Source organism: Helianthus annuus, chromosome 13 (genome assembly GCF_002127325.2).
Source record: "Helianthus annuus cultivar XRQ/B chromosome 13, HanXRQr2.0-SUNRISE, whole genome shotgun sequence".
Lineage (NCBI taxonomy): Eukaryota > Viridiplantae > Streptophyta > Magnoliopsida > Asterales > Asteraceae > Helianthus > Helianthus annuus.
Genome location: NC_035445.2, coordinates 51,886,320 through 51,958,408, shown reverse-complemented (window position 1 = coordinate 51,958,408; position 72,089 = coordinate 51,886,320). Strand labels below are relative to the sequence as shown.

At 39.0% G+C, this 72,089-nt stretch overlaps 5 protein-coding genes across 6 annotated transcripts; 1 reads left to right on the top strand and 4 right to left on the bottom strand.

The window, feature by feature from the left end:
- Positions 1 to 22,339: 22,339 nt before the first annotated feature.
- Positions 22,340 to 24,332, bottom strand: LOC110900829. Its single transcript, XM_022147691.1, has 2 exons — positions 24,062 to 24,332; positions 22,340 to 22,791 (listed from the first exon to the last, which is right to left on the bottom strand). The coding sequence occupies exons 1-2, from the start codon at positions 24,330 to 24,332 to the stop codon at positions 22,340 to 22,342; spliced, it is 723 nt and encodes a 240-aa protein (XP_022003383.1).
- Positions 24,333 to 27,958: 3,626 nt separating this feature from the next.
- On the bottom strand, positions 27,959 to 28,507 carry LOC110897860 (histone H3.2). The gene has a single exon (XM_022144590.2). It carries the CDS (start codon positions 28,462 to 28,464, stop codon positions 28,054 to 28,056), a length of 411 nt encoding a protein of 136 aa, XP_022000282.1. The 5' UTR covers positions 28,465 to 28,507; the 3' UTR covers positions 27,959 to 28,053.
- Positions 28,508 to 34,219: 5,712 nt separating this feature from the next.
- LOC110902656 (AT-hook motif nuclear-localized protein 5) lies at positions 34,220 to 35,519 on the top strand. Of its 2 annotated transcripts, XR_002571309.2 has the most exons (4): positions 34,220 to 34,582; positions 34,659 to 34,770; positions 34,867 to 35,016; positions 35,099 to 35,519. XR_002571309.2 is itself a non-coding variant. In XM_022149146.2 (3 exons), exons 2-3 carry the CDS (start codon positions 34,879 to 34,881, stop codon positions 35,270 to 35,272), a joined length of 312 nt encoding a protein of 103 aa, XP_022004838.1. In that variant the 5' UTR covers positions 34,589 to 34,770; positions 34,867 to 34,878; the 3' UTR covers positions 35,273 to 35,519. The 2 variants fall into 2 exon arrangements, 1 of the variants encoding a protein (XP_022004838.1); XM_022149146.2 differs by lacking the exon at positions 34,220 to 34,582 and having other exon boundaries at positions 34,589 to 34,770.
- Positions 35,520 to 36,514: 995 nt separating this feature from the next.
- On the bottom strand, positions 36,515 to 38,486 carry LOC110900830 (xyloglucan-specific galacturonosyltransferase 1). The gene is made up of 2 exons (XM_022147692.1): positions 37,961 to 38,486; positions 36,515 to 37,804 (listed from the first exon to the last, which is right to left on the bottom strand). Exons 1-2 carry the CDS (start codon positions 38,447 to 38,449, stop codon positions 36,515 to 36,517), a joined length of 1,779 nt encoding a protein of 592 aa, XP_022003384.1. The 5' UTR covers positions 38,450 to 38,486.
- A 5,521-nt stretch (positions 38,487 to 44,007) lies between these two features.
- On the bottom strand, positions 44,008 to 49,348 carry LOC110897861 (FT-interacting protein 7). The gene is made up of 2 exons (XM_035981550.1): positions 49,084 to 49,348; positions 44,008 to 47,125 (listed from the first exon to the last, which is right to left on the bottom strand). Exon 2 carries the CDS (start codon positions 47,064 to 47,066, stop codon positions 44,112 to 44,114), a length of 2,955 nt encoding a protein of 984 aa, XP_035837443.1. The 5' UTR covers positions 47,067 to 47,125; positions 49,084 to 49,348; the 3' UTR covers positions 44,008 to 44,111.
- Between the last annotated feature and the right edge of the window lie 22,741 nt (positions 49,349 to 72,089).

Below are 72,089 nucleotides of genomic sequence, written 5' to 3'. Positions count from 1 at the left end.
GCAATATTTAGTACTATCGTCAATAAACGTGATGAAGTACTTATTTCCACCTCTTGTGGGTACCGCTTTTAAATCACAAATATCGGTGTGAATTAAATCAAGGGGTTCGGTTATTCGTTCAACCGATTTCGATGATGATCTTGTAAGTTTGGATTCAACGCATGTTTCACATTTATAGTGTGAATCAATAGGGAATGTTTGTATACAAATTAAATTGATTAAAAGACGTATTGAATTAAAATTGACATGACCTAATCTACCATGCCATTTATTCGAATCAGAAAACTCAAGCATATAAGTAGAAGTAGTAGCAATTTTATTCATGTTTTTCTTGACTGCCATTACATTCAACTTAAACATTCCATTTTGGGCATAGCCCTTGCCTACATACATTTCTCGTTTAGTTAGTACAAATTGATCGCTCTCAAAAACTAAACGAAATCCAAACTTATTAAGCAACCAACCCGAGACTAGGCTCTTGCGCAAGTCTGGGACATATAACACGTTGCTTAGAGTGAGCTCCTTCCCTGAAGTCCACTTCAAAATCACCATTCCTTCACCCTTGATGTCCGCGGTGGCTGCATTTCCCATGTACAGCTTCTCATCTCCCGCAAGCTCCTTGAAGGTGGTAAACATGCTCCTGTCTGGGCATACATGACGGGTCGCTCCCGTATCAACCCACCATCCTTTTGGAGTGTTGGTCACAGCATTGACCTCATCCAACATTGCGGTTTTGTCAGAAATCATTGCCACCAAAGGCATTCTGTCTTCATCCACCATGTGCGCACGCTCACACTTTGGTTTCTTGCATTGGTTAGCCCGATGCCCCGGCTCGTCACATTTGTAACAAGTCCCTTAGAACGTTTGAGGTTTCTTTTTCACAACCCCTTTCTTCGGTCCAAGGTTGCTAGCCTTTGCTTTCCCTTTGTCCTTTTTCCCCTTGCCCTTCGCGCCCTTAGAGGATTGCCCATGCTCAACCAAATTTGCGCTAGCACTCATCTGCGCAAGGCTGCCTTTTTGCGCATAAATCGGCAAAAGATGCAACATATTCACCTCCTCTGTCGGTTTGCAAAGCTTTTATCTTCTTTTGAAGTTGATTCTCAACTTCATTTTTATACAAGATAAATTTACTTATTGCTTCATCTTTACTTTTTAGTAAATATACATAGCAATATTTAGTACTATCGTCAATAAACGTGATGAAGTACTTATTTCCACCTCTTGTGGGTACCGCTTTTGAATCACAAATATCGGTGTGAATTAAATCAAGGGGTTCGGTTATTCGTTCAACCGATTTCGATGATGATCTTGTAAGTTTGGATTCAACGCATGTTTCACATTTATAGTGTGAATCAATAGGGAATGTTTGTATACAAATTAAATTGATTAAAAGACGTATTGAATTAAAATTGACGTGACCTAATCTACCATGCCATTTATTCGAATCAGAAAACTCAAGCATATAAGTAGAAGTAGTAGCAATTTTATTCATGTTTTTCTTGACTGCCATTACATTCAACTTAAACATTCCATTTTGGGCATAGCCCTTGCCTACATACATTTCTCGTTTAGTTAGTACAAATTGATCGCTCTCAAAAACTAAACGAAATCCAAACTTATTAAGCAACCAACCCGAGACTAGGCTCTTGCGCAAGTCTGGGACATATAACACGTTGCTTAGAGTGAGCTCCTTCCCTGAAGTCCACTTCAAAATCACCATTCCTTCACCCTTGATGTCCGCGGTGGCTGCATTTCCCATGTACAGCTTCTCATCTCCCGCAAGCTCCTTGAAGGTGGTAAACATGCTCCTGTCTGGGCATACATGACGGGTCGCTCCCGTATCAACCCACCATCCTTTTGGAGTGTTGGTCACAGCATTGACCTCATCCAACATTGCGGTTTTGTCAGAAATCATTGCCACCAAAGGCATTCTGTCTTCATCCACCATGTGCGCACGCTCACACTTTGGTTTCTTGCATTGGTTAGCCCGATGCCCCGGCTCGTCACATTTGTAACAAGTCCCTTAGAACGTTTGAGGTTTCTTTTTCACAACCCCTTTCTTCGGTCCAAGGTTGCTAGCCTTTGCTTTCCCTTTGTCCTTTTTCCCCTTGCCCTTCGCGCCCTTAGAGGATTGCCCATGCTCAACCAAATTTGCGCTAGCACTCATCTGCGCAAGGCTGCCTTTTTGGACAATTCTATTGTCCTCTTCAATCCGAAGACGAACAATAAGGTCCTCTATAGTCATCTCCTTTCGTTTATGTTTAAGATAATTCTTAAAATCAACCCAACTAGGAGGTAACTTTTCAATCATCGCTGCCACTTGGAATGTCTCGCTAAGTGTCATGCCTTCCGCAAAGATGTCATGTAGTATAATTTGGAATTCTTGGACTTGATTCATAACCGTTTTAGAATCAACCATTTTGAAATCCAAGAAACGGGCTACCACAAATTTCTTTGTGCCAGCATCCTCCGTTTTGTACTTCTTGTCCAAGGCATCCCAAAGATCTTTGGAAGTCTTGACATTGTAGTACACATTATACAATGCATCCGAAAGCCCTTTTAACACATAGCCTCGACAATAAAATCCGAGTGCTTCCAAGCCTCTACCGCGCTCAGAGACTGAGCGCTGGTCTCCTCTTCCGCAGGTTGGGGAGCAGATTCAGTTAAGAACCTCGCAAGGTTCATGGTGGTCAGGTAGAAGAACATCTTCTGCTGCCACCACTTAAAGTGTCGACCCGAGAACTTCTCGGGTCGTTTAGCGTGATTAGCCACTGTGGACGCTCCCACAGTGGTGGCATTCAAGGGGGTTCCCGTCACAACATTTGTGGTGTTGTTAACGTTGACAGTTTCGTTCGACATGCTGAAAAATTAAAATTTTTAAAGTTTAGTCAAAAAATTCTGATTTACGCAAAAACCAGAAGTAAACTATTAAATTTTAATTTTACCACAAATTTACTGTTTAGGCTTCTAAGTCCAACTTTGAAGACCAAAAAACAGAAAATTTTTAATAGTTAGAACTTACTGATTGGCTTCTAAGTCCAACTTTGAAGACCAAATCAGAAAGTTTTAGCCAATTTTAGGACAGTCTGAAAGTAACCAGAATGATTTTCAACCAAAGTCGCTCATTTGAAGATGAAAACCAAAAAAAATCTGTTTTTAAAACACAAACTGAGTGAAAACAAAACTGGTTTGAATCACAAACAGAATGGTCTTGGTTACACGAACGGTTTTAAAAATTTGTTTTAAGATTGTAGGAACCGTTCGCGTAATTAAATAAAATAAACAAATTTTATTACTGATTACAATACAAAGAAATAAAGAAAGCAGAATTACAATACAAATTACAACTGAAATAAACCAAAATACAAGAAAGGGGTAGAAGCAGAGTGGCTGAGTCACGTGTTCAACACGCTTCCCTTAAAACAAATTCCGAGTCTCCCAAGAGTACTCGTTTTGTTTCCCAGGGTACAACAGCCGGAGCAGTAGCACTGCCGGAATTCGCCTACAACCCGAAGTTTACCTTGAAACTGCAAGTAAGAGATCAGAAAAGCTGTGGAGAGAAAGTGAATTGCTGTTGTGTAGCTGGGTTTTTCGTAATGTCCTCTACAGCAAGGTATGGAGTTGTATTTATACAGCTCCTGGTTTGAAACAGCCAAAAAACGAATTAAATGAGAGGTTTAAATTGCATTAAACATCTTCAATGCAATTTAATACGTCATTTAATTCTCAGTCAAAGCCTATTAACTCGTCAGTTACGAAGCTGGACTGAAACTGCACTGTCATTCAATGCTGGAAGCTTCTGCGCGCGCGCGCGCAAGTCACCCTTGTGCGCGCGCGGCCAGGTCTGCACACCCATGCGCGGTGCGTCCTCTTGGCTCACTGCCATGCGCGCATGCGCCACACTGGCTCAAGTCCATGTGCCGCGCACGACACAGCAGGACCTAAGCACCATGCGCATGACTGCCACGTCATGCGCCGCATCACCTACCACTTGGTCCTTGCAACCCTTGTGCTCCACCACGCGCACGCGGTCAAAAATACAAAGGCGGCTCTCAAGCGGCTCGCGGCGATGCGAAGTGCAGAGTGCGCCATCAAAGCGCCACATTGCGCCTCATCGCCCACGCCACGCGCGAGCGTGTGCGTGTGCGTGTGCGAGTGCGAGTGCGAGTTAGGGTGCTCCGCACCCTTCGCGAGGACACTAGTGTGTGCTTCCATGAAACAATAAGGATGGAAAGTTCCACCTTAAATACCCATTTAAGTTCCATCTCTCCTCCGATGTGGGACAAGGTGTTACTTTCCCTTTTGTTTCAGCATTGAATGTTCCAAACACCCAACTTTGAGCATCGATATCTCATTCATCTTAGCTCTGTTTTGGACGTGGTTTAGTTCGTTGCAAAGCTCTTCCAACATAGAACACAAACCCACAAATAAATATATAAAACCCGCTCATTTTATTATATTTATTTCTAGTCCAAAATAGGAAAAAATCATTTTCCTATATTTTTGAAAAATGCTATTTTCACCTATTTTTCCAACAGGACATCCACTCCCACTTATCCTTCTCAGCCGTAATCGTCACACACCCAGCGATTCCACATAATCTTCCAGCTCCAAAGACTCTGTCGGAGAAACCGGATTTCGAATCCAACTACAAAACTGAAGCAGATCCATGCCCGTAGCCGGATTTCTGTCGCACACCCTGCAAGTCTTGGTCTTTTCAAGAGCGAACAAGCTCGGCCATTTTTGTATCAGAGGGATATGCCCATGCCAAATATCAATCCAGAATCTTATGCTTCTTTGGTTTCCCACGACTCCTTTGATAAAACTATGTATTCTTTTCCCTTTGATCCAAAGTTTGGACTCCATTCTCGTAATATTATTCCAAACTCCTGAAATCGCCGGGTTAGATGGCAAAGACGACCACTTCCTTTTCGAACCGTGGCAAGCCAAATCACTCTCCTCCATAGGCTATTATCTTACACTTTAAATCTCCATATCCAATTAGCAAGGAGCGCCTCGTTCACCTGTTGAACCCTGCAAATACTAAGCCCTCCGAATTTCTTGGGCCGCGATACCTTGTCCCACGCAACCCAATGGGTTTTTCTAGTCTCCTCCGAACCACCCCATAAGAAATTCATCATAGTAGATTCTAGCTTATCCACCACTTTAATCGGCGCTTTAAATATAGAAAAGTTATAAATAGGAAGGCTTTCTAAAACCGATTTAATTTGAACACACCGACCACCAATTGAAAGAGTATGCGCTTTCCATGTAGCAAGCCGATTTTTGAACATCCGAACTATGGGATCCCAATTGTTCACCCGGTTCATATTGGCTCCCAGGGGGATACCCAAGTAATCGAACAGGGAGGCCCCAATATTACAACCCACGACCGAAGCCATATTAGCTACTTCCCCATCTACGGTACCCACTCCAAAAAGCTTTGATTTGTTAAAGTTATTTTTAAGTCCCGAGCGCGCGTGGAAAACTCGGAGCATTCTAGCAACCACTTTAAAGTTTTCCTCCTCCCATTCCCCCACAATCAAAGCCTCATCCGCATAAAGCAAATGAGACAGTATCGGACCTCCATTAGGTAATTTAATCCCTTTAAAACTCCCTAACTCAAAAGCTTTAGCCACTACACAAGAGAACGCTTCCATAACAATAAGGAAAAGGAAAGGAGAAAGTGGATCACCTTGCCTAATACCTTTTTGGCATTGGAACTCGAATGTAGGGGAACCGTTGACCAAAACCAAAGCAAAAGCTATGTAGATTCTAATCGATGAATCTTGAAAGGAAACACGCCCCGCAAAAGGAAACTAGATGGTTCGCAATTCTTACTTTAACTAAACCCCTTTAACCCACTTACACCAAAGAGAAGAAAACCCCATTTGATTCATCATCTCTAAAAGGAATCCCCTGTTAACGTTATCATATACCTTCTCAAAGTCCATTTTAAAAATAAACGCTTTCCTACCCAATTCCTTAAGCCACGACCAAACCTCGCTAAGAATGAAAGGGTTGTCCAGGATACATCTATCTTTTAAAAAAGCCGACTGGGACTCCGACACCACTTTCCCGATAACCTTCTTCACACGGTTAGCTAAAATTTTTGAAATGACTTTACTAACCAAACCAATTAAATTTATCAGCCGATAATCCTTCATACCAATTGGATCAATAACCTTAGGAACAAGCGAGATAAACGAGGAATTACAACCTTTATCAATGTCTCCCGACCCATAGAAGAACACCAAAGTATCTTTAAAATCGTCCTTGAAGAATTTCAAGAAATGCTTTAAAAATTAAAATTGAAACCGTCTGGACCTGGGGCTTTATCCGAACCACACTTGAAGACAACATCTTTAATTTCTTTGGCAGAGAACTGACCCGAGATCCCGCTAACATCCTCTTCTGATAATCGTTTAATATTTGGACAAACAAGAAAAGGCCTATTAGGAAATTTCTCCGCGAAGTGGTTCCTAAGAACCGTAAGATCTCTTTCTTAACCCGCTTTGGATTCGTGACCCACAAACCTTCAATCAAAAGACCCTGAATACCGTTTTTTCTTTTTCTATTATTGCAAATCCTATGGAAAAACCCTGAATTCTCATCCCCGTCTATCGCCCACTTGCACCATGATTTTTGTTTTAGATCCAAATTAGCCAACCGTTCACGTTCTCGAATATTATTCAAGCATTCCTCCTTTATCCACATTTCTTCTTCACTAAGATCCCTAACCTTACACAATTTATCAAGAACCTCTAATTCTTCCTTATCTCTTACCATATCTTCTTTGTCTCTTTTCGGCATATCGTTTCTCCATTCTTTAATCCTATTTTTCATATGCTTCAATTTGGCAGCCAAACACACGTCAGGACGAGATCCCATCTTAACGAAGGAAACCACAACGTTCTCTACAACTGTATCAAAACCATCCCTCTCAATCCAAGAATTAAAAAACCTGAACGGTTTGGGTCCGAAATTATTATGCTTCGTAACGAGAATAACCGGGCAATGAACCGAATGCAACCTCGGTAAAGCTCTCAAATACGCATCTGGCCAAGTGTCAAAAAGGTTTTTGCACACCAGAACCCTATCGATTTTACTGAGTTTGTTAGAATTCGGAGCCAGGAACGTGAATCTTCTGCCTTTCATACCGTACTCCACGAGACCATCCATGTCAATAAAATTATTGAATTCTCTGGCACACGCACTGTTAAAGCTAGAGTTTTTTCTTTCCTCAGGACATCTTACTGCATTAAAATCGCCCAGTAAAACCCAATGCCCAGACCCTACATTGACAATCCCCAACAGAACCTCCCATGAGCCTTTCTTCTCCGAAAGTCTCTGAGGGGCATATATGTTAAGAGTATTGATAGGCTGATTGCTTCCAACCAAAATCCCCCTGACGAGAAGATAGTTTCTATCTTTCGACACATCTTGGACACAAAAAAACTTGGAATCCTAAATTCAAACCATCCCCCCTGATCTGCTAGACACACCCACGAAAACCATCTCAAAATTATTATCTCCCCAGATCTTAGATGTCATAGCCGAACGGAAATCCCCAATTTGAATTTCTTGAATAGCTAAAACATTAATTTGTTTTCCTATCTCAATTCTTTAATCCAACCCGCCTTTGAGTCGGCCCCAACCCTCTAATGTTAATAGAGAGAAAGTTCATGACTTACCCAACTAGACTCCTTCATTCCTGATCATATCAATCACTAAATCGAGGTGTTTACCTAAATCGGCACCTACCTCACTACCCATCTTTATTGTGTTTTCCGCTTCACGTAACACCGAGTCCTCCTTAGTCAATTCTCCTTCTTCAGTAGCCGCCGCTGTGGTCTCTTCAACCCCTAGCTTCAGATCCCCTTCGGTCTCCTCCTCCTGATTTTGAATAGAATAATCCTCTGATGCCCTGACATTAAGGTCCAAAGGAACATACCTAACCTCATACTTTGTTCCAACCTTATCTCCTTCCTTATTCTGAGTATTAATATTCCCCGCAGACATTAAAAAATCCAATGGGTCTTCGACCCTTCTTCTTTTCTTCGAGTTGGGCTTCCTTGATTTACTTACAAATACCGGAGATTGGGCTTTAGTCTGCTTATTATTATTTTTCTTTTGGCTTTACACGTTCTATCAGGCCCAAGATCATTAGGACCACTTGCCTCCTTAAAATTCCCATAAAAGACATTAAATGACGCTCCCTTCTCCAAAATATCAGAACTTCCCCCTATGTTATTGGGAATGTGAACCGGCGCTGCAGAACTGTTTGGCTCCCCCATGCAAACCCCTATCTCTTCATCTTCCAAATTAACTGGACCGTCGGTACACTTCGGCCTTCCCCCCTCCGGCGATAATTCTGACAACCGGACAGGAACTTTCGGTGACATAGTAATGTTCTCCCCAGACGTCGTTACCTCCTCTTCTTCTTGCCACTCTTCGACTTCGTTAATACAGTATGGTATCCAATCGCACAGTTCTTCTGTAACCTAGATTTAAAACTTTATGTTATTCCACTTCAACGTAACTGAACTATTAATCCTCTCCCCATCTCGGACTAGAACTCCCACTAGATCGAAAGTGAGATCATTAACTTCCTTCGACGTCATAGATGCATGGACCACTTTGCCGAAGATTCTCTCCACCGAGTCGAAGATTTCAAAGTCCACCAGGTATAATGGAACACCCATAATTTTAAGCCAATCAATTCTTTCGAAGGGTAAGGTTTGGCCGTTCCAAATTTCCACCCATGAGAACCAGTCATTTACGGTCGGTTCTGAGCTTTTAAACCTGGCCATCAACTCCGTATCCTCGAAAATAAGAAGCATGTGCAGACCTCCAATATATTTGAGCCTAACTGTAGACCAATCATGAGACTTCAAAAGACTGTCCAACTTAACCAAAGTTTTGAGATCATGAGTTCTAACAATCAGGCTCCTGTTATACCATTCCTCAAAAGGTTTAACAAATCCCGAAACTTCGATCACCTTCTCCTCCCGGTAACCCCCTTTAGAACTGCCCAACACCGAGTCTCTGTAAGCAGTTCCCAAAGGATTTGGGATGAATTTACTGCCCTGCTGGAACTACTTACCGACGTTAAAACCATCACCTGCACCATGCGTGTGACCCTTACTCATGTTCGGCACCCAATTCTCATCCTTATTCTCCACCGCGAATCTAGCCACATTGATTTTTAGCTTGAAATTACCCATCTTAACATCCTTCATTCTCGCCTCCAACTCCTTCTTGTCTCTAACCCCTGAAAAACTGACGAACCCGAACCTGTTGCCTTCCTTATCTCTCTTTCTAGCCACATACATTCCAACTACCTTTCCAAAGTCACTGAAAAAATCCCCCACTTCCTTTGAACTGCATCTGTCCGGAAGGTTACTGATGAAGAACTTTATGACTCCCTTAGAACAATCTCCCATGATCCACGCCCAAACGGGCCACAAATCTATAAAAAGTTAATAGGATTCGTATCGATCTAGCTAAACTATGCGAGATAGTCGCGATCAATCACAGACCTACTAGGCAATCAAGAAAATGCGGCTAAATGGAGAGGAGAGAACCTATCTTAGAAAAAACCGAACAGGGCAGCGAATGGATGAAACATAAAGATCAATTAGAAAGAAAGGTAAGGACAAGATTCACAACCAGAATTGTAAATAGATTAAACCTCGCACTCTAATCCACCTTAATCATCATCATCGAGCCAACCTGATCGAACTGGTTATTGTTCTTGTGATATGAAATTTTTTATGTGTCAATCTATTTTCCTTTTGACATTGCTTTTCACTTGTCTACTTTTTCCCCTTAAATACTTACACCTCCCAAGGATTGAACTTTGGTCTCTCCACAAGAGATAATTCCTCTTGCGTATTAATACATACATCTATTCATTGTGAGATGGAAGGAGGAGGGAAAAAAAGAAGAAAAATGGAAGGATGTACCTTCTCGTCGGTACAACAGAGAAAGGTTCGAAGAGAAGAAGGCAGAAAGGAACGTGACAAACCTCTATGATACTAACCTTCCAAATGGGTGCACTCCATGGGAGGTGTCATAGTTTATAGGGGGTTTTAGGGAAGTTGCTGGGACGTACATCGCGAGAAAGAAAGACAAAGAAGGGAATATATTCGGGTTTGTCTCATTCAAGCAGGTTAAGAATGTTAGAGAGCTCGAGTAAAGTCTTAAAAATATCAAAATAGGGAAGAACAAGTTGAGAGTCATCATAGCCAAGTTCGCTATGGAGAATATTGGCCTCATGGAAGAAGAGGAACAGCCTAGAAAAAACCCAGAAAAATAAACGATGCACCAACAGGAAAAACCAACTTTCAACAACTTTATCCATAAAGGAGGAGTTTCTTTCGCAGAGTTGGTATGAGGGAAGAAGACTCCTACCGGGGGAGCCAATAGGTCCAGTCATGGTAACTTGGGAAAGGTCATCGATGTTCCAAAAGAAGGATCTGATCACTTTAACGAGGATGGATAAAATTCTTAGTAATGAAGATTGGAAGGGGTTGGAGATTCATTATGTTGGGGGGCTATCTTTGATGCTTAAATTCAATGCTGAAGAGGAGACGAAGGATTTCTTGTTGAAACACGATGTGTGGAAAAGGTGGTTCTCAGTTCTGGACATGTGCGAGGGACAATCTTTACCATATGAAAGAGTTACATGGCTTAACATGCATGGTGTTTCGTTAAACCTCACAGATATTAAGGTGTTTGATTCGATTGCTAGTAAGTTCGGAGCTTTAGTTCAGTCAGCTCAGCTTTCTATTGACGACGACGATCTGTCCATGATGCGCGTGAGAGTTCTGGTGGGGGATGGAAAAAGAATTGAGGACACCGTAACTCTGAAGTGGAGAAGCAGAAATTTTAAGATTTGGATTATGGAAGAAGCTTGAGAATGGGAGCCTGGCTGTCTAGGGATTGTAGGATTAATGCCGACGGTAGAGGAGGAGAGTCCGATGGTGGAGGAAAGTCCGGTGAAGAGTTGCCAGAATACAGAAGACGGGGGACGGAAGTCGTTATCTCGGGAGATGAAAAGTCGAATCAGAATGGGGATTCCCATAACATAATGGTTACGTCAGAAAAAGAGTGGGTTCCGAAGAATGCACGCATGAAGAGAGAGAAAATGGTGTTTATTATTTCATTGCTTCTGGAAAATCTAATAAACCAAAAACGAGGCCTGTCATTTTAAGCCCAGTTAGAGATAAAGCTAGACATAATATGTCCAACCCAACTGAAGAAAATCGGCCCAAGAAGTGTAACAACCCGGCTTTTCAGAAAGTCAAAGTACAAGTCAAAGTCAAAGTCAAAGTCAGGTTGTTATTTAGATATGTCTTTTCTTGCTTAATTATTGCTTGTACTCTCGATACTCGATAATTGATATATTAGTTAACGCTATTTTAGATTACGATTTATTATTATGTGAAGTTACAATGCGATAAACGCAACTAAACGTTATTCTACTTAACGCTATCACATCGCTATCGCATCGCAACTCAAAACGCAACTATTGGTATTGTTCTATGTGTGTGGTATTATGTGCTTTACTTGTGTGTGCTTTGTATATGTTTTGGGATGTTATTCGCTAACGCAATCGCAACTCTATCACAACGCAATCTCATCGCAAACTCTAAACGCAAGTTTACTTACTTTTATGCTTTTATGAGTTAGTTATGTTATTTGTGTAACTATTGTTTAATGTTATTGCTATCGCATCGCTTACTCGCTTAAACGCAATGCAACGCAACGCTCAACGCACGAAACGAAAATCGGAAAACTAACCCCCGCAACCCAACCGATCGAACGACCATTCGATCGAATGATCATCCGACGGGATGACCATCCGATCGGATGTCCATCCGATCAAACGACCATCCGACCCACGTAACCCTACACCGCCTTTCTCACCTCTCACCTATAAATACCCCCTGTCACATCAATTGTTCATTGATGTGACAGCTCAATCCGACCCATGCACTCTCAGGCTCTTTCTCTCGATTCCTCGCGATTCTTGTAAGTTTTCACTCTAAATCTTGTACTTTCATCATCAGCATACACTTTCTCATCATCTTCTCCAACAAATCTTACATTTTCACCATGAAATCACCTGATTTGAGCTGTTTTAGGGTGACGTCACCTTGGGTTCTTATGAACATTGAAGTGTGACCTCATCTCATCAAGAATAGATCGGATCTAAAGGATTTCTACATACTTTTACACTGATTTCAACAAAATCTAGACATTTTCATCTGGATTCAAACTTTTCTTCAATATTATTCACTTGTAACTCAAAACCGTTAGAATCTGGACTCGTTCAGGCTCTCTACTCATTCTCTAGTTGAGAACCGGTCTGAGAACGGATTCCACTGAAGAAGACGCCTGATTCACGGGTTGAACATGAAACTTCATCTTAAACAGTTGAGTCTGATCGAATGGGGTGATTCCCGTCCGATCGACTGAGCTGGACTTGGTGCGGTCTCCGTTGTTTGACACGTCGTCGCACCGTCTCGGTTAAACTGCAAAACTTTTCAACTTAGCTGATTTTACAAAATTTTCAAAACATCAGATCGCCGATCAAATAGCCCTCCGATCGGATGACCATTCGATCAAACGACTATTCGACCAGGTGACCTGCAAGTTCAACACTTAAACAATTTGACAAAACTTCAAAGATATCAGCTTTCAATCGAATAGCCATCTGATCGAATGGCCATCCGTCCGGATGACCATCCGATCGAATGACTTTATTTATACTACAACGAAAACTTCAAAAGTTCAAAAATTTTACAATACACTTCCTCAATCGAATGACCATCCGTCCGGACAGTCATCTGATCGAACCACCATCCGATCGCTCATCTCACTCGACGCACTGTTACACGTTGTTCAACGCTTACACTATCATTCTCTGATCAAGATAAACTCTAAGCGCTCCCTTCAACCCAATACAGTTCGTGTTTAGCACTACCAACCCACTGTGAGTATACTCGAACCCTTTTTCGCTTAACGAACTTTTGGGTGTTACACACGTTACCTATATCAAATCACCTCAACACATAACGCAAACACTTTTAAACACTAACCGCTCTCGCATGTTATACGTATTTTCGATGAATGCTTGTATGTTATGTTTACACAGTGATTATTGCCTGACACCTTAGCAACGATAGTACTATAGTATGGACTCAGCACCTGTCGTGGACAGAGGTTGTTAAAGGTTTTACTTCACATGGTCACAGTGGTGACAATGTGTTGCGCATTCTACACTCGCGGTCATGTCGGTTGCATATTTCATTGTCGATAGCTTACTTGCTTCACATTTCTACGTGTTACATGCTGGTTATGCGTAAACCGCTTTCGCTATACTATATGCTATTAAACTTGTGTACTCACCTTTACACTATGTGTATTGACTTTATTTTAACATATGTGACAGGTGTCTAGGATGCTATGTTTGCTGATCGTTATGGAATCAAGTTAGGTGGTCTAGAAACCCACGAATAAAATCTGAGTTGTCGGAACAATTATTTGTCTTTGAGAAACAATTTTTGTAATAACTGTTTATGCTTTATCTGTTTATGGTATGGGACATGAACGTTAAATATATTATCACTAACAGTTGTTATGGATTCTCTTGGACAATCTGTTTCGCTCAGTGCCTCACCCCGATGTTTCCGCTATCGGTTGGGGTGTGACAAGAAGAGACCCAGGGATTCAGCTAAAGATCCTTTTGACTTAGACAGATTTCTAAAGAACTGGAACAGTAGACTCACAATGGAAGACAATAGTTCAGAGGAGAATATTGACAAAGGGGGAGGGGATTTCGACCTGAATGTTAGGGCATGTTCTACGACTTCGGGTGTGGTTGTGGAGCAAGATGACAGGGTGGAGGAGGAACGCAACTTAGAGATGGAAGTGGAGAGTTCTCAAGCTATGTGAACTTGCAATATTGATAAGATGACTGATGCTACTTTGGAAATTGGGGCGAAATTAGGTGTCTCTCTGGTTAATCAAGGTAAGCTTGTTAGAGAGACAATATTGGATGAAGGCATGAATGCAGTCCATCAATGAACTTCCTTTCTCACAACATCAGAGGAATTTAAGGAGGGGGGTGAAGCTTCCGTGGATTAAGGAAATTAAATTGAAGAACAATATTAATTTCGTTTGTATTCAAGAAACAAAACTGAAGATGTCTCTGCTTTCGATCTGTCAAAAGCTTGGGGGGATAAGAATTTTGGGATGGATTCGGTGGGTTCTGTAAGTCAATCATATGGCTTTCTTTGCCTCTGGGGCCCAGTGTACTTCGATTTTAGGGAGCCTGTCAAGAGCAGATACTTCTTAATTGCTAAAGGCCGTATAAAAGGCAGTAATGAGGAGATTAATGTGGCGAACATATATGCTACTTAGAGCTTGTCGGCGAAGCAGAGATTGTGAGATGATATCCAATTGGAGATGTCGAGAGAGATAAGTTATTGTATCATCGCTAGGGATTTCAATGCCATGAGAATTAGAGAAGAAAGGAGAAATAACATCTTCAAGCCGGTATGTCCTAGCAATTTTTATAGTTTTATTTTTAATTCGGGTCTATGGGAATACAGCAAGCAAGGTAGATAATTTACGTGTGTTCATGACAACGACAAAAGGTTAATCAAAATTGACAGAATGTTAGTGAGCCCGAGCTTTTTAACAAGTGGCCTGATGTCACACCCCAACAAATGGCAGAAACATCGGGATGAGACGAACAAATCGCTCAAAGCATCATAACACTAATTGTGACAATAGATATTAAATCAAATTTCATGAAATTACTAAATTGTCATACAAAATTCAAATCCAAAACCAAATTGTATCGAACAAAACAAAGACTAACATTGTTTATTTCTAAGGTGTGTTTCTATGTTCACCCTAACTTGATTCTTCAACATCTTTACTATCAACCTGCAACATGTATTAAAATAAGATCAACAAAAATGTTGGCGAGTATACAAGTTTAATACATAGCATAAATAGATTAAAAATAATTAAATGTACTCATATCCAACATCCAACATGAATAGCATAACACAAGTTACTAATATGCTGAAACGGTGTCACTATATGTAAAACCAAAGTTTCCCACGCAAATTGCCTTTCCCCAAGACTCAAGGGAGGTTAACATGTTTTACTTAACAATACCCCATGACTCAAGGTCAGTGCGTTAATCCTATAGCGCTATAATTGTTAAGGTAGGCTAGCAAAGTTAATGAGCATATAGACACGAAAAGTTTACATAGCATACGAGATTAACAAGCATCAAATTGTTTCATGTTTAAAGATGGATAGAGTGTGCGTATAACAAGTTTCAAGCGTTGTGTGTTTTTGTATGGAATACATGTTGCACCCAAAAGTGTTAAAACAAAATGGGATCGAGTATACTCACATTGGTTGCGTTCGCGACTTCTTGTAGGTAACACACGAGTAAGATTTAGAATCCAAGAGAACGAACGGAAATGATTACCCTAGATATGGAATACCACACATGAACGATTTAATTATTTATTTGTAGGATAATAAAATTCCAAGTCTTGAATTGTTTCCCCAACTTAATTACATATTTATTTATAAACTAAACTTATTAACATTTTATGATATATAAAAAGAATTAAATTAAACCATTAAATTACTAGTTATTTGGGTTAACTAATTCTAAATTTTAAATAAAATAACACATCATTACTTAATTAGGTTTTGTAAATGAAACAAAATCTTATATTATATAAATCAACAGTAAACACTAATTGGGTTACTAAATATTTGAGTTAAACCTTAATGGTTATATTTGTGAAGGTATAAAACAAAAAAAATAAAAGATAAGAATCAAAACAAAAAAAAATGAAATGGTCAGCGATTTGATAGGGACGGGACTTTAATTTAGTGATAATATATAATAGTCCATGACATTGTCTAAAGCATACATATATACTTATAATCCAATTTGTGTCGAAAATATACTTATGTCTAAATGAATTGTCTTAACCAATTAGTTTAAGGTTAACATGTCTAAACTGTTTACAATTAAAGGCACAAATTTTAGGTTAATACAATATAGATTTCTAGCATAATATATAGTCTGCATAAAACTACAATTTAATATAATGAATTATATAAAAATTGTATCCAATAATTTCATACTTCATATTTTGAAAATTCATACTTCTACTAATTCAATTTCATTAACAAGAATTTCTAGTATGATTAATCCAACAAAAATATAAGAATAAATATCTAGAGTATGACAAAATAACTACTAGAAAAATAGGCAAACATGACTAGACATGACTAGTATGATTACTACTAAAACTTACATCATAACATAAGTCTAGAATCATCATGGAACAAATTAATTCCTTTAATTTCAGAAAATATAAAAATCCCCAATTGCCTATGAGCCCTAAAATTCATGGTATCTAATGAAGAAAAATAAGATTAGGCTTAATAATTACCTAACACGGAGTTGAATTGAGATTAGAATCGAAGAAGAAAGTTCCAAATCTCTAGCCTTCTGAATTCTTGAATTATAGAGTATTTTGTGAAATTGATGGAATCACCAAACAAGCCTTTAATGGTTATATTTGTGAAGGTATAAAACAAAAAAAAAATAAAAGAAAAGAATCAAAACAAAAAAATGAAATGGTCAGCGATTTGATAGGGACGGGTCTTAAATTTAGTGATAATATATATAATAGTCCATGACATTGTCTAAAGCATACATATATACTTATAGTCCAATTTGTGTCGAAAATATACTTATGTCTAAATGAATTATCTTAACCAATTAGTTTAGGTTAACATGTCTAAATTGTTTACAATTAAAGGCACAAATTTTAGATTAATACAATATAAATTTCTAGCATAATATATAGTCTGCATAAAAATATAATTTAATATAATGAATTATATAAAAATTGTATCCAATAATTTCATACTTCATATTTTGAAAATTCATACTTCTACTAATTCAATTTCATTCACAAGAATTTCTAGTATGATTAATCCAACAAAAATATAAGAATAAATATCTAGAGTATGACAAAAACTACTAGAAAAATAGGCAAACATGACTAGACATGACTAGTATGATTACTACTAAAACTTACATCATAACATAAGTCTAGAATCATCATGGAACAAATTAATTCGATTAATTTCAGAAAATATAAAAATCCCCAATTGCCTATGAGCCCTAGAATTCGTGGTATCTAATAAAGAAAAATAAGATTAGGCTTAATAATTACCTAACACGGAGTTGAATTGAGATTAGAATCGAAGAAGAAAGTTCCAAATCTCTAGCCTTCTGAATTCTTGAATTATAGAGTATTTTGTGAAATTGATGGAATCACCAAACAAGCCTTTCTTTCGGAGATAGTAGTTTGTTTGGGATTTTGAAAATGATTATTTTTTCTAATCAAGGTGAATAGAAGGATTTATAATATCAATATTATGAATGCATTTACTTGCAAACTAAAGAGGTAAGTTACACAATTTATTGGAAGATGAATAGAATATTAATCAATACAAGCCAATAACTTCAAATTCCTAATTAATTTCTATTTAAGATGAGTAACCAAAAATTAACTTCATAGTTAGTATCATAGTTAATATTCTTAAATGAAATTGTATAAATTTTATGTTACGAAACATTGAACTCCATTTTAAAAATCAATTTTACAAAACACTAATTAACTAAATTAAGAGACATATCACATATCTCAACATTAGTTTTATAATATTATTTTTTATAACTTTTAACAGTCATAAAAAAACATATCTGATTTATATGGGATTATCGAATGAGATAGATAAGTAGTTAATAAAAGAAAATATTTTGATTTCGTCTTTATTTAATACGCGAAAATTTTCGGTTTACAATGGTTCGGATCTAATTTTCAAAACGGGTCGGATTTTTAGATATCCGTTTTTGACGGATGTTACACCTAAAGCTTTCCTAAGGGTTCTGCACTGCCCTCATATGGACTATGATGTGTGGTAAAATACACATATTTGTCCCGTGTAAAGTGTATGATTTATGTATAGTTTTTATTTAGTTTTTAGTGTTATATTATATTCTTTTGTGTTTTGCCAGGTGGATTGTTTTGATTCGCAGGTTGACCTAAAACGAAAGAACGTACAACACACAAGTAAGATTCGAGTATACGGCACAAGGATAGAAAGTAATTGGCACATATCGTACCCGCCTGGTAAGCCGCTAGGGCTTCAGCCACACGAGTGTTGATCAAGTTGGTTAGTTCGGCCTGAGTCATAGCAATGTGGCCGCGTCCATGGCCTCGTCCGCTCATGTTTCTATACAAGAATAGGAAAGATTTAAAATGTGAGTTCAAGTAGGAGTCAAGCATTACTATGACCTCTATAGACTACTGAGTTCTAACATAATGCCAATTAACCGAGCGGAAACCCTTTTGCACTTGTCAAGTTTCACTGGGACTCACATGCACCCCCACATTATTATTATGTGTGCACCCATAATAATAAACTGATTTGCATGTTTATCTCAGCTCCTCTCAATTCGTGTTAAAAGGTTCCCCGAATTCGAACAATAAGACAGATGACACCCCAACATAGATCATGAAAGTTCAAGAAGTGTCACACATAACATGGGTTGCTAACATATAAACTCATACTGTAGTGCCAAGTGTGGATTCACGTGTGATGTTATTCATAAGCAAACACTAGATACACTATGCAATAGTAAACAAGAGACGAACCTTGCAATCTGGAGCCGAGTGTCATGGTCGATTTCGGATCTGTTCGGTTATAGTCTGGTTTTATAAAAATGTTTTTAAAACCAAGTTCACTATAACCAGTGGCTCTGATACCAAACTGTCACACCCCTAAAATACCACCTAGGGAATGTCCCTGTTAGGCGTGTGACGTACCAACAACGAGCCACTAATTACATTGAACCCATACAAGTTTCAAAATAAAATCCTCCATTACTAATGAAAAATACCATCAACGAGTTTAAATGAAAACCAACATGTTCAGCGGAAGCAAATAGTAAACCAAAGTTAAACTGTTTCAAAACCAATGTATAAAATCAATAAGTCAATCACATGAATTCCTCCAGTCGACCCATGACCACTCCCGCTACTCCAGACAGCAAGTTCCAAATCCAAGACATCTAACGACCTGCGAGCATGCAACAAGTGTATCAGACAACGCTGGTGAGTTCAAAGTTTTACGAAAGCGTGGTTACCAAGTGTTTAGTTAATCCCTTGAATTTAATGTTGATAATATCCCGAATATAAGACGGCTCTTGATTTACATTGCCCTTTCTCCAATGCTCCTATCAAAGCATTGGTCATGACTAGGTCATTAGTTCACACCCGTCCTCTCAGGTACGGGGTGAGGGTACCAAACCTAAGTAGCACTACTAACTAATACCTTGTTACCTCTCAGGTAACCAAACAACACGGAGGGACTTTAATGGTGATAGGATGATTATATTATCCAACATTCCAGATTTACCCAAAAGACATATTCCTCTCAGGAATACCCATGATTTACCCAAAACCAATCCCTCTCAGGGATACCTGAAGACTGTCCCAACCACCGGGACGCATGCTCAAGAGAGATGAACTCACCTTTGGTTTGCTCGGTAAGACTTAGTTACGAGTTCAAGTTGCTCAAAACGATCCTAACATGATTACCATTGACAATCAGTCGTGTATTACTCAATCTCATATTCCATACACACATTACCCAAGTAACACCGTATAACATCATGCAAGTTATTTAGGCATCTATCAGTTCACAACCAACACATAGCAAGCACTTTATTCTTATACACACAAAACACTTAGTTACCGTCTTGCTTAAGACACACATACTCCGATGATAACTTTTGTCATTCAATACACACATCGGATTATGCCTCAGCTTCACAATTTCACTTAATACCATAATTTAGTACATCATACGATTAATCATGTTCTATAGTTTCACTACTGTTTGGGCCGCCTACAAGTCATGCATTACCATCCTCTCCTCATTACTCAATAAGATATTTAAATGAGATTGGCCCAAACAGGTTCAGCCCACATAGACTACTCGGCTCAATACCAACCAGAAGTCGTGTGGCCCTTTTAATAACAAATATCAATCCACAATCTTATTTCTTTATCATTTAGAGATTACACAGTGTATTAAGCAATCAATTAAATCAATTCATCATTCAATAAAGGCATATGTAAATCTAACAGATAATCATGAGTGGCATATTACAATTCATCATATAAACATCCTTATCATGTACCGACAATATACTCAAACAACAATCATGTTTCGTGGCCGATTACATTCATGACTTGCTAGCAACCCCTAGTCAATGTATAGACATTAATCCAACCGATTACCACATGTTAATGAGTCATTCATGTTCAAACAGCTTGCAAGTGATGCCCTAATTCATGCCTAAATCATCGAATCCCATAACTATTCTCATAACAAATTTCATGATTACATAACTAACCACCAAGAAACCCATTATCTTGCAATTAACTAACACACATGACATCAAATACAACATAATCAGTCATAACCATCGATACAATTATGCATGCATGACAAAAGGACTTGATTCAAAATATAAAGAGGTTACACTAACCAAAAGAGTCAAGGTACTAGATGAACACGACGTACAGCTTCACGAGGGGGGGGGGAGTCTGCTATTGCCGCTTATCGAAGATGGGTAGGGGATGTGTTAGTGTTTTGTAACTAATTGAAATATACACCACCTAAATTACGTAAATAAGGAAAAGGGAGAGGTGGGCTCGGTTTGGGCTGTGTAACTCGGGCATGAGATGTTGCATAAGGGTCGAAGGAATTAGGAGTAATGATGGCTTAAAACAATTAAGGAGAGTGTGTGTGTGGCGAGTGTGTGTGTGTGGCCCTAGTAATTGTCGTGCATATGCAACCCAATACAAGTGGCCCAATCTACACTCCAACATTCTCATTTATACCTTGGTTTAACAAGTTATTATCATAGCGTTTAACAAGTTATTATCTACAAAGTAGGGACGTGGTGAAAGAAATAAAAATAAGTCAAGATCACAAGACTGAAAGGCACACCTTGAAAGTTCGGGTTGTCACATCATCCCCAACTTGAAAGAAATTTCATCCCGAAATTTGACAAGTAAGCACAGAGGAATGAAGTGATAAGTCAAGATTGTTGCAGATTTTCCCCAGGTGCCACATCATCCCCAACTTGAAGAGGAATTTCGTCCCGAAATTCACCAGTAGTACCAGAATTAGACTTGTCATCAGGAAAAAGTTGAGGATAATTGAGCTTCATCTGATCCTCGCGCTCCCACGTGAACTCCGGTCCACGTCTTGAGGTCCAACGAACTCTCACAATCGGAATACGACTATGTTTACGCACCTTGACCTCCCAGTCCATGATCTCTATAGGCTCTTCGACAAACTGCAACTTGTCATCAATCTTCAGCTCTTGAAACGGCACAATCAGTGTTTTGTCAGTCAAACACTTCTTCAATTGCGAAACATGAAAGACATCGTGAACATTACCCAACTCAGCAGGTAACTCAAGCTTGTAGGCCACTTTACCGATCCGTTCCAGGATTTTAAATGGCCCAACGTAACGCGGATTAAGCTTACCGCGCTTCCCAAAGCGTACAACACCCTTCCACGGCGAAACTTTCAACATAACTCGATCACCTACCGCAAACTCCAACGGTTTCCTACGCTTGTCAGCGTAGCTTTTATGATGATCTCGCGCTGCTGCCATACGGTTTCTGATCTGAACAATCTTTTCTGAAGTTTCAAGCACAAGCTCAGGACCCGTGATCTGGCTGTCACCCACCTCAGCCCAATGGTGTGGTAGTTGTTGTTGTACGAAAACTCTATCAATGGCAAATGTCTCTCCCAACCTTTGCCAAAATCGATCACACATGCACGCAGCATGTCTTCAAGTGTCTGGATGGTTCGCTCACTCTGACCATCTATCTGTGGGTGATAAGCAGTACTCATATCGAGACGTGAACCGAACGATTTATGCATTGACTGCCATAAATCATAAATGAAACACGGGTCTCGATCTGGGATGATAGAAGTTGACACCCCGTGCCTGGAAACCACCTCTTTAAGATAAACCGCTGCAAGCTGTCAAAACTTATCGCTTTCCTTGATTGCCAAAAAATGCGCTAACTTCGTGAGACGATCAACGATCAACGATCACCCCAATAGTATCGTTTCCAGCCTGAGTTCTCGGTAAACCTATGACGAAATCCATAGAAATCTACTCCCATTTCCACGTGGGTATCTCTGGCTTCTGAAGTAGACCTGAGGGTTTCTGATACTCCACTTTGACTTTAGCACAAGACAAACACTTACTCACATACGTCGCTATGTGAGCCTTCATCTTTGGCCACCAATACATGACCCTGAGGTCCTGATACATTTTGTCTGAGCCCGGGTGAACATAATACCGAGACTTGTGCGCTTCGTCCATCACAAGCTCTCGAAGATTACCATATAGAGGAACCCATACCCGCTCCCTAAAGTAATGAATGCCGTCAGATCTCACCACCAATCGCTTTTCCATGCCCTGCAAGTATCCAGCCTTGATGTTTTCTTCTTTCAATGCCTCGATCTGAGCGGAACGAATCTGAGCAGGTAAACCAGAGTGAATAGTAAGCTGTAGAGCGCGAACACGCTTAGGCTTCGTCTCCTTTCGGCTAAGGGCATCAGCTACAATGTTAGCTTTACCCGGGTGATACTTGATGGCACACTCATAATCGTTCAAAAGCTCTACCCAACGACGTTGCCACATATTCAATTCCTTCTGGTCGAAGATGTGTTGGAGACTCCTGTGATCGGTGTAGATAGTGCATTTGGTACCGTACAGATAATGCCTCCAAATCTTCAACGCGAAAAATCACAACCCTAACTCCAAGTCGTGAGTCGTATAATTATTCTCGTGTACCTTCAACTGTCGAGAAGCATATGCTATCACCTTCTCGAGTTGCATCAACACACAACCGAGACCCTGAATCGAAGCATCACAATAAACCACAAAATCCTCGGTACCCTCAGGTAGAGACAATATCGGTGCGCTGCATAGTTTATGCTTCAAGAGCTGGAAAGCATCCTCCTGTTTCGTTCCCCAAGAATATACAACGTTCTTCTGTGTCAAGGAGGTGAGAGGTTGAGCGATCTTCGATAAATCCTGAATAAACCGACGATAGTACCCCGCAAGACCAAGAAGTCGTCGCACCTCCGAAGGATTCTTCAGTGCCGCCCAATTCCTAATAGCATCGATCTTGGCAGGATCTACGTGTATCCCCATCTCGTAACAATATGACCAAGGAAGTGTACTTCTCGAATCCAGAAATCACACTTAGAGAACTTCGCGTAGAGTTGCTCCTTCCTCAGGAGCTCTAAGATAAGACGTAAATGCCGCTCGTGGTCCTCCTTGCTCTTGGAGTAGATCAAGATGTCGTCGATGAAAACAATAACAAAATCGTCAAGATACGGCTTGCACACACGGTTCATGAGATCCATGAAAACCGTTGGTGCGTTAGTCAACCCAAACGGCATAACCAGAAACTCATAGTGGACATACCGGGTTCGAAAAGTCGTTCTGGGAACATCCTCCTCTCGGACTCGTACCTAATGATAGCCCGACCTTAAGTCAATCTTGGAATAAAAACTTGACCCTTGCAACTGGTCAAACAGATCGTCGATACGTGGCAAAGGATAACGGTTCTTGACTGTCACCTTGTTGAGCTCGCGATAATCTATGCACATCCGAAAGGACCTATCCTTCTTCTTCACAAACAGTACTGGGGCTCCCCAAGGCGAAGAGGTAGGTCGGATAAAACCTCTATCCAACAACTCTTGGAGTTGGTTTGACAACTCATGTAACTTTCCTGGCGCAAGACGATAAGGAGCACGAGCAATCGGGGATTCACTGGTGTGAGGTCAATCTGAAATTCCACCTGTCAATGTGGAGGTAAACCAGGGAGTTCTTGAGGAAACACGTCAGGAAACTCACGAACAACTGGAAGGTCCTCGATCCTTCTCTCATCAGACTGCGAGTCAGTAACAAGAGCTAAAATAGCAGGGTAGCCCTTACGCAGACACTTCTGAGCCTTCATCGCTGAGATAATACAAGCCATAGCACCACTACGATGACCCTGAACCGATAAAGATTCTCCGTTAAGGAGAGGAATATGCACGATTTTCTCCTTGCAGAGGATTTCCGCCTGATGCTTAGACAACCAATCCATGCCAACCACCACATCAAAACTTCCAAGAGTAACAGGGAGTAGGTCAATGGCAAACACTTGACCCATAAGATCGAGTTTGCACCCAACGAGTACATGTGAAGCTTCAATCGATTTACCGTCAGCTAGCTCTACTATATGCTTAGCTACAAGTGGTGTAGCACTCAATCCTAACTGACGACTAAACCCCAAGGATACATAACTCCAATCGGCACCAGAGTCAAATAAAACAGAAGCAAAAAGATCATTCACAGAAAACGTACCGGTCACCACATTGCCATCATTGCGAGCTTCCCCAGCGCCAATAGTAAATACTCTACCACGTGCCCCGTTCCCACCATTGTTCCCATTGTTTTTATTCCCAGTATTGTTGTTGTTGCCCGCATTCTGATTAAGCTGAGGGCAATCCCTCTTAAAATGACCCTCATCACCGCACTGAAAGCACCCCTTTCGATTTCCCTGATTCTGTTGAGGCTGCTGCCTCTCCTGTTGCTGCTAGGGCTGTAAATGAACCGAACGAACACGAACATGGTCTTGTTCGTGTTCGTTCGTTAAGGAACAAGCTTGTTCATGAACTGTTCACGAACGCTTACCGAACGAGATTTCTTGTTCGTGTTCGTTCATTAAGGAAACGAACATGTTCGTGAACTGTTCACGAACACTTACCATATGCTAATGAACTCCAACAAATGTTCATGAACATAAATGAACACAAACGACGTTTATGAACACAATATTCATTTTAGAATAAAATCTGCACTTTCATCATAAACATTACGAAGAATCCACAAATAATAAATAAACACTTAACATAATTATCCGAACACAGTTGGCGAGATTATCAAAAACATGATAAACACAAAATTAAGAGTTTGTCAAGCTTTAACACAAATTAAAATTGAAATAGTGAAATAAAGGATGTTGTGAGAGGTATATAAGATAACTAGGGTTTTGAAATTTAAAAACTATAAATAATAAAAAAATACAACACATATTAACCTTTAAACGAACTAACACAAATAAATATTAACGAGCAAACATAATGAACTCATTACTAAACGCTCACGAACATAAACGAACACATTACCGAACGTTCACGAACATAAACGAACGAACGTAACCTCTGTTCATGTTCGTTCATTTAACTTAGTGAACGAAATTTCTAGTTCGTGTTCGTTCATTTACTAAACGAACGAACATAAACGAACTTCCCGCCAAAGGGTTCATGAACTGTTCGCTGAACGTTCGATTTGTTTACAGCCCTAGTTGCTGCTGCTGCTGCGGTGGTTTTGGGAGCCAGACCCTACAATCTTTAGCCATATGACCCACTTTGTTGCACCTGTGACATACCCGGGTGCATGGCCCGCGATAGTGGAACATACACTTATTACACTTTGGTAGCTTTCCCGCGTAGGAACCCTGATTTGAATTGTTGCTCTGATTCTGATTCACAGAAAACGACTGGCTGAAACTGCGGTTATTGCTGTTGTCAGGCCTTTTCTGAGATGGACTGGCACTAACTGAAATGTGTTAGACCATGTATAGTGGGGCGTTTTTTTTTTAAACAAAATTCAAAAAATGTCGAATCACGCCCCTATCCCATTACATACCGGCGTTATCGGGCGTTTTTGGGGAAAAAATTCGATTGGTGTGATTTGAAAAACGTCGGAACTCTATTTCTTTGCCCAATTAAACCTTGCCATGTGTGTATACTTAGTTTTAATTAAAAAAAACAAAGGAAATTAGTTTTAGTTAGTTTTAATTGAAGGTGGTTTAAAAAAAAGTTGCAGGTTGTTCTTGTGGGTGAAAGGAAGAAGAAGAAGAAGAAGCTTTTTCATTTTAGTCCCTACATTTTGATTAGTCTTTAAAAGAGGATTTTGCATTTCAATCCCTAAAGTTTTAATTAGATTTTGGAAATGTAATTTTTTTACTTAGTTTTGCATTTGAGTCCCTAAAGTTTTAATTAGTTTTTTTTACATTTGAATAGGTTTTTTTTATTTCTAGTATTGTATTTTTTTAATTTAATAAAGTATTTTAAGTTTTTAATTTAAAAAAATAATTGTGTAATGATTGGAATGAGCGTTATTGGGCATTATTCCCACTACGGCACTTTTGCAATAACGCCCAATAATGCCCTCATGCTGACTGGACTGCCACATGACAGAAAACACCCCATGGTTGGGCATTATTGAGCTAACCACTACGCCTGGTCTTAGGGTTTTGTAACTAATTGTAATACACACCACCTAGATTACGTAAATAAGGAAAAGGGAGAGGTGGGCTCGGTTTGGGCTGTGTAACTCGGGCCTGAGATGTTGCATAAGGGCCGAAGGAATTAGGAGTAATGATGGCTTAAAACAATTAAGGAGAGTGTGTGTGTGGCGAGTGTGTGTGTGGCCCAAGTAATTGCCGTGCATATGCGGCCCAATACAGGTGGCCCAATCTACACTCCAACATTCTCATCTATACCTTGGTTTAACAAGTTATTATCATAGCGTTTAACAAGTTATTATCTACAAAGTACGGACGTGGTGAAAAGAAATAAAAATAAGTCAAGATCACAAGACTGAAAGGCACACCTTGAAAGTTCGGGTTGTCACACAAACACCCTAAGTGATTGAACGATACTCTCCCCCTTAAAGTAACAAAAAAAGGCTCGGGCCTGTTAACAAAATAATATGGGATTGTTAACCTAATCTATCAAATACAAATACCATTAGAATTTACATTTCAATTAATAAGCATAACAAGAACTTGCGATCATTGGCTGCTGGTTTCACCACTGTGTTGTTGGCTGGTGAATTGCAGTGGCGGAGCCCGAAAAGTTTTCTTATGGTGTCATTTTTTATTGATACCCCGGTTTATAGTAACCCGGAGTAGAACTTTTTTAGATCGATTCGGATCTAGTCGGGTCAAATCACATAACAAAAGCAAATATCACAATAAAAGTACAATGTCATTGAATTAAAACACATAATAAAATTACAAAGTCATTTGAAATATACAATAAAATGCATTTAATAGTTGCTCTGTAAGCATTTTTATGTTTTGAAAATGATTCATAATGTTTTCAATGGAAACTTGATAAAAAAAACCTCTTTTTCATTATAACAAACAAGTGCATGCATCATTCAAATGATTCATAATGATTTAAAGTATACTAATTAAATTCAAGTAACTTGGCTAAATTTTTGAAATATAAATTTGTTTATTATGTAATTGTTTTAGAAGAAAACAAAACAATAGTATCGCTCGTAAAAAAACAATGGTATCGCTTGAATTTTTCCTATTATACGTTACATTTGCTACACAAAATTCAATGGTGTTGGACGACACCGTTGTTCAAAGTGTGGCTCCGCCACCGGTGAACTGTTATAATTTGTTGTGAAATGCTACAATTACATATTCTTAGAAAGCATCCCATAACACAAATACAAATTATAATCAGCTTTGTGAATTGCTATAATTAGTTGACTTAAACAATATAACAATCGATCAATACAAATACATAATGTTTGAGCTTTATTAATGTGGTTCGTTAAACTTATTCGGTTTATTCTTCATTGATTTAACTTAGATGCCTCGAAATAAAAGTAACTTGAAAAGTTTATGAATAAGGACGGGAGAAAAACAGCAACACGCAAGCACCAAATTAACATTTTTCATACAATGTAACACAATAATTTCAAAACATTAAAACCAAACCAACACAAGAAAAAACAAGCTAAGCCCTCTCACCCCTAATCCTCCTAGCAAGCTGCATATCCTTGGGCATAATGGTAACCCTCTTGGCGTGAATCGCACACAGATTGGTGTCCTCAAACAAACCAACAAGGTAAGCCTCAGAAGCTTCTTGAAGAGCAGCAACAGCTGAGCTCTGGAACCTCAAATCAGTTTTGAAATCCTGAGCAATCTCTCTCACGAGCCTCTGAAACGGCAACTTCCTGATCAAGAGTTCAGTGCTCTTCTGGTACTTCCTGATCTCCCTCAACGCCACAGTTCCCGGCCTGAATCTGTGTGGTTTTTTCACTCCTCCGGTCGCCGGAGCTGACTTTCTGGCGGCCTTTGTCGCCAGTTGCTTACGTGGAGCCTTTCCTCCGGTTGATTTTCTGGCGGTTTGTTTTGTACGGGCCATTTTGAGAGATGAAGAATATTGAAAGATTGTTGAGATGTGTTGTGGGGTTCCGTTAGAGGGTTTATATAAGTTGGAGAAATTGGCGGTAAAAGTTTGAAATTTTGAGATTTTGGTGTGCAGGATGGCGATCCGTGTGCTGTGTGAAATCTGGGCCGTTGGATTGGTGATTATTTGACCATCTTTGAGATTGATATTTGATACATCTTTTTTAATTCTAGAGTTAATTGTGATTTTTAATCCGTGTGATTTGAGTCATTTTGTTAGTTAGTCTAAAAGTTTTATTTTTCACCTGTGGGTCTAAAAAGATTTCATCATTGCCATTTTAGTTTACTGGGTTAATTTTATCCATTATTTATGTTAATTAGAAGGCCAATTCAACCATATAAAAAGACTGAATTTCTCTTCTCGTTAACATAAATAATGGATGAAGTTAACTTAGTGGGCTAAAATGGCTACGGTGAAACCTTTTTCGACACATAGGCAAAAAATAAAATCTTTAAACTAAACTGCCAAAATGACCCAAACAACAGGGACTAAAATGGCATTTAACTCTTAATTCTATTTTAATTAAAAATAAGAAATAAAAATGATGATCGATACGTCTTGTTTGGTTTATCAAAGGCGTACAAGTGCTAAAACGGTATGAATAGCACTAGATTATGAGTTTGTTTGGCATGGAGCTTTTAGGAGCTTCTAGCTTTAAGCTTTTAAGAAAAAACTCCTATTTAATAAAAAGTCTTGTTTGGTTAAAGGAGCTTTAAGCTTTTAGGTTAGGAGCTTGAAGCTTTTGGTTGAACGCTACTACTAGTAGCGTTTAGAATGAGCTACAAGCTTTTAGAGAAAAATGACTATTTTAACCTCTCAAAATAAGAAACTTTTTAATGCACCAACTTTCTAAATTTTTAGTTATGTCCATTTTGGTAATTTTATACATTTTATTAAAAGTTCCAGCTACTCTACCAAACACCAAATATATCTAAAAAGTTACAGCTATTAGCTACCAGCTACAACTACCAGCTTCCAGTCACCAGCTACCAGCTTCCAGCTTTCAGCTACCAGCTTTCAGCTACCAGCTACCAGCTACTTTTGCCAAACATACCCTATATATGTTTATTAGTCAAGATTTAGTTTAACAAGGTGTTTGCTTTGTAAGTTTCAAGATTAAAAGAATGAAAATAAAAGTGATTTTTTGTGTTTGTTTTTCAAAGGGTTGGGTTCTTCGAAAGTGATTTGACCATTTGGGTGTCCTCCATAACTTGGCTTCAATACCTAATCATCATCATCAAATTACTAATATCTTAAAATTTATATAAATTATAGCAATGCAACATGATCTGTTATATAAACTTAAAATTGATTTACTTTTCAATATGATGTAAATTTGCATCTAATATCTTTTCTCTTAATTCTTAGAAATATTTAATTATGAAAATATCCAATTACTAATTCAAATTTACAGCAACATTATCTAATATCTTCTACTAATTCTTAGAAATATTTAATTCAACATTATCTAATATCTTCTACTAATTGTTAGTAATATTTAATCTATTATAAAAATATACAAATTACCAATTCAAATTTCATGTAGGATTATCTTTTTATAATCTTTAAAAATCTTCTATTCGAAATGCAAGTTTTGTTGCAAAATACAAATTACCAATTCAAATTTCATGCACGATTATCTTTTTTCTAATTTTTAAAAATCTTCTATTCAAATTGCAAATTTGGTTGCAAAAATTCAAATTAATAAATATTATTATAAATATAAATTACTCATTATCTTTTTCAAGTTTTGCAAGCCCTGTTGCCAGTGGCGGAACCACAGGAGGGTCAGGGGGGTCCATTGACCCTCCGGCCGGCGAAATCTCTAGTGTATAGGGTATATGAAGTGGTCGATTTTTTAAAGCTTAAACCCTCAAAGTCGTCGTTTTTTTAGAGCTTGCCCCTTTCCAAGTCATTTAAATGAAGTAGAAAAGTGAAGACAGGATGTTCAGATAATATTTCCGGCTGCCGGAGATGAAGATGCAAGGAGCTATAGTGCAGGTAACAAATGGTTGCTTTTTAGAAGAGGAAAGAAGAAGTACGGAAGTAAAATGCATTTTTTTAATTGTTTTAGGCTATTTTAAAAGTTTGGCCCCACCAGGTAATTAGGTAATTGATTTAAGTAATATCTTCTACTTTTATATTTTATTACTTGTTTTTACTTTTTACCGGAGATTAAATGTGTGACAACTCATTCCTAAACACTGTGCAAGATGCCAGACATAATATAAGATTTGAGTTTTCATTTAGATTCTACTTATTAGTTTATTTTATTCATTTTGAAGTAAAAGTATCTGGATCTCTTATTATTGTTTTTTTACCATTTTATGTGTTTATTATTTGTTATCATTTCATTTTGTTTAAGTTTTATTATTTAACTTGATTTTTGGTTATACGTAAATATATATGAGTAGTTATTGTTTGGCTTTCTTTTTATTAATTTGTTTGATTCAATTTGAAAACATGCTTTTTTTATTATTTTATTTGATTGTTATTTGTCTATCTAAAGTTTAGTACTTGATTTGATTTTTTGTTAAATATATGTAATTAAAGAACATTTTTATCATGTAGAATTGTGTATTTGTAAATATATGAGGAAAAAGTATTGACTCTTTGTTAATAATAATTTAAATTCTTAAGAAAATACTACTAAAAGGGTTTTGGTTTATATCACATTGATGATTGATAAAAAGGATTACAATCGCCACCAATATATGTTAGTTCTCCTACTTGTAGTACGACATTTGGTTAAATTAACTGTTATATGCTAATGAATTTAATGAGTCATACGACCCCCCGGTTGTAAATTTCTGGTTCCGCCATTGCCTGTTGCGCCCCTGATATTGCTGCCGCTTCTACCGAGAAGTCAAGTTCTTTTTTGAGATTTCAAACATCTTTCAGTTCGTCATTGTTTGGTGAGTTTGTTGATATTATTCTTCTCAAACTCTAAGGACATGTGTAGTTATAAAGTCCTTTTGGGGGCGTTATGCGACATGTGGCATGCCACGTCAGTAAGGGGCTTTATGGGGCGTTATGCAATTTGAGGCCGTAGTCATAAAGCCCCTTTGTCATCATTACTCAATTAATTTAATTTTCATTTTTAATTAATTTATAAGTTTTATAAAATTAAAAAACATTCCATTAAATAAAAAACAATACATTAAAATAAAAAAAAGTTAAAGAAAAAAACATTACACCTAAAAAATAAATTTATTCTTCGGTTTCATTTTCGTTCTCTCCTTCTTCCTCTTCGTTTTCTCCAGCATCCAATCAAACCTACGTCTCAAAGTTCCCGTCTTCGAATTCCTCAACCTCTTCTTCCTCGGAATCTTCGTCGTGATCACTGTTGTATCGAATTGGGCGAATCGCCCAAGCATGCTCAACCAAATCCGCCTTCAACGTGTTATGTATTTCTCTAGATCGCAATAGCTGAGCATTTGCGAGTCTCTCTTCCATTGTTGCTTGGGTTCCTTCGACTAAATCTTCTGGAATATAGTTTTGGCATATCGCTCTTCCATCATCCTCAATGATCATATTATGCAAAATGATGCAAGCATACATGGTCATTCGTATTCTATCCTTATGCCACATGCGACAAGGATTTCTGAGAAAATGCCATCGTTGCTCTAGAACCCCAAAACACCTCTCGATATCCTTTCTCGAAGACTCTTGTAATTTTTTAAAATACTTTCTTTTTTCATCGAACGTTTCAGAAAACGTTTTAACAATAATCGAATACTCCGGGTAGATACCATCGCCCAAGTAGTAGCCATGCTCGTAGTCGTTCCCGTTTGCATGAAAACCGGCCTTTGGTATAGTTCCAGAAATGTAGTCCTTTATTAATGGTGAAGCCTCTAACGTATTAATATCGTTAAAACACCCGGCTACACCAAAGAAGGCCGACCAAACCCAAAGGTCGTATGACGCAACAGCTTGTAATACCAAAGTTGGCCCTTTTTGATCACCCCGTGTATGTTGACCTAGCCATGCGGTTGGACAATTATACCAACGCCATTGACGACAATCCAAGCTACCAATCATGCCGGGTATTCCATGCTTTTCTAGATGCACCTCATATATTTGTTGAAGATCGTTCCAAGTGGGATGTCTCAAATAACGTTTTCCATATAACTGGCATATTCCTAAAATATAATTTAATATATAAAAGTTTTACTAGTAAGCTACTAAAAAATAAATATATAAGAGTAAGTAAATAAATAAAAGGCAATAAAAATTACCATAGCAAAAATGTTCCAAGCAATCTCGGGTTGTTTTCTCCGCCATCTTCAAGTACTCGTCGTTGATGTCGTACGTGTTTCCGTATGATAATATGCGTAAGGCGGATGTGACCTTTTGAATTGAGGTGAAGCCTAGATATCCTCGCGCGTCCATTCTTTGCTTAAAGAAATCATACCTATTTTCCAAATCATTATTAATGCGCAAAAATAACCTTTGGCTCATCCGAAAACGTCGTCTAAAAACATTCGGTCCGTGAACCGGTGTCGCATCAAAATAGTCTTTCATCAAACGCTCGTTCGCGGCTTCACGATCTCGCAAGATATAGGTGCGTCGCAAGATGGGTTGTGGAGGGGGAGTAGGCCGAATGTGCTCAAATGCTTGTATTACAAAAGTACATGCACTCGTAACCGCTTCTTCCTCGGCCGCGTCTTCTTCGGGCGAAAAAAATTTTCGGTAAATATCGGTGAAAGAGTCTTCCGACGGGGAACCCATTTTTTTGAATAGGGTGGGAGTAGCTTCAACACTTTTTAAAAAATATATAGAGAATGAGAGAATATTTGAGTTTGATTTGTAAAAAAATGGAAGACGTTGGAATGTATTTATAGTGTGAAAATAAAAAAAAATTGATTTTTTTTTAAATATGACCGTTTGACAACGGTCAAATATTAAAAACCTTCAAAAAATAACGCCGCTAAAATCATCGCGCGGGCTCCCATTTTTTCAAGCATAGCGCCCCGCGTTTCGGTGTGGGCGGCGCCATGGCGGCGCTATGGGGTGCCATACCGCCCCACTACGTATGCTCTTAGAACACCCTTAGTGGGGCGGTATGTCACGCAAAACAAGGCCCATGGCGCCCAGCCACACCACTACGGCCGCGCTATGGGTGAGAAAATTTCAATCCTCGCGAACACCATCACGGCGTGACCCATTCTTCCCCACTCACACACATACATATATACAAAGCCCCATACATATATATATATATCCTCACCACACACTCAAGTTATATAAAGCCCCATATATATATATCCCCACTACATACTCAAGTTATATAAAGCCCCCTAAAGCCCATCTCTTACGCATTTCGTCACTTGTCGCATAACGCCCCACAAAGGGCCTTATACATATATATGTATGTATATATATGTGTGTGAGAGAAAAACAAATGGTGGAAGGGGGGTTATATAACTTGAGTGTGTAGTGGGGTTATACCCCTTCATACACGTTTCGCCACTTGTCGCATAACGCCACTGACTACACATGGCCAGTTATATAAAGCCCCTTATACGCGTTTCGCCACTTGTCGCAATTGTGTAAGAAAGGGGGGTTTAGGGTTATATAACTTGAGTGTGTAGTGGGGTTATACCCCTTCAATTATACATATATATGTATGTATATATCTGTATGTATATATATGTGTGAGAGAAAAACAAATGGTGGAAGGTATGGCTCCCATGAAAATTTTCGCGGAGGAGGGGAACATCCAGCCTATAGCGCCCCCCGTAGCGGTGTTCGCCGGCGCTATAGGTCGTTATAGGTGGAGGTGGCGCTATACCAAGTCCCACTACGGAGGGACTAAATGCTTCTGAATTTTGCTAGACCACCTAGAAAAAAATCGAATTTTATATTGCCAATGTGTTACTAATTACACATGTTTATTCATACAGTGACATCAATAGATATCTCGAGGGTATTTATGAATTGAATGTGTGGTTAAAGATGGTAAAACTTGACTTATAGAATTATCTTTGTATTTCATCCAGGTGAATGGATGAATAGTTCAGCAGGATTGGCTTTTACACCTCATAATACCATCCATGTATCTGTTGGAGAGGTATGTTATAACTAAAGAACCATCAATCTTGGTCAAAACTAGGGTCTGATGTGTAAAAACAAGCAAATATTTGCAGGATGTTGCTGAAAAGATATTAATCTTCAATTTGCATCTTATCGGGGAGTGGAACGGTTTCTGCGGTGACGTTAAGTCAGTTTACATCTTCGGGGGGCACTGTGACCTACGAGGTTAGGGAACTTTCATTTTAAAATGATTTAATCAAGTTACAACGTCTAGAATTGATCCATTGAGTTTGCTCTATGTTGGACCTTTTTGTGTTGCAGGGCCGTTTTGAGATGCTATGTTTATCCGGCTGTTATCTGCTTTCGGAAAACAGCGGGGCTCAGGGCCGGACCGGTGGTTTAAGTATCTCGGTTTGTAGTGCTGATGGCAATGTCATTGGCGGTAGGCTTGTTGCATCCAGCTCAGTACAGGTATTGTTTCAGACCAGTTGGAACAAGTAAGCGCGTTTTTAGGGTTTGAAATGTTTTAAAAATGTGATTTTTGGTGTTGTAGGTGATGCTTTGTAGTTTCGTGTACGGTGGCGGTAGTGATGTTAAAGCGAAGACCAAAACAGAAACATCCTCAAGGGACGAGAAACGTTTGGATATTCAACTTAACGAGACGAGTCCTGAAGCGGTTCGTGAGCAACAAAAATTCACGAGTCGGCTTAAGAAACTCGCCTACTGAAATTGACCTTACGCGTTGATGAATTATTATTTAAAACAGGTTGGTATTTCTGTATATGTAGGATGTACATGAATGGTGCAGAAAGAACAGCAAAGAGAGATTATACCCTCTTTGTAGATCATAGACGGGTTGTGCTAACGTATTTGTAACGAAGAACGTGACCATTTTATCGTTGTTAAAGTAGAATTAGGAGATTGTTTTGACTCGGTCATCTGCTAATTTTATGGAAATTTATGTTCTTTGATTTTTTAGGTCTTTTGTTAACTGCATATTATGATTTCTGTTTAACTAAACATCAAACGGAACGCTTCTAGCATTTTAATAATTGTATGGTAATGTTAGAAATATTCCAATACTTACTCTCACACCGGAGTCTGGTCATCGCCCTCACTATGGTGAGACCGATGGTTGTCATTTGGCGAATTGGTGTAGCCAGACGCTCATCCTCTCTTGCTCTGATGTCGAGCTTTTAGTCAACATTAAAACCCTTGTAGTAACATGGCCTTGTACACTGATGAAGCTTTATTGGGGCTGGGGGTGCCCAGCCTCTCCTGGGCTGATTTTTCACTCGTAGTGTTAATTTTATAGAAAAATTTCCGAAAACCCTTTTTAGTGTAAAATATTGGATTTATAATAGCCCGGCCCTCATCGATTTGGATTTTGAGAGTCAGGCCCCCACTGAGTTTGTTCAAGTGTCATCACTAGCCATGTAAATACTGGGGGGGGGGGTGTTCTTCTTACTTTCGTGTAATGACTTGTGTTTTAGGTACAACCAAGGGTGACAATTCTTAACACAACACGAAGGTTATGGTTCTTATTTTCTAACTCGTTCAGTAAGTATGGTGTGATAAACATGTCATTCATGTTTATCCGTTTAATTAAGAACATGTTTAATTAAACGAATTCATCTGCCAAACCGGTTAAAATAGTATTATGATACCCAAAAAATATTTTACTTTGGGAGCAACTCAGTCAACATATAAAAATGTAGAAAAATTAAACAAAATTGTATATTAAAATATATATCTATATAAGAATGATCATATTCTTTCTGATATGCAGTGTAAATAGAATCTGAACAAGTGAACTAAAATGAATGTTATATGCAAGGGTTTTTACCACCCATATATCTTTAAACACACTTCAATACCTAGACAACAAGAATATTCCGGTTACCGGTGGTTTAATTTCCGGCTTGTTCCCTCATCTCTGGTTAAGCCGATCTTTCGGGTTACTACAAGTTCAAGGCTTCAAGCTTTTAACCCTCTCCATCACATTGTTCATTGTAATGGAGAATGCATCTTGAAACAATTCAAACTTTGCACCTTCATCTCCATAAACTAGTTTTGGCATCAAATCATATACAATGTTTCTTCTCATATCATCCCTCTCCTTCAATGGCACCTTCATCAACCTTTCCACCACATTCACCTTCATCTTCCTCACTTCTTCTTGATCGATAAAAACCGAATACTTCCCATGATCCTCGGGCAAATGCCAGGGATATTGATAGTAAGCCGTAAATGGGTCAAAAAGGACGGGGATACACCCCGACACCAATGAGTCAAACACTGACTTCCTAGTAGGGCTATCGCCTGGAAGCTGAAGACAGAATTCAGACTCCGTGAATAGCCCTATTAGTGATTTGGGCTCGTCACATTGCTTTGTTTTGCAATCGAAGAACTTACATTGTTCCTCGGTTGCTGATGTGCATTGGTCTATCAAGATAGCCCTAATGTTGTCATGAGCGTCAGGACGGGCGGCGCCTGCAAAACTGATGAGGCTTCGACGGTTTGATGAGATGATTTTACGTTGCCATGCACGGATGTCGTCGTCTGAGTGTGGGTGGAAGTGAGTTGGGTGAGGGATCCCGATGTCGTTGAGCTCCCATGGTTGTCGTTCGATCATGAGCTTTATCGGGTTTTGCATCTCCTCGAGCTCGAGCTCGAGAAATCTAGTCCCCCATGATGTGTGATCCTTCCTCTTAAAATCCCAAGAAATTTTCCCCAAAACAAAGACATGATCTTTTTCTAGATTCTTGTCCCATGATTTTTGCATTTCTAGCCAATTTACAAGTTCATAAGACAAAGTATCCTTGACTTCATTAGATACATTCTTGAAATGCCATCTCAAGATGTCTAGACCACCATAATATGGAACATAAAAGAGTTTTGCTTGGTTTTCATCGTAAACACGACACGGGTGCTTTAAAACTCGCGAATGGAATATCAATTCCAACGAGTACTGATGAGTCTTGAACCATCGGTTCCCAAGCTCCGGTATGGGCTCACCAAGCGCGTTGTTACTAAAATAGTTGCACATATCAACCCAAGGAACCATATCATGACATTGAGCCACCAAATCCTTGTTGAACTTTGGTGGCAACTCATAGACATAGATTCCTCGACCATAACATTGGTTTTGGTTCTGATTCCAGTTTTGATTAGCGGCCCACGATCTCTGGACTCGAAGATACTCTTCGACAACTTCCCTCGCATTCTTTATTTCATCAAGACTGCCATTTAGAGGATTCTGGTTTACGTGAACAAAACTAGAAACTTTCTTGGAGTCGTCTTTAAGGCCACTGGTGCCAGTGGCCTCATTCCCGACTCTTTTCTCAAGAAAAGTGGTCGGGTTTTCATTCCTGACTCTTTTATCATCAAAAGCAGTCGGGTTTTCAACGACAACTTTGGAAACTCCATTAGAATCACCTTTGAGGTCATCGACGGCCTCAAGCCCATTATTCCCATCACTTTGGTTTCGAACAACACTATCATCATCTTCTTTGGACTCGCCTTTGAGGTTCCGGTTAAGGTTAACCGAATTGTCATCCAAGGCCGAATTCGCCAAACTCTTTTTTAGTTTTTCTTCAAAAACAGGAATTCCGTTCTCCAGAGGAGAACTAGAATTCGTGAACGGAAGCTGGAACTTGTCGTTCGGTTGTGTGGTGGCCGAGAGACAATAGAGGTTGGTCAGCTTACGAGACGAGACACAAACATGCATGATCCTGCCCGAAATGTAAGTGGTCGACGACGACCAAACAAACATAAGAATCATGAAAAAGAGAGCGGTTGGAAGAGGATACACAAACCATGCCACACATGATCGAAAACAACCCCTTTTCGGCTCGATCTTTTTCGGGGCTTTTGGTTTTCTCTTAGACAAAACGGTTACCATTGTCTTGATGCTAAAATGGAACTCGTTTGGATTTGAATTTGGGTTTGGATTCAGAGTTTTTCATGAGCTTTTCTAGTGAAGAAATAGTGCATTTTTGGCTTCATAGAAGCATATCATGAAACAACATGAGTGCACGTAGAGATTCAATGCATGATTAGTTTGTTTAGTATACTTGGAGGCACGATCTTATTTCGTAAATTCATTTAATTTGATTTTGTTTAATCCTGTCGGAAAGAAGAAAAAGATAGTATAGGGACTAGAGTGTAATATGGTGTCCTATATATACACCATCTCTATGTAATCCTTTTTTGGTGTACACCTTCAATACAATTTTTCCTCAATACAATTCAAACCCTATTCAGAGATCAGTCTCCATACCAAACAACATGGTATCAGAGCAGGTTTCTGATTCTTGAAACCGATTGCTCATCACCTACAATCGATCTTCGTCTGGAAATCAAAATCATATCAGAATCAACCTACAAAATTTTTCTAGCCTGTTCAATCTAAAACAACCAAAACCAAAATCAAACTTTGAGAAAATCGTTCATCGGTCCTTGATAAACTCAGCCACAAACTTAAAAACAAAAGAGAGTTGCCGCTTTGTTCTTCTTCATTTTCTTGAGTCTCGAGTACATCATCATCATCTTCCTTCTTCCAATAAAGGAAGTTTCCTTTTCCTTTTTTAATCCCAATCAACAGAACCGACATTCCATTCTTTCCAATCATTCCTCTTTTTGTTTTTTTTTTCCGAAACAATTTCCTTTTTAATATCATTCCCAATCATTTTCCTTTTTTAATCCTAATCAATTACGCTACCGACAGCGAAGTTGTTACTTGCGGGCGAATTTAAAATCTTGAACGCGAGTTCAAGTTGCCGGTGTATTTGATAAATACGCCGGTAAGATACCGTGTTTGGCGGTTCCGTGTATCCGGTGATTTTAAATCTTGAACGCGAGTTCAAGTCATCGGTGAATTTCGATAAATTCGCCGGCTGAGATAGCTTCGCCCTTTAGCGGAGTTATTCCGAACGCGTTTCGGCGTATTTGGTTGCATATTAAATACGCTCGGTTTGGTTGTTGTCTAAAAAAAATGGAAACCAATCATAGTAGGAACAGTGCTTGGATTTTCGATTCTGGTGCCACTGACACCATGACATTTGAACCATCAGACACACGATCAATGTCCTATCCTCAAAAAACTCAAATCCACACTGCAAACAATGGAATGATGCAAGTGAAAGGAGGAGGAGCAATTGAAATTTCACCAACTATGAAATTATCAAATTGTCTTTATGTTCCATCGTTATCGCACAAACTGCTCTCAATTAGCCATATTACCAAAGAGCTAAATTGCACAGTACTAATGCATCCTACTTTCTGCCTTCTACAGGATATCAGGACGGGTGTGATTATTGGACGTGGTACTGAGCGCCAAGGATTGTACTATGTGGATGAAGTGGCTCAACAGGGTACTGTGATGTTGGCTCATGGAACTGATAACCGGGAAGCCTGGCTATGGCATAGACGTTTGGGACATCCATCCCATGGTTATTCGCACCTTTTGTTTCCAAAACTCTTCCCTTCAAGTGGGAAAATAGATTGTGAAACCTGTCTTCGCACTAAAAGCCATCGACAACCGTTCAAACCTAGCAATACGAAAGTGGCCTCACCTTTCTCGCTTATCCATTCCGATGTATGGGGTCCTGCTCCTGTGATTGGGGGGCAGGGTCTTCGGTACTTTATAATATTCGTGGATGATTGCACTCGCATGACATGGGTATATTTTTTAAAAAATAAAGCCGAAGTGTACGAAAAATTTGTCATGTTTTATGCTATGATTCAAACTCAATTTCAAACTCAAATTCAAATCCTTCGATCCGACAATGGGGGGGAATTTGTCAATACATCTATGAAACAATTCTTTAAAACCAAAGGGTTAATTCATCAAACCTCTTGTGCTCATACCCCCGAACAAAACGTTGTTTCCGAACGGAAAAACCGTATTATTCTTGAAATGACTCGAGCCCTTTTGATCGAATCCCAGGTCCCTAAATCTTTCTGGCCGGAGGCAGTTGCAACCTCCGTGTATCTGCTGAATCGGCTTCCCACAAAAGCTCTTAAATTTAAGACTCTCTTAGATTGTCTGTCTAAGTCTGCCAGTATTCCTCATCCTCTTACACTTGAACCTCGAATCTTCGGGTGTACCGCATTTGTTCATATAACCAAAACCAATCGAAACAAGCTTGGCCCATGTGCTGAAAAATGTGTATTTGTCGGCTATGGGATCGATCAAATAGGTTACCGGTGTTATAATCCAACAACTCCTCAAATGTTCACCACAATGAATGTTGACTTTCTTGAATCAAAATACTTTTATAACACCCAACTCAGTGGTCAGGGGGAGAATGACAGTATAGACACTCTGAGCTGGTTAACCCAAATTCCCTCATCTGAAGAAGTCACAACAGAAAACTATCACAGTACTGCGAGTCCTTCAAACACAGACACACAATCCGCGGAGCACAGTATCACTGAAGAAAGTCCATCCAACGTGATGCTTGAGGTAAGAAATACTGAGAACCCTGAATGTTCTACGTCTTATAACTATGAGACAATAGGGGAACACATAGAACCGACAACTACAGAACATGTTGATCCAGTTGTTGAACATGTTGAATCAGTTGCAGCAGAGACTACTGGAAGATACTCTCTTCCACCTAGAGCCAATAGAGGGGTTCCTCCAAAACGGTACTCCCCAGAAAGGGAGACCAGAAATTCAAGATATCCTGTAGCTAATATGGTAAACGGGAACTTATCTAACAGTGCGAAAGCATTTGTTACTTCTCTATACACTGAACAAATACCTAATTCCGTAAAGGAAGCTCAAGGTAAGAAGAACTGGGAAAAAGCAATGGAAGTGGAGATGTGTGCTCTTATGAAAAACAACACATGGGAGAAGTGCATTCTTCCTAAAGGAAAGAAAATAGTTGGATGTCGGTGGGTGTATTCGATTAAATATAAACCAGATGGCTCTATTGGAAGATACAAAGCCCGACTTGTAGCCAAAGGGTACACTCAGACGTATGGGATCGATTACTCTGAGACATTTTCTCCGGTTGCAAAAATGGTACCATAAGAGTTCTCTTTTCCGTGGCAGCTAATAAGGATTGGCCCCTTCATCAATTTGATGTTACAAATGCATTTCTTCATGGGGACCTAACTGAAGAAGTTTACATGGAAGCACCTCCAGGTTTTTCAGGGGGTTTTAAACATGGGGAAGTTTGTAGGTTGAAGAAATCTCTATACGGGCTAAAACAGTCTCCTCGGGCATGGTTTGGAAAGTTCACCTTGGCCATGAAAGAATACGGGTATCACCAAAGTAACGCTGATCATACCTTGTTCCTCAAAAGGAGGAACGACCTCGTAACTTGCTTGATCATATATGTGGACGACATGATTATCACCGGAGATGATGTAGAAGAGATAGCACAACTGAAAAGAAATTTGTTTTCAAAGTTTGAAATGAAAGACCTTGGGAATCTTAAGTATTTCCTTGGAATAGAAGTTCTCAGGTCTAAACGGGGGATTTTCATCTGCCAAAAGAAGTATGTTCTTAATCTCTTGGCGGAAACTGGGTTGATTGATTGTAAACCAGTAGATACGCCAATGGTGGTGAACCACAATCTTCACATGGAACTCTATGGAAAGCTCGCAGACAAAGAAAGATATCAACGGCTCGTGGGCAAGTTAATTTATCTCTCCCATACTCGTCCTGATATAGCTTATGCTGTTGGAGTGGTAAGTCAGTTTATGCACCAACCGCAAGTTGCCCACATGGAAGCTGCTCAGAGAATTCTAAGGTATCTAAAGGGTACCGCAGGCCATGGAGTGTTGTTCAAAGCAAGTGGACATTTAAATGTTGAGCTCTACACGGACGCCGACTGGGCAGAAGATAAGGGAAACCGAAGGTCAACATCAGGGTACTTCTCCTTGGTTGGTGGAAACCTTGTCACCTGGAGAAGTAAGAAACAGAAGGTGGTCGCTCTGTCGAGTGCAGAAGCTGAGTTCAGAGGCATAGCTAGAGGGTTAAGTGAAGTTCTTTGGATCAGGAAGCTCCTAGAAGACATTGGCTTCTCCCAAAGGGCGATACCCAGTAAAATTATGTGCGACAATACAGCTGCAATACAAATCTCTGAAAACCCAGTTCAGCATGATCGAACCAAACATGTGGAGGTGGATCGACATTTCATCAAGGAAAAACTGGAGGAAAGAATCATAGAGCTCCCATATATATCAACAAAAGAACAACTCGCAGATATTCTCACAAAAGCAGTCAACGGAAACGCTTTTAGTAGCTGTTTGAGCAAGTTAAGTATTGGTGACCCCACTACTCAACTTGAGGGGGAGTGTCGGAAAGAAGAAAAAGATAGTATAGGGACTAGAGTGTAATATGGTGTCCTATATATACACCATCTCTATGTAATCCTTTTTTGGTGTACAACTTCAATACAATTTTTCCTCAATACAATTCAAACCCTATTCAGAGATCAGTCTCCATACCAAACAATGTCTTCTTGATGCAAATTTATTAAAACACAATCATTTGCCAATTTATTAAAAAAAATCAACATTATCTCATAAAGGGATATTTTGATTCTTGATACAAATTTCGTTATTGATTTTAGTTGGATTAAGAAATTAAGCACGGAATTAATATAATATAAAACTTGATGTCAACATACTTTTTGGTATATATATAGTTATAAAATAAAGTTTAAGGTGAATGTCTTTTTTCTTTTATATATTGATAAAAGTCAACTGATATACCACATGTATTCTTCTTTAAGAAAACAGTGTAATAATTTATTTCGAGCTTTTAATTCTAACTAGCTAACCCCTTATGTTCCGGGTAGGGGCGTAAAACCATGCTAGCAGTGTTGCGGGACGAAAGGTGTAAAGTCGTGCCATGTAGCAAACTAATTGAAGACCAAAACTGAGAAAAATCGTAAAATAAAATCACAAATTTTAACAACTAGTGACTCACGTGACGTAAATCATAGACGAATTCGAATGTATACCGACATGTATTAAAATTTTGAGGGGGTAAAAATAGACCAAATGTGACCAACAAACATCGTCATCGTGCTATGTAGCAACTAAACAACCAAACCCAAGAAAAAAACGTAAAACAAAATTTAATTTAATTCCCAAACACATTTCATTTTCAAGGGATATCTTGGTTCTTGATTTTATTGATGGATTAAGAAATTAAGCACATCATTAGTATAAAATAAAAACTTTAGGTCAACCTGGTATATATGGTCATTTAATAAAATTTAATACAATACATCTTTTTTTTTCTTTCAAATGTTATAACATATTCTTTTCTAAGAAAAAACCATATGTGGTAAAAATGAAGGAATTAAAAAAAACAATTCCATTGTTAATAACTAGTATTTGAGACACCCCTAATTCATAAATCCATAATTATGAAAGTAAAGAATGTTGTTACTATTTTTATGATCATAATAAAAAAAAAAAAAAAATAGAAAGAAGAAACCACAAGTAACAACATATAACGATTTATAAAGTTTTCATAATACAACCTAAACCACACGTACAGGTAACAACAACATATCTTATTTGTAAACATCCCTCCCTCACAGCATGCTATCCGTCCTAGCCGGCAACCTTCTAAAGAAGTTAATCGGCACAGACGGCAAACGATGGCGAAACCTCGGATGCCTCATCATGTACAGCCCGATCAGACCCGCAATCGCCTGAAACGGTGTAACATACAACACAATCGCAGCAACTAAACAAAACGTCACGAATATAGCAGTCGCTCGCGGGTCCCTCCAGCTCAGCAACGACTGCATCCGTTCCCCTTGCGTTGCAATGTCCCCGACCACTGTTTGTATCCTCCCAGCCACGCTTCGTAAACGGTCATACCTCATTCGGACCAAGTCCGGGTTTCGGCTAGTCGGGAACGTGTCGAATTCTTCGTCCAGCTCGTCAGGGTGCACCCCTTCAGCTTGTGAAATCTTTGTGTTCATGTGGGGTGGGTAACGCGGGCGGTACCGGAAGTTCCAAATGCCGATCAAGAACATGTATAGGAACACTGTTGGTAGTATCAGCTCCGGGAAGCAAACGAGCATGATGAAGAGGACGTGAACGAGGATGGTGGTGATCGGGTTCCGCCACATACAGATGTCGTTGAACCACTTTGACACCGCGAACACCGGTGCGAAAATCATCATTAGCCGGAAAAAGTTAGCTTTGCTCCGCCGCATACTCCAGAGGTGCGAGTCCACATCTGACATGTACTCCACCACCTCTTTCCGTAGTGGCGGCTCAGCACGACCAAGCCGAGCCGCCACTATCTGGACCGCCTGGTGGCGTAACATGTCGAGTTGCATGACACTAAACGGGCGAACATAGTGCATTTTTGGTAGCAACGGGCGTGAATAAGTGTACAACATGTTGACAAAGTTGGTGCACGAGAACCGGATCGCTAAATGGACCTCGCCCATTTTCTTGACTCCGTTCGGGTTTAAAACGAGCAACGGGTATGAATGAGTATAAACCCGACCCGCTTCAAGGGTCGAAATACGGATCCTGACTTTCCCGACCCTTAAATCTTTATTGTTGGAACCCTTGTCGCCGAGCTGACTGTTATCGAAAACACCGACGGTGAGAACCGTTGCAGTGTCGAAAACCTCCCACGTATACTGCTCGTTATACTTTGGACACAGGTTGTCGACTATAGTTCGGGTCCTGACCCATTTATGGCCGTATTTTGCGACACAATAAGTATCAGACGTCCCTCTTCCATCTCGGGTTTTCATCGGGTGCAGCCCGACAGCATTTAGAATCCCGAGCTCCAAAACCCCGATTGTCGGCTTCCAAAGCTGTTTGGCAGTTGGTCGAAGATCGCTACTATAGTGAGTTGACTCATCAAGAACATGGTAACCACCGTCAAGACAGAGCCTGAGATGAATTCTCATAGAAAACTTATCTTTTTTCAGCTGGTCGACATCGACAGCAACGGGCTTTTCCAAATTAAACCATCGAGAATGGATGATCCGATCATCAGCCCGTTTTTCAATCATGCTTAAAGGTATAATCACTCTCCCAAGAATCTCATCCTTCCCGGGACCCACACGGTCCTCAACCGTGAGAATCAGATGGTCCTCAAAAGGCTCAGCGGCAACAAACAGCAGGTCCTCGTTCCATAACGGGTTAAGCGATCGGGCCTGGACTGTTTTCGTCTTCATAACCTGGTTCCCGATGTGAGCTTTCACATACGTCTCAGGGAACCGAGTCTTATCCATTGGAACCAAGTCCTGAGCCTCAACCACATTGACTCGAACATACCATAGTCTCGGTGCTTGATAGACCTTTGACCGTATCAGAACCGATGCCGCACCCGAACTGTCAACCGGTGTGGCTGCATCTGAGTGCCACGCGTCAGGAAACGCTTCATCGGCTTGGGTCCCGATCCAGACCGCCAACATGAGCTCACTCTTTATCCGCTCACCTTTCTTGTCCTCGAGCCGGTACCATTGCGGTGCTAGCGGGCTATCGGGTGGGACCCGCAACGGAACCTCGTTGAGGTCAAACCTAACGAACCCAACATAATCATCTTTGACCAGATCTTTATCTTTGACCACTACTTCAAGTACAGACGCTTGCATCCTCTCCCTCGAGAACGCGAAAACAATATTCCACATCGGGTTTTGGTTTTTCTCGATATGCTTCGTAACACCTTTATAGTTCCCGATCCTAACCTCAACATACGGGTCAAGACTTCCGGTTATATCCATTGAAGGAAGATCACGGGCCTTCACAACCCGGACAAACAAGAAATGCATCTTTTCAACAAGATCATAAGTCGAAGAAGCTTTATCGGTATGGATAACCCGCCCACCAACAACCCTCCCGCCTCCTAGATACGGGCTCGTCTCCTTAAGCGCGTAATCTACGGGCTGCGACGAAGACTCCGAGTACATTCTAACAAGCTTTGGAGGCTGAGGTGGCGGGTTGGGCTTTATCTGCTCGTACCCGTATCGCATCATCGGCGGTGGGGCTGCCGGAACCGCAGTGTTGGCTGGAGCCTGCGTCTGGTGTGGGAGATGGTGGAAAGTATGCCTCTGTTCACTTTTTTTAACGGGCTCGTTTCGGGCCGTGTTAACAACCGGGTCGGAAGACTTTATTGTTGGGTCGTCGGTTATATAAACTTTAAGCCCGAGCTCTCCTCTTACACGCGAAAAGATTCCACGTTTCTCTAAAGGATAGTGCAAGACAACGGCATCTGAATACGGGACAAATGAAGTTCCCGTTATGGAAACTTTACCCAAAAACGACCTCGAATTTGTACCTTTGACGTTGTTGTACACAAAGGCGTCAAGTGTGAGACTTGGGAGGATGGATGGGTCGGAAATGTTGAAGTAGAAACTCTCATCCCAAACTGGGTCCAGATCTTTCTCTTTGACTGTTGTGCGGTACTTTTGACCGTCAAAGTAGAGCTCGACATATGCACTCGATGAACCATGACCATCTTTCGGAAGAAGGTTGTGGGCCCCTGCTACATCTACCCCGAGCTTAAGGTTCATATTTGCGTTGCAAAATAAGCTTCTGATGAACTATAGATAACGGTACGATACAACTTAACCTGAAAGCATGAAGAGAACACAAATATTAAGAAGCAAGACACCGCAAAAGACAACACGAATTCGAATAATCTTTAGGGAGTATAGACTTGTATTTCGACTGTAAACAGGTTTACAACACTCTTCAAATAGGGTTACATTACTATAACACACTTGTTTTGACATCTATTCCTACACATATGAATGATAAAGAAAACCGTAATTACACGAGTGATTTCATGGTCCTTAATGTCTTAGAAAGCTTTAAACATAGAAAGTTCCAACCTTTTTCGAACCGAAATTGATCTTTTTTTTTTTCTTTTTCTACAAAACTTCTGATTATTAAGAAAAAGTTAAAAGACTTTTAAACAGTGTACTATGCTAATCTAACTTCAAGACAGATCCATGAACTTTAGACTAATTATTAATTCAATGAAATATTATAATATTATATATAATATTATATATTATATAAGATCTAAGAAGAAGTACATGCATTATACAACAATGACTGAAAGTTAAAGTAAAGGGACCCTAAAATGAAGCTCAAGACACATGACACTTTGACTGTTCCCCACATGAATAAGATCTAGTAGAGGAAAACAACAGTGGCATTATCTCCTCATAAGACAAAAAATTACAGAAAGTAAATTATAATAAAAAGCATTTAGAATTCATACAAAAAGACACTTACTTTAATCATATGCAACAAACTTTCAAGATTCTTGGATAATATTGGATGAATCTTTAGATTTAAACAGATTTATTATAGGAATTTAGATATCATTTTGATCCTTATGACATTAATATCAGAAATTAAAAGCAAAAAAAAAAAAAAAAAAAAATCAAGATTCTTAGATAATAAGTAAAACCCACAAAAAATAACCATCTTGATCTATAATCTTGGGTAATCACTTTGATCATTATAACATTAACATCAAAAACAAAAGCTAAAAAGCTTTTAAGATTCTATAATGATACTGGCTGATTCTTTAGATTCAAAGTTTATTAAAGAATCCCAGTTATCCCATAAAAAGCCAAAGATCTTTGTGTCATAAAGACATTTTGATCATATCTGTACTAAAACCAAGAATCAAAAGCAAAATAATTTTGTGTTTTTTGGATTCAACAAGGTGTTTTTTTATTTTATTTTGAATATAGCCCACAATGATCCATCATAAGAAGCTAACAATTTGCAAAGTAATAGTACAAATCAGAAGTATTAAAAATATTCAAGATTTTGGATTGTAATGGGTTTGTTCTTTTAGATTCAAACAAAAATAAAGATTTTATGTAAAAAAAGCCATCACAACAGGTAACTGATCTATTTTAAAAAAACATTTAATAATTTGCCAATTAACAGGAAAAATTAAGAGCAAATGACTTTTTAGATCCTCAAGAAAACACCTCATCCCAGATCTTAATTCACCAAAAAAAAAAAAAAAAAAAAAACAAGAAATGCATCAAATTTGGTTTAAAATCAACAAAAATATAAACTTTATTAACTGATTTTTTTTAAAAGATGCGTACTTTTACAATTTAGCCAAAGCCACATAAAAAACAAAATGCATCAAATTTGGTTTAAAATCAACAAAAATATAAGCTTTATTAACTGATTTTTTTAATAACCACCCCCCCCCCCCCAACCACACACACACACACACCCAAGAACAGGCAAATTACTCTAAACCCCAAAAAAGTCCAGATCTCAATTAGCTCACAATGAAGAACAGAAGCAAGTAATTATATTTTACAACAACAAAAATGAAATCTTTATTAAAAAAAAACACCAAATCAGGAACAAGATACTCATACCCACATAATGTGCTAAACATAAAAATGCTTCAAATTCAACCACATTACTCCAAACCCCAGAAAACCCTAGATCCCATTCATCCAAAACAAACAACAAAAGCATCAAGTTTTAATTTTTATGAAGAAAAATGAGATCTTTCTAAGATGAAAGCAAAAAAGAAACTACCTGAGCTGATCTTGAGGTATGAACTATGAACCACTAGAAAATGGGATTCATCTTACAATTTTTTGTTGGTATTGTTGAAGATATAGAGGTATTAAAAATCTGACAGGCTTTTTTTAAATTAGCTTGAAGCCAAAAGAGAAGTAGTGGAGAGAGAAGATGAATGGTGGCATTGCAATGTGTGTGAGTGATTTATATGTTAATAGATTTTTGAATAATAATAAATAATATATGGGTTAATGATCTTCTTCCGGAAAGAGTGCCATTTGTTTATTTAAGTATTATCTTTGAAGTGTAGTGTGTTTTCTGATTAAAATGGAGCTCAAAATGTGGAACTTCAGGGTGATGTGTCTGTTGGATAGTGCTTGGGTGAGGTGGACAATCCGAGAAAGACTGTGGATCCCAGTTTGACTACCTTTGGGAGTTTGGGTAATCATTTTGATATTGAGAGATTTATTATTCTAAATTATTAACTCAAATCTTTTTTTTCTAAACGGCAAATTTGGATCACTGATTAACCGCTGGAGTATCATCGTACCATCAGCAAAAATACCCGATCATATCCATCTCCACTAGGCATGATGTCTATACACCAATTCAGGAGAAAACCCAATAAATTTAAACCCCCCCCCCCCCTTTTAGAAACGAACCCAAAACCTATTGGTTACAAAGTCTTATCCCACCCAAAGATGCTACTAGGTTATAAAACCATAAACTATTAACTTAAATCTTAATTTAAATGTTAATTAACTTTAACTAAGGTTTGTTATTTCATTTAAAATTTACTAGAGGATCGCGTGAGAAATAATGAAACTGGTAATTACACAACATTTAATTTTTGTTAAGTTAAAAAAAGTATAGAAATATCCTTGTTTAAAATTGTATTTATGGGGTAATTTTTTAAAAGAAATATTGACGTTTGAAATGTTATGGATGTTTAAGAATTACCAGAGAAATTGGTTTAAAAGTCAACAATATATTAATTAAACTCTTGAAATTATGTTAAATTATTTTTTAAAGTCAACAATATGTTTTATATTTTAAAAGTTATAAATACTTAAACTTTTAAAATTATGTTAAATTATTGTTTTTCTCCATATATGTATTATTTATAATATAGGAAAGATACTTGTTTTCAAAATCACTTAGGGTAGGGGGGTATAATGCTTGATGAGTGGGAGTTATCGATCGGTGACCACACCTACTTGATTGAGTTACGCGGTGAGTGGGTAATCGGTGAGTGAATTCGGGATATGTTCACCGATTTGATTGAGTGCATTGGGGGAACAAATTTGACCGTTTTATAGCCGTTATTTAGTAGTTGTTGTATATAAAAAAAATATAGCTTTTCCTTATAAAAACAATACCATTCAACATCATTTTTCACCATTTTCTTCTCTCCATACAACTCTATTTTTTTTTTAAATTCAGTTCTTCTATTTTTTCATTGGATGATATATCACCGCTATTCCTTCCAATTGATATTAGTGAAGACGATGATTCTTCCTCGAGCGATAGTAGTTTAATTTTTTTCCAAAATCTTATTAACGAAGCCGCTCAACTGGAAGACACGGGCACTTCTAGAAAAAAGAAATCTGTCCGTCGAGATCGAGTGAAATGTCACGAAAACCTTATGAGAGATTATTTTGTCGAGGAGCCCGTATTCAACGAAGAGGTTTTTCGTCAAAGGTTTCGTATGTCCAAAAGGTTGTTTTTAAAAATTTTGAGTGACGTGCAAGCGAATAACTCGTGGTTTCAAGACGCCGTGGATGCGAGTGGTAGGAAGAGTTTTACATCGATGCAAAAAATTACTTCGGCGATTAAGCAACTAGCAACCGGTAACGCTCCAGGCGAGGTCGACGAGTATTTAAATATGTCCACAAGGACTTCACGAGAAAGTCTAGAAAATTTTTGCGAAACGGTATGTAATTTATACGCTTCCGAGTATTTAAATATGTCCACAAGGACTTCCCGAGTATTTAAATATGTCCAACTCAGTCTTTTACGGCAGACGTGAAAGAAATGTAATTCCTATACAACATATAGAGGAGAAAGGGAGGAGAGGCGTATGTCCCCACGAATGTTGTCGAACAAATTGTGTGAGCGGATGGAGAGAGTGTGAAGGGGAGAGGGGGCGTCCATCTGCGTTTTTAAGGATAATCAAGTCATAATGACATGGAGCTGTTTGTAATGCAACCCCATTAAAAAATGTTCTTTGAGACTGAATACCATTTAATTAGACTATATGTATGTTTTTATAACGGGTTTTAGAAAATAAAGTACTTTAGTTTAAACAGAAACTATTTAGATTAGCTTTTAGAAAAAGTTCTTTTTATTATCGGCAAATTTTTACTTTTTATAGGACTTGAACCCATAACCTCGAGAATATAGATGGTTGCTTCTCAATGGTAGAAAAAGTTTAAACGTTTAAAAAGAAAAAAAATAATGAAATACATTTCAAGTAATTATCTTTTTACATGAGGTTTAAGTTTGTCATTTTATCTCATTTTATATTTTTTTACATGAAGATTTGCGAATGAAGTCATGCGTGTGAATAAGCTGACAAGAATTCTCATATGATTTCACCATGGCGCTAGAGGACACATACGCACATATATACAAACGTATAAGGCTAGTGGGTGTGGTTGGAGCACTCTTGGGACTTTATCAGGCCATGTAGGCTCCACGTCAACTCCATGTTAGCCTGAGAGCTTTATCATGCCCCCTTTAATTTGCAAGGTCTGGATAGAGACCCCGCCATAATTTCCTAATTATTTATTTATTTAAATATTTATTTTTTTAAATTAAATGGCAATATTAATAACTAGTATTAAGCCCCTGCGTTGCAGAGTTGTTGTAAAACTGTGTCAAGTAGTACCAATGTTATACCACTGTCAGTGACCACCAACACCGGAAAAGCTCGTAAAAACAAATTAAATAAAAACGAAAAAAATAACGTCGAGCGAAAAACAGACATGAAATCTTTGAATCACGAACGCTCGTTGCAGAGAAATTAAACCGAAACGTAAAACATAGAAAAAAAATAATTAAGTCAATCCAGGACCTGCGCGTTGGCCGAACTTGTTAAACAGAGAAAAATAGATGTGCTGCAACGGGCCAGTCAAACGGGAAATAATATACGAAAAAAATGTTGAACCCCACTCGCACGTTGCGGTGCATTAACGCACAAAATTTAGAACGAAACGAAAAACTTGGGAAAGATAATAAGTATGGTGAACCAAAATTGAAAATAAAAAAGAGATGAGATTAAATTGCAAAAGATGAAAAACTTTGTGTTAAAACTAAAAAAACAAAGGTTCTAAATTGCAAAATTGAAGTTATTTATTAATCTTATATAAAGATAAGGATAAAAATAAATGATATCTATATATTAGTTATTAATATTAATATTAATATAAAAGAAATTTATTAAATAATTATAAGTAAATTTATAAGGTTGAAGGAGAGAATGACATGTAGCATTATTTGGACTCTTTTATTATAAGTTAGACTAGAAAATAAAAAAAAAACCATAATTTCATTAAAAAAAACATAACATACTAAAAAAAACACAACATACTAGAAAAAAAAAACTGCATATATTTTGCCCGAATGTGTGCCTTACGAGCCTCCAAAATGACTCGGTCCTCCTCTAGTAGATGTGACACATCCTTTGCGAGAAAGTCCATGTCTTTTTGGATTTGTTTCTCCATTCTCATTTGTTGGTCTTTTTCCCTAATGGAGATTATTTTGTTGAGACTTGCCTCGAACTCACTCATCTTTGGCGGGCTATCTGATGTTGTAGATTTTCCACCTGCCTTGTGCTTACTTTTATCCCTATCAGTTGGACGAGGCAGCTCTTCTGGTTCTTCAAATTCGTCAGCATCGTCGTTTAGATTTATTACTATATGAGCATCGGACCCAGATGGTTCGGTGGTGGATGTCGTTTGGACCGTTTGGATCTAGGGCGAGTTGGGTCGAACGGTGGTACAAGATACCACTTTAGAGATTTGCGAAGAAGCTCCCATGTGGTTACCAACATAAACATATGCCCATGGTACATTCTATAGTCATTGTGGGCTTGTGTCATGACATCGACGTCGCTTGCACCACTTTTCCTTCGACTACTATTGACGAGGTTAGTATATATGTTGTTGAAGTTGCTAACCTTCGTCCTCATAGCACCCCACTTTCCCGAAAAAGAGTCGGCGGTTCGATATTCGCCACGACCCATTGCGGCGAAAAGCTTTTCACGTATACGTGATGGGTTGGTAAAATTCCATAGCTTAATGGTTTTAATTTCGGTTAATTACACGAAGTTACTTTCTAGAATACACTACTTTGATATGGTTTGTGTTTTGCAGGAATTGACGGGTTTAAGGTGCATTTTGGAGATTTACTGAAGCTTTGGGCGGATGCTAGAGAGAACATAATTAAAGAAAATGCAAAAAGAGGCAAAACTGAGCTGAACTCTGCGCCAGAAACAGTCCAAACTTCATTTTGGCTTACCCTGAGCTAGAAAATGAGTTTCGGGGCTTATAATATATGCATTTGGGTTAGCTCGACGAGACGAATCAAAATATAAGGTTTTGAAAGGCCAGAAATTGACGCACTATCTGCTACACACCGGCTGATTAGTAAAAACGGGATTTTTTTGAGAGAAAAAGTCAATTTTGGAAAAGGGGGAGTTATACTTTATTATTCCTTCAACTCTCATTCATTTGAAAAAAGAGGAAAAGCACTCTCTAATGATTCCCAATCATGATGATCATCCAAGAACCAAGATTTCTATTGCTATTTCATCATCCTCGAGATCCGGATTCCAATCTTCCAACACCATGAGAGGCTAATCTTCTAGGGTTTCACCCCGGTGTAGACTTTGTAAGATTTTCTAGGGTTTAAACATTTGTATTTGCTTTGATTTCGTGACAAGCTGTTTAGTATTTGAAACCTTTGATAATTGTCTTACACTTGTTTCGAATTCGTAAATTGTCGAGTGATGATAAAATTTGACTTTGCAAAATGGTTATGTGCAATTATGCCTTATCTTAGGTTAGGATTTACATGTTCTTGGTAAAGAACTGCACTGCGGTCCGTTCCTGTAACATTGATAGCTGATGTATGTAAAATGCAACATATAAATTACATCAAATAAGGCATAAAACTAACCCTTTTTAAGTACTAATGTTGGAAAAAGAGTGTTTTTGTCTTCCTTTTGTATTTTCAGGATGAAATGAGCTCAAATTCAGAAAAGAAGCAAAAAGACAGCTAATTCTAACATAAATACAAGAAAAGGAATAAAAGTAGACTGCCCGAACCCTCAACGGCATCTCCCCAAGCAAAGAAGAGAAAACAGAAGCCTGAACACGCCCCGTGCTCAGCCAGCACGGGGCCGTGCCCAAGAAGCAGCAGAAAAGACAAACCTGTAGAAGCTTCTATTGCCCACCACGGGGCCGTGTCCAGTGAGCACGGGGGCGTGGCGAAAGTACAGCAGGCGCATTAATTGTAATTGCGAATTATAATTAATGAAGAGAGATAGTGTCAGACGGGCACGGGGGCGTGTCCAGCGGACACAGGGCCGTGCCCAGCCTTCTGTTCAGCCTATAAATAGGAGTGCTTGGTTTCATTCCAATCCATCCCTTGGCACACCACCTCTCTCACACTTCATCCACCACCCACCACCACCATAACACCATCATCCACCACCATCATCCATTGTCCATCGTAGAGTGTGTGAGTCGTCTCGGGATCCAAGATTGATAGTAAGAGTTCTTGACAATCAAGGCCATGTTTGCCTAAGTCTCTTACATCACTTGGTGAAGACAAGTGTTTAGTATAATACTTTTTATTTTTAATCTTTCGCACTTTTTATTTGGTTTTGTATTAATGACTTTAATAACTAGTTGCTTATGTTGAAGGTGATCTTTCCTTATCGTTTGTCCGTGGTGTCTTGGCATTATTTTACTGTCTATATAAAATAAAAGATTTTCACCATTCATATCTCCACGGTCTATATGGAGGTATGTTGGTGTCACGGCCCCCGACCCGGTTTGACCCGTTTCAGGAGCCGCGGGACAGGAATCCCGTGGTATTTAATTTAGGCGACAGCGGAAGTCTTTTTAAAACAGGATCTTTTTAATAATTCAAACTGCTCGTTCATAATTTAGGGATAAATTCTCGAAATTTACAATAATGTGATTTCTCAGGAAATCTTTATTTTCAAAACATGTTTATTTATTTATTTACATTGAGCCACTTTTCTAAGCTGGGAGTGCTCCACGGCACTTTTCTTTGCTCATACCATATCACCTGAAACATGTTTGAAAAAGGTTTTGTCAGCAGGGAAATACTGAGTGAATCATTCATTTTACTGAAAACGACACATTTGTTATAATCTACAGTATTAAGGGGAATTACAACGTTTCTGATATCAAACCAACTACCCATAGTATTTGTCACTCGACCATCCATTGGCTAGCCCATTTGTCCAATGGTGTTTGTAATTGTGGTCAGATCACCCCTTGGCCACCCGTTTGTCCAAGTGTGACGGGAAATAAGTAATGTATACAAAACCCCACATACCGGCTGTAATTTGGTGATTACATAGACTTAATCCCTGTAATTATAACTTTGAAAATAACTTGGAGTTTTGTAAAACAGTTGATAAAAAGAGAATGACTCACATTGCAGATTTACGAGCAGAGTATAAGCTTTACTGATTAGCCTTCTAACCTAATTTAAATAACAATGCACACACAAACGGGATTAGTAACTAATTCAGCAGTTACGTCAATTCACAAGATTAAACCCTCACAACTATTATCAAGTGCGATACTTAACAATTCAATGGATTCACAACGAATGACAGAGCATAGTCCGAATTCGAACAACACTCAAACATTCAAGTCGAAATCACAATGAATAACAAAGTACAAGCTCAATTTGAGCAACACTCGGACAATCGTTGGATAGTTATAATCGATCGGACGTTGAATCGTAATAGCGATCGAGTTATTACCCTGATTGCGGCAGCACCTCGTGATCGTGTGTGTGTGTTTTAGACTGATTTCGGAATAACTCAACGTTCACAGAAGGTTTGTGCAACGTTTTAACACCCCTGTTCTAATGCCAAGGTCGGCTATTTATAGCAATTTTTGAGTCTCCCTTACGGACCGTAAGCCCGAACCTTTACGGTCCGTAAGCTAAGCAGTCTAATTCATAGGCTGCCTAGACTGAGTTGTAGCTTGGATGACTCAAGAATTCAACCAATCATAACAAAGCAACGTTTAAATTAAGATAATTACCAACTAGGGTTTGCCCCCCTCGAGTTTTAGGGGCCCTGATCCTGATTCTGATTGTTCTGAAAATTTTAGGGCTAGTGCAGAATTACTTGGGTGTCTCAATTAGGGTTTTCTTATTGCCTAATTATTGTCCTAATTATTGATTTTAGTGGCAGTTGTTACATCCTCCCCACCGTGAGAAAAATCTCGTCCTCGAGATTTACTGAAATAGATGAGGGTACTTTCGCTTCATCTCTGATTCCAGTTCCCAAGTATATTCTGGTCCTCTCTTGGATTCCCATTTGACTTTGACCAACACCAGTCGTTTATGTTTGAGAAACTTAATCTTCCGATCTTCTATTTGTAGGGGTTTCTCTACGAATTTCAGCTTTTCATTTACCTCTATATCTTGAAGAGGTACTACCAGGGATTCGTCTGATAGACATTTCTTGAGATTGGATACATGAAACACATCATGTACTCCAACTAATTCTTCAGGTAGTTGTAAACGATAAGCTACTGGTCCTATTCGTTGGATCACTGGGAATGGTCCAACATATCTGGGACTCAGTTTTCCTTTCTTACCAAATCGTACTACTCCTTTCCAAGGAGATACTTTCAAAAGTACTTTGTCTCCGACTTGAAATTCTAATGGCTTACGGCGATTGTCTGCATAGCTCTTCTGACGATCTCTAGCAGTCTTCAGTCTTTCCTTGATTTGCGATATTTTGTCAGTAGTTTCTTGCACAATCTCTGGTCCTGATAACTGACTTTCTCCTATCTCTGCCCAACAAACGGGAGTTCTGCACTTGCGTCCATACAGTGCTTCGAATGGAGCAGCTTCGATGCTCGGATGATAACTATTGTTATAGGAGAATTCAATTAATGATAAATGGTTATCCCAATTACCACCAAAGTCAATTATACATGCTCGGAGCATGTCTTCCAGGGTTTGTATCGTCCTTTCACTTTGTCCGTCCGTTTGAGGATGATATGCGGTACTTAAATTAAGTCGAGTTCCCATTGCTTCTTGGAAACTTGTCCAGAAACGGGAAGTAAAACGACTATCTCTATCCGATACAATGGAGAGTGGGACTCCATGTAAGGATACTACTTCATCTACATACAACTTGGCTAACCTTTCCATGCTAAAGGTTTCCTTCTTTGGTAGAAAATGAGCTGATTTGGTTAATCGATCCACAATTACCCAAATAGCATTATTACCTTTTCTGGTTTTGGGTAACTTAGTAACAAAATCCATTGTTATGAGTTTCCATTTCCATACAGGCATTTCTAACTGTTGTAGTAGTCCTGACGGTTTCTGATGTTCGGCTTTAACTTGTGAACAGGTTAAACACTTAGATACGTATTCAGCTATATCCTTTTTCATTCCTATCCACCAAAAATTATTTCTTAAATCCTGGTACATCTTATTATTTCCTGGATGTACAGTATACCTAGATTTATGAGATTCTTCTAAAATCTTATTTCTTAATTCTCCTTGCTTAGGTACCCAAATTCGTTTCTTGTGGAATCTCCAAATTCCATCTTTTCCTTGTTCTAATTCCTTTAGGTAACCTTTCATTCCTTCGGCATTGTCCTTGATTGCCGTTCCCTGAACTTCCTTTATTTGTTCCATTAAATCTAATTGTAGATTTAACCTAAGAGCACGGACTCGCTTTTGCTTTTCATGATATTTACGACTTAAGGCGTCTGCGACTACGTTTGCCTTTCCTTCGTGATATTGAATATCACAGTCGTAATCACTTAAGATTTCCATCCACCTTCTTTGCCTCATATTTAACTCTTTTTGCCCAAACATATACCTTAAACCCTTATGGTCCGTATAGATAGTAAATTTACTTCCATACAGATAATGTCTCCAAATCTTAAGGGCAAAAATTATGGCTCCTAATTCTAGATCATGAGTTGTATAATTTTCTTCGTGCTTTTTCAATTGCCTAGAGGCATACGCAATTACCTTTTTGCGTTGCATCAACACACATCCATATCCTAATTTTGAAGCATCACAGTATACTTCAAAATCCTCAGTTCCTTCGGGTAAAGCTAAAATTGGAGCATTTGTCAATTTGTGCTTTAGAATCCTAAAAGCTTCCTCTTGTCTAGATCCCTATTCAAACTTAACGGCTTTACAGGTTAGCTTAGTTAAAGGTACAACTATCCTAGAGAAATCTTTAATAAATCGTCTATAATATCCAGCTAATCCTAGAAAACTTCTAACTTCCATAACCGTTCGTGGAGCTTTCCAATTCGTGATTGCTTCTATTTTAGCAGGATCTACGTGAATTCCTTCGTGATTCACCATATGACCTAAAAATTGCACTTCTTGTAGCCAGAATTCGCACTTCGAGAATTTGGCATAAAGCTTTTCCTTTCTTAACAAAGTTAAGAGTGCATGCAAGTGCTCACAATGTTCCTCCTGACTTTTGGAATAAATGAGTATATCGTCAATGAACACGATTACAAATTTATCCAAGTATGGTTTACAGATTCTATTCATCATGTCCATAAATGCGGCTGGAGCATTTGTTAATCCAAAGGGCATGACTGTAAACTCATAATGACCATACCTAGTTCTGAAAGCAGTTTTAGGTATGTCCTCCTCTTGCACTTTCAGTTGGTGATATCCAGATCTTAAATCTATCTTAGAGAAATACCTAGCTCCTTGCAATTGATCAAAAAGATCATCAATCCTAGGTAATGGGTATCGGTTCTTAATTGTGACTTTATTCAATTCCCTATAATCGATACACATTCTCATTGATCCATCTTTCTTTTTCACAAACAACACTGGTGCACCCCAAGGGGATGAACTAGGTTGTATGAATCCTTTGCTTAGTAATTCATCTAATTGCTTTTTCAATTCTAGCATTTCAGTAGGTGCTAATCGATAAGGTGTCTTAGCTATTAGTATAGTACCTGGAATTAAATGATTTCTAAACTCTACTTCCCTATCAGGTGGTAAACCAGGTAATTCTTCTGGAAAAACATCTGGGTATTCTGAAACTATAGGGATGTCCTGGAGTTCCTTACTTTTAGTGTTAATGATTACAGAAATCATATACACCATTTCTTGTTTCCTTGAATAACTAGCTAATTTCATTACTGAAATGAATTTTAGTGGCTTCCGAGGTCTATCTCCTGTAATTAGAATTACTTCTCCTGTGGGGGTACGGATTTCTACGGAATTCTTATCACACAGGATTCGAGCATGGTTGGCTATTAACCAATCCATTCCTAATACCACATCGAATCCGGCTAAATTCATAGGTAATAGGTTTGCAGAAAACTTATGACCTAACAATTCTATTTTTACTTCTTGCAAAACCTTATCTATGTTGACAGAATTTCCATCTGCCGTTTCAACAGTAAAGATCTGCCTAAGGGTATTTAGAGGTAAGTTAAGAGCTTGGCAGAATGCAGTATTAATGAAACTTTGGTTTGCACCAGAATCAAATAATACTTTTGCATAGACGTTATGCACTAAGAACGTACCCGCTATCACGTCTGGAATGAGTTCGGCTTCTTGCGTGGTCAGCTAGAATGCTCGTGCATTTTTCTTAGTAGTTCCTTCAGTCGTTTTAGCTCTACTGTCTGCTGGTTTAGCTAACTTAGGGCATTCAGACTGGAAGTGTCCTGTTTCTCTGCAGTTATAACAAACTTTTGTTTTCCTTCTGCAGTCTTCTTCCCGATGTCCTTTCGCCTTGCAGAAGTTGCAAAATATATTGCACTGTCCATAGTGTTTCTTTTTGCAATTTCTACAGAAAGGAGGTGACGAGTATTGCCCAGTTCCTCTCTTTTTGAACTTATTGCTATTATTACCCATGCGAAATCCTTGGGTAATCTTCTGAGCCAATTCCTTCTTGCGATCTTCTTCTCTGGTGCGGACTAGTTCATCGGTTAAGGTATTAGCTAATTCCACAGCATCGTCAATCGTGCGTGGTCTCGCAGCTTTAACGATGTTACGGATTTCTCCAATTAATCCCCAAATATAACGGGAAATAAATACCGGTTCTGGCGAAGCCAGGGAAGGTACCACTCTCGCATATTCGAAGAATGTCGAAGTATATCCTCGACAGTCTACACCTAGCATACGATGACTCAGGAACTTGTTTGCCATTTGTTCCTTCTCGTATTCGGGACAGAATTTTCTTTCGACAAGACTCTTAAATTCTTCCCAATTCATCGCATAGGCCACCCTTCTTCCTTTTGCTTGTAGCACCGTGTTCCACCATTCTAACGCCCCTTCTTTGAACAAGTTTGATGCATACATCACTTGATCTTCTTCAGCACATTTACTTATTGCAATTACTACCTCGGTTTTCTCTAACCAACGCAGTGTTGCAGTTGCCCCTTCATTACCTGCAAATTCTGCGGGTTTACAGGCAAGAAATTCTTTGTAAGTGCAACCAGGCGTTGCAGCTTTCATTCTCTTAGGGAGTGGGGCCTGTTGCGGATCATGATCGTCATGATTGCCGCCTCCATTTATGCTGTTACTGCCGTTATCTTCCGGAATACGTTTACTAGGAATTAATTGTGGTTCAGTAGGTTTCTGAACAGCAGCCACAATTTCTGGAATAGCATTGGCTATCCCCTGAGCAATAAAGTGTTCAATATCTTGTCTAGTTATATATTGATCTTCCTGATTTTGCTCAGACTGATTTACTTCATTAACTGGTTCACTATTAGCGTTTTCCATCTGCTAATTAGTATTAATAGAAATTACTAGTGTCTAATTATTAATACCAAAATCACAGATAAACACATAGATCAGCATAACATGCAAGCATAGTCAAAATTGTCGATGCCTTGACTTCTGTTTTGTTTCATATATTATACCTGCTTCAATACACACTTTTTATCTTACAGTGTTTTATTGCCCATTTTACAGAATCAGTTTTACTATATATTAGTTATAATACAAACAAACTTTTCCAACCCTTCCTATCTTTTGGTCCACTGGCAGTTTCAGTAACGACGTTCCCTCTCGTCATACTTCCAAGAAATCTGCTCCCCCATTTCCCGGATCCTATTCCCGGTGCCTATCAGTTCTTCACCAAACTGACGTAGCTCAGCTAAATTTTCATAGCTCATTGGCGGATTAGGGACAGGTTCTGGATCAAACTGTGGGAGAAAACTATAGGGACTATTAACTATATTTTGGAATTGCCAGTCATTGGTCCACCATTCCTCCATTTGGCCTAATGGTCGGGTGTGAACTAGTGGGTCTGGAATAGCTGGTCCTAGGTTTATTGGGAATTGGGCTGTAGCAGGATAAGAGAAGAGATTATCGTTGATAGGCTCTAGAACATCACAATTATCCAGTAGGCGGTCTATTTCGTCCTGGAATGTGATTTCCTCAGACTGTTTAGAGCTTTCTCCGATCTCTATTCCCTTTTTTGCTTTAGGTCTATCCCTATTTCTGCTGGCTTGGAACTTTCTCCGGTTTCTATTTCTTTTCCCTTGCTCACACTCACAGGATTTTCTATTTTTGGGATTCTCCTAGGTTTCCTTCTGCGCACTTTTCGCCACCCTACATATCTTCTCTTCTTTTTAGGTTTTGCTTTTTCCAGCGGTGGAGCTTGGAATTCCAGAGGTTCCTCTATGTCAACAATGTAACCAGTGAAGTTGTGGGAGACTTCAATTGGCACAGGATAGAGGTTGAGATTCTGAAATGCTTCCGACATCTCATTCATGCTGTACGGCATATATGCAAAATGCACAAAATGCTAAGTTAAAACTTTGGAACAAAGCTTAACAAATAAACATTTTTATTGCATACCAATTTGTACAACATACAGCAAACAGAACACACTCAGATCTATTTATTTATTTACTGGGAAGTAAATATTTCTAGGTTTAAAGCTTAAAGATTTGCATTTTCTGCTACAATAGCGAGCAGATACAGATTTGCCCATTTTTTATCTAAGTTATTTTCCCCTGGTGGATTATTATTAATTTCCTGAATTTCTGGGTTAAACCTCACTCTATTGGTTCGGGGTTTCTTTTTCTCTTGACCTTTTCTAATAATCAAATTCCTTTTCTCCGGTGTAAGTGGGTTTTCATAATTTGCCTTACGGACAAAGATTCCATCTTCTAAATTGGTGGGAGATTTGGAGGAAGAGGTTCCCTGTTCTATAGGTGTACTATCTAATTTGCGATAGATAGCAGAAATCTTTTGTTTACCCATACTGTAATTTTAACAATTAATCAATTAATAAGCATATATTCACAGAATGACAAATAAAACTTTTCAATAAATTTAAATTAATTAGAACAATGAGCTTAATCAGCAAGCTTAAAACAGTGGCTCTGATACCACGTTTTCTTGTCACGGCCCCCGACCCGGTTTGACCCGTTTCAGGAGCCGCGGGACAGGAATCCCGTGGTATTTAATTTAGGCGACAACGGAAGTCTTTTTAAAACAGGATCTTTTTAATAATTCAAACTGCTCGTTCATAATTTAGGGATAAATTCCCGAAATTTACAATAATGTGATTTCTCAGGAAATCTTTATTTTCAAAACATGTTTATTTATTTATTTACATTGAGCCACTTTTCTAAGCTGGGAGTGCTCCACGGCACTTTTCTTTGCTCATACCATATCACCTTAAACATGTTTGAAAAAGGTTTTGTCAGCATGGAAATACTGAGTGAATCATTCATTTTACTGAAAACGACACATTTGTTATAATCTACAGTATTAAGGGGAATTACAATGTTTCTGATATCAAACCAACTACCCACAGTATTTGTCACTCGACCATCCATTGGCTAGCCCATTTGTCCAATGGTGTCTGTGACTGTGGTCAGATCACCCCTTGGCCACCCGTTTGTCCAAGTGTGACGAGAAATAAGTAATGTATACAAAACCCCACATACCGGCTGTAATTTGGTGATTACATAGACTTAATCCCTGTAATTATAACTTTGAAAATAACTTGGAGTTTTGTATAACAGTTGATAAAAAGAGAATGACTCACATTGCAGATTTACGAGCAGAGTATAAGCTTTACTGATTAGCCTTCTAACCTAATTTAAATAACAATGCACACACAAACGGGATTAGTAACTAATTCAGCAGTTACGTCAATTCACGAGATTAAACCCTCACAACTATTATCAAGTGCGATACTTAACAATTCAATGGATTCACAACGAATGACAGATCATAGTCCGAATTCGAACAGCACTCAAACATTCAAGTCGAAATCACAATGAATAACAAAGTACAAGCTCAATTTGAGCAGCACTCGGACAATCGTTGGATAGTTATAATCGATCGGACGTTGAATTGTAATAGCGATCGAGTTATTACCCTGATTGCGGCAGCACCTCGTGATCGTGTGTGTGTGTTTTAGACTGATTTCGGAATAACTCAACGTTCACAGAAGGTTTGTGCAACGTTTTAACACCCCTGTTCTAATGCCAAGGTCGGCTATTTATAGCAATTTTTGAGTCTCCCTTACGGACCGTAAGCCCGAACCTTTACGGTCCGTAAGCTAAGCAGTCTAATTCATAGGCTGCCTAGACTCGGTTGTAGCTTGGATGACTCAAGAATTCAACCAATCATAACAAAGCAACGTTTAAATTAAGATAATTACCAACTAGGGTTTGCCCCCCTCGAGTTTTAGGGGCCCTGATCCTGATTCTGATTGTTCTGAAAATTTTAGGGCTAGTGCAGAATTACTTGGGTGTCTTAATTAGGGTTTTCTTATTGCCTAATTATTGTCCTAATTATTGATTTTAGTGGCAGTTGTTACAGTTGGCTACCTGGTCGGGGGTTAAGGGAACGGTTTGGTAAGGGTCTTGCCCTTGTTCAGCGTTTAGAGGTCCTGCAAGGGACCTGGGTCAAATTTAGTAGGATCTCCTTCAATGCCCATAGGTATTGGATGGCGGGGATCCAAACTCTTTGACCCCCTCATAAGTTAACTACTATTAATACTATAACCCGGCTATTTAGGACTGTATCCCTGCTGACTCAGACTACTTAGCCGAGGGTAACGTCACCGCCAAAAGCGGGGCCTACCATAATTTGCATTAATAACTTAATTCATTATCTTCCAATAATCCAACCCTTTAGGATTGTATCCTTGCTGACTCAAACTACTGGGTTGAGGGTAACGTCGCCTTCAAAAGAGGGGCCTACTACGATAACTAAGATAATCTCTTAAACAAGTGGAAAAGTGCGAAAATAATCAAAGGTTATACTAATACACGAGTCGGATCCAAGTGATTCATCTTGTCTATCTGTTTTTATTTTATTTTTATTTTTCAGCATTTAGTTAGTTTTTATTTTCTTAGTTTAAAAACATTTTCTAACTTTTTGATTTGATTAGACGTTGAGGATAAACCGGTACTAAAAGCTCTTGTGTCCTTGGACGACCTCGGTATCTTACCAACACTATACTACGTCCACGACGGGTGCACTTGCCCATATGTGTGTTTAGTGTTAGTGAATATCGTGTTTTATAAATTTAAAACTTGGCTAAAGGTGTAAAAAAAGGGGCTTAATTATATATCTAAATTATATTACACTACACACGCATCAAGTTTTTGGCGCCGTTGCCGGGGACACAAGGATTTTAAGAAAGCTTAAAATCAACGGCCTAATAAGTTTTTCAAAACCTTTTTAAAACGCGCGCACATTTTTCTGCATTTTAGTTTAGTTTGCATTTACAGTAGCCTGAACACGGGGCCGTGCTCACTGAACACACCCCCGTGCTGCATATTTTTAGTTAGATACCCAGATACAGAGTCTGAACACGGGGCCGTGCTCACTAAACACGCCCCCGTGCTCAACGTGACCAGTAACTTTAATTAAAACGCCCAGATACAGACCTTGACCACGGGGCCGTGTTCACCCAACACGGGGCCGTGTCCAGCTTCTGTTTCCATCTTTGTTTTTGTTTTATGGTCCCGAGACTCAGTTGTGGTATGTTGAGTGATTCTTATTGATCAATACTCAAGAGTTTACAACTACACCTATGATGAGGATGATTATAGAGGTAATTATTGCGCTAATTGTCATAACACACGCTCGGTTCAATATAATAACTCATATCAACCATCCAATTCATACAACCATTATGAGGATCCCAGGTACGAGCCATCAACTTCATACACATCCTATGAAGACCAAAGGTATGAACCTCCTCCCTCATACTCATATTTTGATGAACCGAGGTATGAACCTTCATACTCATACTTTGATGACTCAAGATATGAGCCACAACCTTCATACTCTTATTATGAGGAACCATGGCGTGAACAACCCACCTCATATGAGTACTATGAAGAACAAAGTTTCGACCCTTACCCATCATATACTTACAATGAAGAACAATGGTGTGAACCATCTACTTCATATGAGTACTATGAGGAGCCAAGGATCGAACAACCGGATTCAAGCTTTGAGGATCCAAATTCTTTTTCTCTCACCGAAGTGACCAATAGGATATTAGAACACATTAAAACTATCGAACGTTACATGAAAGAATCTCGCGCAAGGGAAGAGGAATCCCGCGCAAGAGAAGAATTAAATTGTAATAATAACGTAGAGATAGTTGAAAATGTAAAAATGGAAGAACAAGAAAGTGAAAAACCGACACATGAGTTAAACAATGAAACAGGTAAGTCCGATAACGTTAAATTACAAGAAGAGTCTAATTTTGAAGAAATTAATCTCTTGTCACCTACTTTCGAAAATCATTGTTTAGTAACCCCTCATGCCAAGTTTTTAAAAGAGTTAAACACTAGTGCTAAAATCAAAGAAATAGTGAGTGTTAAGTTAACTAATGATCAAACTTCGCTAATAAAAGAAGATCCTTTTGAAATTAACATTACACCGGTTCCATGTTTCTTTCAAAATTCATTTATTAGTAATATCACCATTGACAAAGATTTTTGTGTTAACATAATGCCTAACTACATTTTTGAAAAATTAAGTATTAGTGATTTTACTCCACTTCAAATACCCATTTTTCTATCCGATCGAAAAGTGATAAAATCAATCGGTGTAGTTGAAGATGTTTTGGTTCAAACAAATCAAATGGTAATCCCATCCGACTTTGTCATCCTTGATGACGCCCCTCTAGTCTTGGGAAAACCTTTTGTACAAACTCATAAGGCTTTGAAAAACCGGAAATTCAACAATCTACCTCTTCAGTTAGGGGCATTCAAAAGGAGCATAGATCTTGAGCGTTCAATGAAATATCCTTTTGGCAATAATGACCCCCTAATTGAAGATGAAGCTGAGCCACCCGATACAACTAAAGAAGATGACCACTTTGTTGAAGAAGAGATCGCCATAGAACAAACCTTTAAGGTTCTTGATCTAGATGAGCCACAAAATAAGGTGTCTTCTAAAGACCCACCCATTGAGCTCAAAGAACTTCCTAAAGGTTTGGAATATGCTTTTCTAGACAAAGATGGTGGTTTACCTGTAATTATTTCTTCTAAATTAAGTAACATAGACAAAGAGAAATTAGTTAATCTACTTAAAAAACACAAAAACGCGATCGCTTGGAAGCTTGTAGATATTAAAGGAATAAGTCCTTCCATGTGCACGCACAAAATTTTAATGAATGATGACTACAAAACAGTAATTCAACCACAACGAAGAGTGAATCCTAATGTTCAAGAAGTGGTTAAAAATGAAGTCATCAAGCTACTTGACGCCGGACTAATCTACCCTATCTCCGATAGTCCGTGGGTAAGTCCCGTCCAAGTAGTCCCAAAGAAAGGAGGTATGACGGTAATAACTAATGAGAAAAATGAATTAATACCAACAAGAACCGTCACAGGATGGAGAGTTTGTATAGACTATAGGCGATTAAATGAAGCAACAAGGAAAGACCACTTTCCTTTGCCTTTCATTGATCAAATGTTAGAACGACTATCCGGTCATAAATTTTATTGTTTCTTAGATGGTTTTTCAGGTTACTTTCAAATACCGATAGCACCAGAAGACCAAGAGAAAACAACTTTCACATGCCCCTATGGAACTTTCGCATATCGACGCATGCCATTCGGTCTATGTAATGCACCTGCAACATTCCAACGTTGTATGGTAGCCATTTTCCATGATATGATAGAAAAGACAATGGAAGTCTTCATGGACGACTTTTCCATATTTGGAGACTCATATGACCAATGCCTCGATAATCTTGAACAAATGCTATCCCGATGTGAGGAAACTAACCTCGCCCTTAACTGGGAAAAATGCCATTTCATGGTAACAGAGGGAATAGTGCTCGGTCACAAAATCTCAAGCAAAAATAGAAACTATTTCTCGATTACCTCCACCATCCTCCGTAAGAGCAATCAGAAGTTTCTTAGGGCATGCCGGATTTTATAGAAGGTTTATCAAGGACTTTTCAAAAATTTCAAGGCCTCTAACAAAATTACTTGAAAAAGATGCACCTTTCATCTTTGACAAGGAATGCAATCAAGCATTTCTAACCCTCAAAGAAATGCTAGTCAATGCACCTATCATGATAGCGCCCGATTGGAAATTTCCTTTCGAAATCATGTGTGATGCAAGTGACTTTGCCGTTGGAGTAGTCTTGGGACAAAGAAAAGAAAAGCATTTCCACCCAATTTATTATGCTAGTAAAACGCTTAATGATGCACAAGAAAATTATACAACTACAGAAAAAGAATTACTAGCAGTGGTGTTTGCTTTTGATAAATTCCGTTCTTACCTTGTTCTTTCTATAACTGTAGTCTATACAGACCATGCAGCCATCAGGTACCTCTTCAAGAAACAAGATGCAAAACCCCGTTTGATCAGATGGATTCTACTCCTCCAAGAATTCGACATCGGAATCAAGGACAAAAAAGGAGCGGAAAACACTGCTGCAGATCATCTCTCGCGCCTAGAAGACCCAGCTTTGGAAGCGACCAGGGACGAACAAATCAACGAAAAATTTCCCACCGAGTCCTTGGAGATGATGGAGAGTAGACAAGAGCCATGGTATGCCGACTATGCTAATTATCTAGCTAACGGTATAGTCACAAAAGGATGGCCGCATCATCAAAGAAAGAAATTCTTTGCTGATGTAAAGCATTACTTTTGGGAAGACCCTTATCTTTTCAAAATGTGTGCCGACCAGCTCATCCGAAGGTGTGTCCATGGTAATGAAGCACGAAGAATTCTCCGTCACTGTCATGAAGGTCCATACGCAGGACATCATGGTGCCGCGAGTACCGCACGAAAGGTATTTGATTCAGGGTTTTATTGGCCAACCATTTACAAGGATGCACAAAACCTTGTAAAGACATGTGATGCTTGCCAAAGATCAGGTAATATTTCTTCCAAAAACGAAATGCCCCAAAGTGGCATTCTCGTTTGTGAAATCTTTGATGTGTGGGGACTCGATTTCATGGGACCTTTCCCACCGTCAAAAGGAAACAAATATATACTTGTGGCAGTCGATTATTTGTCTAAATGGGCGGAGGCCGAAGCCCTTCCAACAAATGATGGAAGAGTAGTGGTAAAATTTCTGAAAAAATTATTTTCTCGTTTCGGGACACCAAAAGCTTTGATAAGTGATAGAGGTACCCATTTTTGCAATCATCAACTCGAAAAAATATTAACAAGGTATGGGGTCTATCACCGGGTCTCAACAGCGTATCACCCTCAAACAAATGGGCAAGCCGAAGTGACTAATCGAGGTTTAAAACGAATACTTGAAAAAACCGTAGGACTAAATAAAAAGGAATGGGCCGACAAATTAGACGATGCTTTATGGGCCTTTCGAACTGCTTATAAAACCACTATAGGCACGACCCCCTATAAGCTCGTCTATGGAAAAAGTTGTCACTTGCCAGTAGAAATAGCTCACAGAGCCTACTGGGCAATAAAAAATGTAAACTTAGACTTAGAAAGTGCCGGAAAAAATCGATTTTGTCAAATGAATGAATTAGACGAACTAAGGAATTATGCATATTCTAACTCCGAAATTTATAAGGAAAGAATGAAACATTTACATGATAAATATATTAAGTTTAATGAATTTCGGGTAGGAGATCAAGTTCTATTGTTTAATTCACGACTTCGATTATTTCCTGGTAAACTAAAATCTAGGTGGTCAGGGCCTTTTTCCGTCACCCATGTTTTTCCTCACGGTGCAGTAGAAATTAAAGCTCGAAATGGGATACCATTTAAAGTCAATGGCCAACGGCTAAAACTCTATCGAGGATCCATTGAGGATGAGGAAGAGGAGATCTCGCTTCAAACGGTTAACGAATAAACTCAACATCATACCCGACATGTTACGAACAAGCAAGTGTACGTCAAAAACAACCGGTAAGTCTTCTAACCATTTTCGGAAAAAGGGGCATGCACACGAGCACAAAAAAAAACTTTGCTCGGCACGGGGCCGTGTCCGCTGGACACGGGGCCGTGTCGAGGCAACTGTCGGGATAAAACCCTCTTTTCATAACAGTTACCTCATTCCACACGCCCCGTTTTGCCGAAAACGCTCTGGTTCCAGGCGATTTTCCGCAGATTTCCGACGTCACTACCACGTTTAACAACATCAAGATGTCAAAGTTCACAAGGTTTAACGCAAGCGAACTCGATGCTAGGGCGCGATATGAAATACTCCAAACAAGACCCAAGGAGTACCCTAGGCGGGCATGTACAGACTTTTTAACCATGGTGAACCAACTAGACCGATTCAACAACATCGTGACAGGGCCACTGGCAGTTGCATTGAACACTCGGCTTCGGTCGGTGCATCAATGCACAATGGAGTTTTACAGTACTTTCGCTTTCACTTCGAGGTGTGACCCGTTTGACAATGAAGGGGTCGCATTTCGGTGTGGCGGAACAAAGTACTCAATCTCCATGGCACAGTTTGGATCTATAATACGACTATACGGTGAAGAGGAATCGGGAAATGAGGAAAACACTAGGGGATTACGAGACTTGGATGAGACCGAACGTCAAGCCGCATGGGCTCAAATAGGTGAAGGAATCTACAACCCTAGCAGCACTAAGAGTACCAAACTGAGGGACCCGCTATACCGCTACATTCACAGGCTCCTCACCTACTCGCTGAACCAGCGTCACGACAGTAGTGGCGTTGTGGGGTTGAAAGATTTGGTTGTCCTTCACTGCATCCACAACCGGAAGCCTCTCGATGTTCCATATCTCCTGTTGTGAAACATGCATCTCAATCGCCTTGCTCGAGCTCCAACACCTATCTTCTTTGGGGGATGGGTGTACCGTCTTTTCAAGCACTTCACGGACATTCCAAGGTCCTTTGAAAGAAGTCCGTGGTCGGGACGAGTTGACTACCACATTTGCCGAGCCATGAACTTGCTTTATGAGGCAGAAGATGGGACCGTGAGCTTCCAAAGAACGCAAGGTTATGCATGGAACCCGCAGGAGGCCCTAGTTCTTCATGCACCACCTCCCCAATACCAGTACCAACCCCATGGCGATCCGGGTCAATCCTCCTCACAAGGAGGCGGTTTTCCTAACTTTCAAAGTTTACATGATCTTTTGCAGGAAAACCTCATGTGTACCAGGAACACCTACAATCTCGCCAACAACACATACCACCGGGTCGGAGCTATTGAGCGCAACATCAACGATATACAAGATGATATCGGTAGCATCCGGGAGTATATGGCGGGGCATGGGGGTGGAGGTGAGGATAGCGATGAAGACATGGAGTAGGAGGCTTGAAGGAACAAGGAGCGGGTTGGTGGTGAGCCCACAGGTTTAAGTACCTTTTTCTATCGAACAATTTATGGCCTGCGTGCCACTTGTTGAACAATTTACTTTCCTGAACTACTTTTTATTTCCGTTTTATTTTTCTACTTTATGCTTGGAGACAATTAACTGTGGTAATGTAGGATGTTTTATGTTTGCTTGGTGTGGTATTGAGTGATGAAACAGGTACAATGCAAGGGTTAGAGTGCTAAACCTTAGCACTTACAGGCCCAAAATGGAGAAACCGGGAGACGAAACCTATTTTCAGGCTCACAGACTATCCACACGGGGACGTGTCCAGCCGACACGCCCCCGTGTTCATCTCCCAGACCTGCTGTTTGGTTACTGACCTGCAATTATTTGCCAGACACGGGGCCGTGTCTAACCAACACGCCCCCGTGTTCACCTTCTGTAAGTTTTCGATACTGGCAGTTCACCACGGGGTCGTGTGCAGCGAACACGGGGCCGTGTGCAGACTGCCAGTAAGACAAATCTTTGCTTTTTAACACCACATTACACATCCAATCAACCTAAAAATTTATTTTTGGGACACATTGAGGACAATGTGTAATTTAAGTGTGGGGGGAAGCTAACACTTTGAAATTTTGCAAGTCCTAACAACAAGCCTTACACAAAACTCTATTGGAACCGCTAAACACCCCAAATTTTTTACAAAAATTTTTCATTTTTTTTACTTGTCTAAAGTTTAAGTTAGGAATCACAAGATTAATAAGGTTATATTTTTATAAAATTTACAACCGAGAGCGTCGTGATAACAAGAACCAACATAAGAAAATTATGAAACGGCATAACAAGTCTAGTTAAAATTTGATTATATATGCTTGATCACATTAAAAACCCATTCCCACAAAAGTGAGTTTTGAGCCTTTATTGAGCATACAAATTTACATCTTTAGACTAAATGCTCATTTTTCGTTTCTTGTGTGAATAGCCGCTTAGTTCTTACAACTCTAGAACTT

Bases quoted from the DNA above. Each gene is read 5' to 3' on its own strand.
- LOC110900829 (XM_022147691.1), bottom strand. From the start codon at position 24,332: ATGGATTGGTTGTCTAAGCATCAGGCGGAAATCCTCTGCAAGGAGAAA. The intron at 22,792-24,061 runs GTTTACCTCCAC...CTAACATTGTAG, and splicing joins GTTTCCTCAAGAACTCCCTG to CTGATGCCCTTAGCCGAAAG.
- LOC110897860 (XM_022144590.2), bottom strand. From the start codon at position 28,464: ATGGCCCGTACAAAACAAACCGCCAGAAAATCAACCGGAGGAAAGGCT.
- LOC110902656 (XM_022149146.2), top strand. From the start codon at position 34,879: ATGCTATGTTTATCCGGCTGTTATCTGCTTTCGGAAAACAGCGGGGCT. The intron at 35,017-35,098 runs GTATTGTTTCAG...TTGGTGTTGTAG, and splicing joins TTGCATCCAGCTCAGTACAG to GTGATGCTTTGTAGTTTCGT.
- LOC110900830 (XM_022147692.1), bottom strand. From the start codon at position 38,449: ATGGTAACCGTTTTGTCTAAGAGAAAACCAAAAGCCCCGAAAAAGATC. The intron at 37,805-37,960 runs GTTGTCGTTGAA...CACGTAAACCAG, and splicing joins ATTCTAATGGAGTTTCCAAA to AATCCTCTAAATGGCAGTCT.
- LOC110897861 (XM_035981550.1), bottom strand. From the start codon at position 47,066: ATGAACCTTAAGCTCGGGGTAGATGTAGCAGGGGCCCACAACCTTCTT.